At 38.2% G+C, this 72,089-nt stretch overlaps 1 protein-coding gene and 1 non-coding gene across 2 annotated transcripts; one reads left to right on the top strand and one right to left on the bottom strand.

Moving 5' to 3' along the window:
- The first annotated feature begins 19,348 nt into the window (after positions 1-19,348).
- Positions 19,349-19,455, top strand: LOC141701837 (small nucleolar RNA R71). Its single transcript, XR_012566917.1, has one exon. It is a non-coding gene; the product is annotated as a small nucleolar RNA R71 (small nucleolar RNA).
- A 15,695-nt stretch (positions 19,456-35,150) lies between these two features.
- Positions 35,151-36,463, bottom strand: LOC141701836 (uncharacterized). Its single transcript, XM_074505455.1, has 2 exons — positions 35,848-36,463; positions 35,151-35,765 (listed from the first exon to the last, which is right to left on the bottom strand). The coding sequence occupies exons 1-2, from the start codon at positions 36,337-36,339 to the stop codon at positions 35,217-35,219; spliced, it is 1,041 nt and encodes a 346-aa protein (XP_074361556.1). The 5' UTR covers positions 36,340-36,463; the 3' UTR covers positions 35,151-35,216.
- Positions 36,464-72,089: the final 35,626 nt, after the last annotated feature.

Raw genomic sequence — 72,089 nt, 5'->3', positions numbered from 1 at the left:
GTGGAATTGAGAATTGACAAGAGTAACCTTCAAGCAAACTTGTGCTATTTTGCATGCAAGGATAAGGTAGTAACTTGGCTAGTGAATTAGTAGTTAGTGGGGTTGGAAATTCCAAGTTTACCCTTAAATTGTGTTTGGGAGCAAAATGCATGCATGAACAACTAAGTAATTTGCAAATTAAAAATCAACTAATTTATATAAAACAATTTCTATAAATATAAATTCACCTCCATAAATCACAAAATATATGCCATAAAATAGCTTATGATTTTAGAAATTTAATGACATAAAATTTGAAAATTTATTGTTAAAAGATTTTTAAAATCGATTTTTCATATAAAATGTACTTTTGATTATTATTTAAAAATATTAATGATAAGATTTTCCTTTCAAATTTTTTTATATAAACAAATACATTTAACACTTAATTTATAGGCACTCAACATATAGATCATCCACATTTATAATTCCACACAATTTAAATCTTAATTATAAATACACAATTATATATATAAGATTTAGAAATACCGGTCGTAACATCCTCTCCCCCTTAAAGAATTCTATCCTCAGAATCTAGGAGAATAAGTGAGGATACCGGCTACGTATATCCGACTCTAGTTCCCACGTTGACTCCTCAACCTTGGGATTCCTCCAAAGTACTCTTACCAACTTGACCAACTTATTTCTAAGACTCTTCTCTTGCTAGTCGAGTATTTTGACAGGTTACTCCACAAATGATAGTTCTGCCTGAATCTCTATAGGTTCGTACTCTATCATATGGTTGGCATCAGTATTATACTTCTTAAGTAATGACACATGAAACATATTATGCACATGCTGATACTGAGGCGGAAAAGCTAATTCATAGGCCACCTTTCCCACTTGACTCAAAACTTCAAAAGGACCAATATATCTAGGCGCTAACTTCCCTTTCTTTCCAAATCTAGATAATCCTTTCCTCGGTGATACTTTCAGCAATACAGCTTAACCTACTTGGAATCTGATATCCTTCTGTGCCGGGTCTGCATACTTTCTTTGCTATCTTGAGCAGCATGTTAGGAACAAAATACGCGCTAATATTTACGCAAGTATACGCGTTCGCAAGTAGTATAAGATATAAATCAGATTCGTTCCAACAAAGACTGGTTTAGGTTAAGTTTAATTTATGCACATATGCAACAATGTATGGTGTTATTCCTAGAAGACTAACAATGAGATTTACAGAAGGGGGGTTGAATGTAAATCTCAAAACTTTTTCAAGTTTTGAGCAGTTTATAAAGTTGTGTGTTCAAGAAGAACAAGTGTGTGAATTGCTTTAAGCTAATACAGACAGATATATATTCAAGCACAAATGTAAAGAACACAACAGACCTTAAAAACTTTTCTGGTGGATTTGTTGTTCCACCAGAGATGGTATATTAGAAAATCTGTGTTCAACAATGTTGATCACAGCTGCATCCTAGTACAAACTAGATGAATTTTCTCTCAAGATATTTCTTAACAGCTCTGGAAAAATCTCTCTAATTACTAGCTTCTTCTTGGTTCATATATATTACCAAGTGTACAAGTGAAAAACAATATAAAATTACAATAGTAAAATAAGTTCTTCACTTGCTTCTTTTCCTGTTCACTCAAGTACTTTGTTGACTATTGCAACTTTGTACAAAAGAAGAACGGCTGCTTTTTCTGTTGATCCTGAAATTCGGCTACCACATCTCAGTTTTCTCTGTCAACCCACGTGCCTCTGCTTGTAGGTACAACTACCACTTATCAACGGCTGATTAGCAGAACATCCGTTGAAGCTTTCATCCGTTGATGACTTCATCCGTTGAAGGATGTTATCCGTTGAAGCTTTCATCCGTTGATGCTCTCATCCGTTGAAGGATGTTATCCGTTGAAGCTTTCATCCGTTGATGCTCTCATCCGTTGAAGGATGTTATCCGTTGAAGCTTTCATCCGTTGATGCTCTCATCCGTTGAAGGATGTTATCCGTTGAAGCTTTAGAGACATCCGTTGAAGCTTAGCTTCTCATCCGTTGAAGGTCTTTTAAGTCATCCGTTGATACCACTTCATTTATACAAAATTACAAGGCATGAAATATTTACAATTGGCCTTCCTATCTGCATATCATCTAGTAGTCAACATGACTCATAGTTTCTCTCAACTTCTAAGAATTACAATTTTAAATACAGAGACTGAAATATGCTACAATACTAGACTTATTTCTAAGTAAAGCTACACCATCAACGGATAGCCAAAGTGGTCTTATCCGTTGAGGCTACAGACACTAAATTTCTACTTAAGTGTTTTGTTAAACATATCATCAAACTAATGCACATATATTCCTAACAATCTCCCCCTATTTATGTCTATAAGAACTGTAGGCATAAATTCAGAGTTAACTTGATGATAACAAAACACTTAACAAATATTTGAATTGAAACTAAGTAGAAATATAAAAAGTGCTGCAAAAGTGTATGTACTAGGAGGTAATTGAAGATTTACAGTATTTCCAAGGGTGCTCCTCTAGCCTGAGCAAAACATCATTTTCTTCTTTGTTCCCTGGTTTTCTTTCCTAGCCCTTTGTCATTTCCCTCAATTTGGAGTTGGAGTTTTCTGAAGAATTCAGCTTCATCTTCATCACTGATATCCAACTTAGATTGCATTTCCTTGAGAGTTTCATTGCTGGCAATCTTGAGTTGGTCTTCAAGTCTGAAAAATCTTCTGACTCCTCTGTCATCTCTAAATTCCATCAACCAATGAGGTGATTTGTGAATTTTAGTTCCCCTTTCTTGTATGAGTAAGGTTCTGGGCAAAGCATTTGGTTCCCTCCAAGTCTTCCTTATGTTGGCAATCTTGTTGAGAATTTCAGTCTTGGCTGTTCTGGTAAAGCCAGAATCCTTTTTGATGGCTGAAAAGACTCTGATCAAGGTAGAGTAGCCTTCATTTAGAATCCTGTGGAGAGGCCATGTTCTTTCCCCAGCTCCTTTATATCTGAACACTAATCTTTCTGGTAACTGTCTGTAGGCAGCTATTCCCCTTACATCCTCCAGCTCATCCAGATAGAGTTCAATGTCTGAAATTTCTTTTATGTCACAGATGTGAACATAATCATCTTTAGAAATGGGTGACTTAGGTTTAGGTTTTTGTTTTTGAGTGAATTTCTTAGAGGTTGTGGGAGGTGTAGATTTTGGTTTTCTTTTCTGTTTCTTTGGTGGTGGAAGAGTGGTTAGAAAGGTAGGCAATGTGATGTTGTCCCAATCAATAGGTTCCTCTTTTGGAATGATTGGTTCACCATGGATATTTATAGAGGGATCAGTAACAAAAGGTTCAGGTATGGAAGGTAGTGGTTTAGATGTAGATTTGGTATCTTCAGGGTTATCTTCACTCCTTCTGTGTGCCTTGGCCTTTCTTCTGTTTCCCTTCTGCCATTCCTCTCTTTCCTCCATATTTTCACCAAATATGCTCCCAAGAACCTCATCTAAGTTAGCAATCTTTTCTTCACCCCTGACTTCAATTCCTTTCATTTCTTCAACTTGGCTTGACTTTAGCTGTTTTTCAAGCTTTGCTTGTGCTCTTTTGTCAGCCTTTAATTGCTTGGCTTCTTCTTTCTTAGCTATTGAGAATTTGGGATGTCCTTGCATCACACATATGCTCTTTCCCTCTCTAATGATAATAGCTCTATTTCTCCTTACAGCCTCATCCATGGACTTTTTGAGATAGGCAATACTCCTGCCTAAGATCTTGTTCTCATCATCTTTTGAAGGAGGAAAGTCCACTTCTTTTAAAGGATTCTTTGTTGAGTCCTTATTGGATCTTTCATTGGGCTTGAGGATTATAGCTTGTAGCTCTTTGGAAGAAGCTTCTCCATCCTTAAGACTCCCTACTGGCATGAGCTCCATGTTGATTGGTTCAATCTTTGTGCTAAATTTCACAGATGTTGATTTGTTTTGTGTAGAACCAAACACCAATTGCAACCTTTCATCAATTCTCCTCCATTGTTCTTTCATTTGTATTTCAGCTGCTGCTAGCTGAATCAAATCAATTCCATCAGATTTTCCCTTGATTTGAATGATTGGAGAGGTAGTGATGGCAGGAACTAGCACTTTAGATATCTGAATCTTTGTAGAGGGCTCTCCTTCCCCTTCCCTGTTATTCTGTTATCATCAAGGAGAGGGGTCAAGCCTTGTGCTTTTGCCAGCTGCATTAGGAGATTGGTTTGAGATTGTTGGTTGAGAAGAAGGGTGGCCACAGAATCTTCAATTCCTTGAACTCTGTCTTCCAACTTGGCCAGCCTTTGTTCAGTAACTGATTCCTTTTTCAATCTCGAAACCAAGTCCTGCAAAGTACCATAGGGCATGACTGAATCCAATTTTTCTGAAGTGAAGGATTTCAAGTCAGCAATATCTTTCCTGAGATCATTTAGACTCATATCTTGCTTTACTTTCTGCAACTTCATGAGATGCAGTGAGTCCAGGTGAGCTTGGAGGATAGCCTTGATATTTGCATTTGAAGTGTTCTGAATGGCCTGTTGAATAGTGATGATTTGTTTGACCAGGTGGACATTGAATTCACCTGTTCTATGCTCCTTAGTCAGGGCCCATTCAGGTAGATTAGAAATGGAACTAGGGTCTTCATCTCCCCCTATGTTCATGCTTCCATCAGAAGAAATAGAGTCATCATCATCAGAATTTACTCCAAATTCCTCAGATGGCTCACCAGCTGTAGAAGGCATCCTGTTAATAGCAGCTTTATCCCTTTGAAGAGATTCTGTTGAGTGCACTAGATGTAGTGTCCTCTCTGCCTCCTCATTGCCCTGAGCAGCCAACAGTTGATAGGCTGTCACAGGATGAGTAAAAGTGTCAGCATCCAAGGAAATGTTATCAATTACAGCTTTGTAATGTTGCTGAAATTGTCTTTCCTTTTCAGCATCATCCACAATCATTGACTCATGAGCAATGGCTGGTTCCACCCTTGTATCAACTGTACCTGCTTTTCTCTCTTTTTCTCTATGTTCTTGCATCAGGGGCTCCCCCTGGCTCACACATCTCACTCCCTCACCTTCACCTTCTAAGGTGGTACTCCACTCACTGACTTTTGCCATGCTGGAAGAAATAGCATGCATTTTTGTGCTCTCAATCTCTCCTTTTGCCTGGGAGCAACCCAGCCTCTCACTCAAATTTTCACTCCCTGCCCTCAATCCTAAAAGTGATTGCACAGTATTCATGTCTTCTACACTTGGAATCATTTCAGTTGTTTGTGTAGAGACTATCAACGGATGTGGAATATCCGTTGAAGTTGAAACTGTTGTTATCAACGGATAACTGCTGTTAAGCTTATCCGTTGAAGAGCAACCACTTGTCAACGGATGAGTGATATCCATTGAAGAAGGAAAAGAAGATGAAATTGAAAGTGATATAACTGTTGAATCTGTATAGATTGATTTGATATGTGTTGATACAGATCCTTCAATTATATCTGAAAGAATTTGCGGGTGATCCAACAAATCATCTAAAAGATGATGATCACCTGTATTTGAGTGGGGCTCCTCCCTGAGTTGTAAAGAGGGAGAATCAGGAATTGATGGGAATAGCATATCCACATCCAGAGATGGTGAAGAAGCATTTGGTGATTGATGTGTAGTTATTGTGAGAGAATGGGGCTGTGACTCCACATTTATTGGAGTCACATCAAACTGAGTTTGAGAAGGCACAGAGACAGATGGATGTTTCTGTGCAGTGTGTGCACCCTGTGTAGAAGATTGGGTTCTAGCCTTCTTTCTTCTAATAAAGGCTTTTGTAGGTGAGTGTTTGGCTTTAGTGTCCCTCCCTCTTTTGTTCTGTGTTCCTGGATGGGAACTCTTTTCAATAGTAACATCCTTTTGGGAGGATGCTACTAGGGATGTGCTAGAGACCTTTTCAACCACCACAGCTTTTTGAGAAACTGGGGCTTGGCTAGCTTGGGAAGCACTCAACTCTCCTTCCTTATCCTGGGGGTTTCTTTGATGTTCACCCCTCCCCTCACCACTCACACCCTGATCACTTCCCTCAGGGTTAATGGTTGTTGTTACAACTGTTGTCTTTTGAGAAACAACAGAGGTGGTTTTCTTTGTCTTGGATTTTGAAAGTTTGGATTTGGTGACTTTGGTAGAAATCTGTTGGGGCATTGACACAGATTTCATGGCCACACTAGAAGATAAAGAAATAGAGGGGTTGGAAGAAGTAGGAGTTGTAGAAGCAATTACCTCACCTACCTGGGGTGCATTCATGATTGGTAAATATACCAATTGCACACTGCTGTTAAGATCCATTCTCTTCAAGTCTGCAAGAACTCTTTTCTCTTGTGCCCAGCACTTGAGTTTATTATTCTCATTGATTATGACTAAACCTTCAGCAACATGGTTAGCCAATAACATAAAGAATCTAGCATAATAGATGTTATTAGGTCTATTAGCTTTGTTACCTAATCTAGTACCTAATTCTAGCATCACATAGTTGCTAAAGTTAAAGTACCTATCAGAAACAAGCATATAGAACATGTTAACAAGAGATGAAGTTATGGCATCAAAATTACTAATTTTCCCAGAGAAAACCTTTATGAAGGCATCCCCAAGAAAACTCCATTCTTTCCTAAGGCCTTTTCGTCTAATACCCCCTAAATTAGCAGAGTTAAGAGAGTAACCTATGGAATCTAACATGCTGGATACATCACTATCAGTGTGTGGTGTCATGGCATTGTTCTCAGGTAATTTAAAACATGCTTGTAAGTCATCACAGTTTATACAGTGATTTTTACCTTTGAGAGTGAAGGAGATAGTCATATCCATGGAGTTGAACTCAGCAGTTGTCCAAATCTCCTCAACTACTTCACAGAAAATCGTTGGGGCTTCCAGCATTGCATAGCTAAGTTTACAGTTTTTGATGAAGTCCATCATTTTGTGATAATCTGAGTGGGCTTCATTCTTCTCTACCAGAGCTATGAAATTATTCTTCTCGTAGATGAACCCAGATTGAGACATAATCTTCACGACTGGTGCCATTGTTGTGAGTAGAAATTGCAGAGAATAACTTGAGGGTTTTGCAGAGAGAAAATGGTAAATGCTTGAAATTCTAAGAAAGCGTAAAGTAATAATGAACAATCAGAAGGGCTTATATGCTTTCAAAAAAAAAAAATAAATAAAGGATTAATCAATAAATAGGTGTTAGTGAATTTCAGCCGTTTAAGAATAAACTGTAAGTATTCTAATAACTACCTTTAAAACCAATACATACAGATGTATGTATGGTATCAACGGTTAAGAAAATAGAATCAACGGCTGTGAAACACCTCAAACGTCTGATGTGACATTTCAACGGATAATGTAAATTGTCATCCGTTGAAAGGTACTTCAGCTTTATCCGTTGACGGATAAAAGTTCCAGAGATATACTTGTCTTTCAACGGATAATGAATATCCGTTGATAGAGCAATTTTGACTTTCAACGGATAGGGAACATCCGTTGATGGAATAAACTTTGTTAAAAGTCAAATTTGTTCTAGCAACTAATATATTTCAGGCTCCACATCAAATTGCAAAGAAGACATGAATTTTAAGAGTAATTAAGCATACCTAGCTCACTTACCAATCTTGTGAATGTTGATTCATCAAGTGGCTTGGTAAATATGTCAGCAATTTGTTGTTCACTTGGAACAAAATGTAGTTCTACTGTACCATTCATGACATGCTCCCTGATGAAGTGGTACTTAATATCAATGTGCTTGGTCCTTGAGTGCTGCACAGGATTCTCTGTTATGGCTATGGCACTTGTGTTGTCACAAAAGATAGGTACTCTATCAACATGAAGTCCATAATCAAGGAGTTGATTCCTCATCCATAACATTTGAGAACAGCAACTTCCAGCAGCAATGTATTCAGCCTCAGCTGTAGAAGTAGAGACTGAATTTTGCTTTTTGCTAAACCATGATACAAGCTTGTTTCCCAGGAATTGACAGGAGCCTGTTGTACTTTTCCTGTCTATTTTGCAACCTGCATAGTCTGCATCTGAATAACCAATTAGATCAAAGCCAGATTCTCTAGGATACCAAATTCCTAAATTTGGTGTACCCTTGAGATATCTGAAAATTCTCTTGATAGCAATTAAGTGAGACTCCCTAGGATCAGCTTGAAATCTCGCACACAGACATGTAGCAAACATTATATCTGGTCTGCTAGCAGTTAAATATAAAAGTGAACCAACCATGCCTCTATAACTTGTAATGTCCACAGACCTTTCAGTCTTATTTAATTCAAGTTTGGTGGCAGTGGCCATGGGAGTTTTTGCAGATGAACATTCCATTAAGTCAAACTTCTTTAAAAGATCATGAATATATTTAGTTTGACTAATGAAAATTCCATTACTAACTTGTTTAATTTGTAAACCAAGAAAATAGGTTAGTTCTCCCATTAGGCTCATTTCATAATTGCTTTGCATTAGCTTAGCAAACTTCTTACAAAGATTATTATCTTTAGAACCAAATATTATGTCATCTACATAAATTTGAACAAGTATACTAGAGCCATTAACATTTCTAAAGAAGAGAGTTTTATCAACAGTACCTCTAGTGAAGTGATTCTCCAAAAGAAATTTTGATAATGTTTCATACCAGGCTCTAGGTGCTTGCTTCAGTCCATAGAGTGCTTTCAACAGATAATACACATAGTCTGGAAAATTTGGATCTTCAAATCCTGGAGGTTGACTTACATAGACTTCTTCCTCTAATTTCCCATTTAGAAATGCACTCTTGACATCCATTTGATAGACTTTGAAATTGGCATGGGCTGCATAGGCTAGAAAGATTCTGATAGCTTCAAGTCTTGCAACAGGAGCATATGTCTCATCAAAATCTATTCCCTCTTGCTGAGAATAGCCTTTAGCAACCAATCTGGCTTTATTCCTTATGATAATGCCATTTTCATCCATCTTATTTCTGAATACCCATTTTGTATCAATAGGACTCTTGTTCTTTGGTTTGGGTACCAGCTTCCAAACTTGGTTTCTCTCAAATTGGTTTAGCTCTTCCTGCATAGCTAATATCCAATCTGGATCCAATAAGGCTTCTTCCACTTTCTTAGGTTCCTCCTGAGATAGAAAACTACTATACAGACATTCATCTTGAGTAGCTCTTCTTGTTTGCACTTTAGATGATGCATCACCAATGATCAGTTCAAAGGGATGATTCTTGGTCCATTTCCTTTGAGGTGGAAGATGAGCTCTAGATGAGGTGATCTCAGTATTGTCATGATGTGAGATAGAGTTTTGATTAGTTGAAACTCCCCCTGAGTTGTTGGTCCTTTGCAGGGAACTTGGAGTTCCATCAATTAATGATGTAAATTGATTATCAGTTGATGAGCTATGATCAACGGATGTTTCATTAAGTACTTCAACGGATGATGCACAATGTCTTTCAACGGATGCTGAATTTTGTGCATTATCCAGGAGCAAATTTTGTATTCCTTTTGAAGTGTCGTCTCCATCAATCTCTTCTTCACTATCATCACAATATATTTCAATATTGTCAAATTTGAGTCTCTCATAATGTTCCTCATCTGTTAGTCCATCAATCTTTTTATCATCAAACACAACATGCACAGATTCCATAACAATGTTGGTTCTTAGATTGTAGACCCTATAAGATTTTCCAGCTGAATAACCAACAAATATTCCTTCATCAGCCTTTGCATCAAACTTCCCTTTATGGTCAGATTGATTCCTTAGTATAAAACATTTACATCCAAAGACATGAAGAAAGTTTAGAGTTGGTTTTCTTTTCTTGAACAACTGATAAGGAGTCATGCCTTTAGCTTGATTGATCAGAGAAATATTTTGAGTGAAACAGGCACAATTAACAGCTTCAGCCCAAAAATATGTTGGTAACTTTGATTCTTCAAGCATTGTTCTGGCAGCCTCAATTAAAGATCTGTTCTTTCTTTCAACTACCCCATTTTGCTGAGGTGTTCTTGGAGCTGAGAACTCATGCATGATTCCATTTTCTTCACAGAACAGCCTTAATGTCAAATTCTTGAATTCAGTTCCATTGTCACTCCTGATGTTTCTTACTTTTAAGTCAGGATGATTATTGACTTGCCTGATGTGATTGATAATGATTTCACTTGCTTCATCCTTTGATCCAAGAAAATAGACCCATGTGAACTTTGAGAAATCATCTACAATCACTAAACAATATCTTTTTCTTGCTATTGACAATACATTGACTGGTCCAAACAAATCCATATGTAACAGCTGTAATGGTTCATCAATTGTTGTTTCAAGCTTCTTCTGAAATGATGCTTTCCTTTGTTTGCCTTTCTGACAAGCATCACACAGACCATCCCTTGAGAATTCAACAAGAGGAATTCCTCTTACTAAGTCCTTTTTGACTAGATCATTCATTGTCTTGAAATTCAAATGGGATAGCTTCTTGTGCCATAGCCAACTCTCAACTGAACTTGCTTTGCTGAAAAGACAAGTAATAGATTCTGCATCTGTAGAGTTGAAGTCAGCTAAGTACACATTTCCTTTTCTAACTCCAGTTAGAACCACTTTGTTGTCTTTCTTACTAGTGACAACACAGGCTTCAGAATTGAAGGAAACTGTATTCCCTCTATCACATAGTTGACTGATACTCAGTAAGTTGTGCTTGAGACCATCAACTAATGCAACTTCTTTAATGATGACATTCCTTGTTGAAATCAAGCCATATCCCATAGTAAACCCTTTGCTGTCATCTCCAAAGGTTATGCTGGGGCCAGCTCTCTCTTTAAACTCTGTGAGCAGGGAGAAATCTCCAGTCATGTGTCTTGAACAGCCACTGTCCAAGTACCATAGATTTCTTCTATTTTCCTGCACACCACAAAATCAATCAATTTGATTTTGGTACCCAAGTTTCCTTGGGTCCATTCTTGTTAGCCTTTCTCCTAGACTTCATTCCTCCTGCATCTTTAGACTTAGGTGAGTTTGAGTCAACCTTGGTCTTAGATGTGGTTGGTTGAGGTGTAGGGTTAGTCACAACATTATCCAGCACATTTATAGTATTATTAGGCATGGATTGTGCATACATGTTATTCCACATTGGCATATTGTATGGAAATTGAGGCATACTGAATGCAGCAAGATAAGAATTGTTAAAATATGGCATGTTTGCAAAATGTGCATAAGGATTTTGTTGAGACATAACAGGCAGAGCATGTAGAGGTGATACAGACATGTTAGGCATGGAAGAGGGTACAGTTATGGGAGATTTCTTAATAGATTTACAGTTAGCAGATAGATGATTAACACTACTACAATGCACACAGCTTTTTCTAGGAGCATACTTGTCAGGTGTGTAATTGTTATGTTTGTTAACTCCTACCTTCCCATTTCTGTTGGATTTCCTTTTGGATTCCTTTTTATCCTCAACCATCTTGAGCCTATTGTTTAACTGTTCTAAGGTCATGTGCCCTACATTCACCTTTCTGACATCTTTGGATGTGCTTGCTCCTTCTTTGACAAAGTTCTTTGAAGTTGAACCAAACTTTTTGTTGAGTTTCTTTAGATTTTCTCTTTTAGAAACATCTGCCTGTTTTAATTGAGGAACCTTCAACGGATGTTCCTTTTCTTCCTTCAACGGATAACTTTCATCATCCGTTGATTCCACATCCGTTGACAGTCCATCAATTAATTCCAGTTTCTTTTTATTTATATCCCAGGCAGTTTCACAGAATGATTCAATTCCTTGGACTTTGGCAATTTGAGCACTTACATCCCTAGATGTTTTCCAGGCTTTAATCACCTCTTGCTCTTTCTCTAATTGATTGGAAAGTATTTCTACTTTCTTAATAGATTCAGCTAGTTCATTTTCAACAGATACACAATGCAGCTTAGTCTTTTCTAGGTCAATTAACTTATCTTCTAACACAGCATTTCTATTACTTAAAAACAGATTGTTCTCTTTAATCCTACTATTTTCTTTAGCAAGAGATTTAAGAGATACACGCAAATGATACAGTTCAGTAGACATGTCATTAAAAGCATCATTGCACTCTTCTTTAGTAAGCTGTGTTATATCAGTAGTAATTACCTGGTTGCTTGATGAACTAACTTCATTCTCCTCAGAATCAGCCATGAGAGCCAAGTTAACATATTCCATGTCTTCATCCTCTTCTTCTCCATCAGCTGCCCAGTCTCTTTCTTGAGTAATGAAAGCCCTTTCCTTCTGTTTGAGCAGATCAAAATATTTCTTTTTGTAATCTACTTGTTCAAATTTCTTCTTTTCAGAGGTTGACTTTCTGCACTCACTTGCAAAGTGTCCACTCATACCACAATTAAAACACTTGAACTTGGATTTGTCCACCATGTTCTTATGGGGTTTAGTGGCTCTAGTGTTTTTCCTGAACTTCATCTTTGCAAATCTCCTGGACAGAAATGCAAGATGCTCATCAATACCATCAGAGTCATCTTGACTGGAGTTGTCTTCATTTTCAGCAACTTGCCCTTTACCCTTGTCTGATTCTGGATTTCTTACACCATCTTTGGAGCTTGATGTAGATCTCACAGTTTCTTTTCTGCATTCTTTCTCATTTTCAGCTACCAATGCAACTGAACCTCCTTTCTTTCTCCCCCTCTCCAATACCTCATCCTGTTCCAACTCTAGTTCATAAGTCTTCAAGATTCCATATAATCTTTCAAGAGTAAAGTCCTTATAATCTTGAGAGTTTCTTAAGGAAACAGTCATGGGTTTCCATTCCTTTGGTAAGGATCTCAAAAATTTAAGATTTGAATCCTTCACCTGGTACACTCTACCATACAGCTTCAGTCCATTCAATAGTTTTTGGAATCTATTGAATGTGTCATTTAAAGATTCATTTTCTTCAAAATGAAAGTGCTCATACTGTTGAATGAGAAGCTGCATTTTGTTCTCTCTTACTTGTTCTGTACCTTCACACAGCAGCTGAACTGTGTCCCAAACCTCTTTGGCAGTTGAACAATTTATCACATTATCAAACATATCCTTGTCAAGACCATTAAACAAAATGTTCATAGCCTTCTTATCCTTGTGGACTTCTTCTGTGTCTTCCATTGTCCATTCTGCTCTGGGTTTTGGAATGGATTGACCAACAGCAATTGTGGCCGTAGCAACTGTGGCTACTTTGTGGGGAATGTGAGGACCATTCTCAATGCAGTTTACATAACCTTCATCTTGGGAGAGTAGATGAAGGTGCATTTTCACCTTCCAGTGGTGATAACTGTCTTTGTCAAGAACTGGGATCTTTACTCCAATATCCTTCTTACTCATCTTTGTTAGATTCCAAGATCTTTAAACTCTTTGTGTGTCAAGAGCCTGCTCTGATACCAATTGTTATTCCTAGAAGACTAACAATGAGATTTACAGAAGGGGGGTTGAATGTAAATCTCAAAACTTTTTCAAGTTTTGAGCAGTTTATAAAGTTGTGTGTTCAAGAAGAACAAGTGTGTGAATTGCTTTAAGCTAATACAGACAGATATATATTCAAGCACAAATGTAAAGAACACAACAGACCTTAAAAACTTTTCTGGTGGATTTGTTGTTCCACCAGAGATGGTATATTAGAAAATCTGTGTTCAACAATGTTGATCACAGCTGCATCCTAGTACAAACTAGATGAATTTTCTCTCAAGATATTTCTTAACAGCTCTGGAAAAATCTCTCTAATTACTAGCTTCTTCTTGGTTCATATATATTACCAAGTGTACAAGTGAAAAACAATATAAAATTACAATAGTAAAATAAGTTCTTCACTTGCTTCTTTTCCTGTTCACTCAAGTACTTTGTTGACTATTGCAACTTTGTACAAAAGAAGAACGGCTGCTTTTTCTGTTGATCCTGAAATTCGGCTACCACATCTCAGTTTTCTCTGTCAACCCACGTGCCTCTGCTTGTAGGTACAACTACCACTTATCAACGGCTGATTAGCAGAACATCCGTTGAAGCTTTCATCCGTTGATGACTTCATCCGTTGAAGGATGTTATCCGTTGAAGCTTTCATCCGTTGATGCTCTCATCCGTTGAAGGATGTTATCCGTTGAAGCTTTCATCCGTTGATGCTCTCATCCGTTGAAGGATGTTATCCGTTGAAGCTTTCATCCGTTGATGCTCTCATCCGTTGAAGGATGTTATCCGTTGAAGCTTTAGAGACATCCGTTGAAGCTTAGCTTCTCATCCGTTGAAGGTCTTTTAAGTCATCCGTTGATACCACTTCATTTATACAAAATTACAAGGCATGAAATATTTACAATTGGCCTTCCTATCTGCATATCATCTAGTAGTCAACATGACTCATAGTTTCTCTCAACTTCTAAGAATTACAATTTTAAATACAGAGACTGAAATATGCTACAATACTAGACTTATTTCTAAGTAAAGCTACACCATCAACGGATAGCCAAAGTGGTCTTATCCGTTGAGGCTACAGACACTAAATTTCTACTTAAGTGTTTTGTTAAACATATCATCAAACTAATGCACATATATTCCTAACATATGGTTATCGCTCAATGCTAAGACAAATAACAAATTAGGTTTTTATTAAACTAAGATATTATACTAAATAACATAACTAAGAGAGTTGAAGTTGAATTACTATATATGACAAACATGGAATTCTAACTTCATTAAATACTTCATTCAATAGCCTTATTGTTCTCAACCTTAGCATGTAATGGTGATGACACTAATCAGATAACACGAAACTAGTAAACGCCAACTTTCGTTGTACGAATACCCTACTACCAAGCATCCACAAAAGAGATAGAAGTTGAATAGACACCAATTATGCTTAGTCCTTATATGTCTATAAGAATTGAAAACATAACAGTTTATTGCGCAAGTTATCTATCGTGATTATATAGGGCAAGTAAGATGGTTAAAATTACCTACGAATCATGCATAACAAATATATGAACCTATGCTAGCATGGCAAGTTCTAAACCTCTATATTCACTGTCACTTCAATAGAGATTAACACGCTATCTTATATGTTAGCTACGCACATAAGATGAATAAGCACAACCAATACTAGGATATCAATCAATCATCACACACTAAGGTATCAAAACAATTAACTATTAAAATCCATAAGTAAATCCGCTAGAATTCCATGACAACGATTAGCCCATAATAGAACTCATCGTCACCATGGGTTCCAATGAAAGCATGGTATAAACAAGGTCTTAATAAACTGAATAATAATTAAAGTACGAATAAACGAGATCTAGGTTCAACAAGAACAAAAACGAGCATCCAAAGTTATAACTAATTTAAAGAATCACAAGTTGAAAACAAGATCTTCTTTTTCGGAGTTGTTTTGTGCTTATAGGTCTTCTCCTTGGTATCCCAATCTTCCCGGATGATGAAAACCCTATTTTTAAGTATATATAAGCCCATATTGGACCTGGACCCTTAAAAGTTAAAATCATCAAATTCCACTAAAAAAAGGCTTTTCCAGCGAAATCAGCGAAGTCAGCCGCGCATCAGCACGCGGCCGTGCGGCACCAGCAGGCGGGCGCCTCCTAGCAGGCGGCCGCGTGGCACTAGCAGGCAGGCGCCTGCAGCCTTTCTGGAAAATTCTAATTAATCTTATTTTTTCCATAACTTAAGTTCTACTCGTCAGAATTAGGCGATTCAACTGCCCACGCGAAGCTAACGAGATTCTCTACAACTTGAAAATGGCATAGGCTTACAATTCTGATCACTTTTCATAATATTTCCTTTAAAATCTCCTTTCTTCATTTAACTGATACCTGAAATGCAATAACAGAAAAACACATCAAAATACCAACAACTTGAGTCCAAAACACCAATTTAAGCTTGTAATGAAGCGTTCCAAGTGGATATAAAATCCACTTATCACAACCCCAAACTTGAATCGATACTTTTCCTCAAGCATAAACAGACTCAAAACTACAAAACAAACCTAATGCATGAATGCAACTACGTGAATGCAAGTAAATGATATTGCAATCGATCCCATCGTAATAACCATAACCAAATTAATAAGCCAATGCCTCTAAGAATGCAATGACTTAAAACATAATTCGAATAAATCCCACAAACCAACTCATAAACCAGAAACGTGCGTATGTGGAATGCTTAACAAATATCTCTCGATACTAGATCAATAACCATAACTTATCTATCATCGAAACAACCAAAATTTTATAAACAGAATAGACAATAAATGCATTATGACTCACAACACCTCCTTTCTACTAGAGTTATACAAGGATTCATGCTATTATTAAACACATAACAAAGATGCTTATTTGACCGTGCAATGAATGAGGTCCCAAAAGACTTATGCAATAATACCCATATAAGGAGCGTTAGGTTAGCGGATCCCAGACTATAAAAGCCTTAGGTCACTAGGCTCAAAGTCCCCTAGAACTTAATAACTCGAGTATTAAAGAGCTCACTCTTGATCAATTATGCATAAACACATACTTTTTTTTTCTTTTTTTTTCAACTGTTTCTGAATGAGTGTGTTTCGCTCCATCTCATTTAACCCTAGACTACTCATAAAAATATTAGCCGGCTACTAGCCATTTGACGCCTAGCCTTACAACAACTAGTAATGAAATCCAAGTTTTTCTCTAGATTAAAAAAATCAGTGTTTTTACGTCATTACGAGAATATCACAAATTCTAAATATAACCAAGTGATTATATCTCAACAACAAACAAGTATGATCATGATCTAGATCAAAAGCAACCCAATAAGACTTTGTGAAAAAATTGTTTCTGGCATGCAAATTAATTCATTAGGACTTAAACATCCCTCTATTCGTCGTCACCACACTCAAGTCAACATTAACTTATCAAATATCATAGTTCATCTTAAGGAATCATGCTAAATATGCAAGAAAATACAACTATATGAAATCACATAAAAACAAACAAATATGTCCTAAATGAACAATCATGCAAAAATATGAATGAACTACAACTAAACATGCAATATGAATCTATATGGACACACACACACTACTAGTCCTTACATTATCACCCCCAAACTTAAAATTTTCAATGTCCTCATTGAAGGTAATAATAAGGATTTCAGGCATACCTAGTCGTCAGAAAGATCACCCTCCTCGGGTAGAGGATCAGGTGGCCAATCAACCTCGACACCAGTGGCTCAGAAAATAATGCCCAAAGCCTGTGTCAAATCTGCAGCAAAACGACGGTGAATGTCGTGTATGGCCTCCATATGCCTAATTACTCGCTTGTACTGCTCATCACCAACACTAGTACTATCAACTACCTGCTGCACATGAGAAGAACCCTCTGTAGGCACGGGAATATCCGTCCAGCCACTCTCTACATCATCAAAAATATATCCCAACCCCTTATCATGGGGTGCACCTAAGAATGAATAACTCAAGTGATCTGGCATTCGGTTGAGCTCAAGTGTGGAAACATCTTCAATAGATGGCTCGAGACGCTCTTGAGAAATTTTCAGCTCTACTAACCCAAGAAAATGGAATGGCATATCCAACTTCATCTTCCACGGAAGTGCATTCAAAACCTGCAGTTGCTCTGCTCCTTTCTTGTCATCAATAATTGATTTATCCATTAAGGATCTCTCTAAGGTCTCTGACTTTGGCAATTGCTCTGTTCCAAATTCACGACAGAGTCTACCCACTCTACTTTAAAGCACTCCTCTTTAACTGTGGGTAACTTTATTTCCATGAACACATTAAAATTGACCTTCTGATCATGAACCTTTATCGTAAGCTCTCCTTTTTATACATCAATCATAGTTCGGCCTGTAGCCAAGAATGGTCTTCCCAAGATGATGGGAATCTTCTTATCTTCCTCAAAATCAAGAATTACAAAGTTAGCAGGAAAGATGAGTTATCCATCTTGACCAAGACATCCTCCACTATACCTCGTGGATAAGTGATGGAACGATCAGCTAGTTGTAATGACATGTATGTTGGTTTCGGATCAGGCAGACTAAGCTTCTTGAAGATAGACAAGGGCATTAGATTGATGCTAGCTCTTAAATCAAATAAACACTTGTCGAACGACAAGTTTCCAATGGTGCAAGGAATAGTGAAACTTCCAGGATCTTTAAGCTTCGGAGGCAACTTCTGTTGCAGCACAACACTGCATTCCTCTGTGAGAGCAACAGTCTCTAAGTCATCGAGCTTCACTTTCTGAGAGAGAATACCTTTCATAAACCTCGCGTAGCTAGGAATCTGTTCAAGAGCTTCAGTGAAAGGTATGTTGATATGAAGTTTCTTGAACACCTCCAAAAACTTCTCAAACTGCTTATCCAGCTTTTTCTTCTGCAGCCTCATAGGAAAAGGAGGTGGAGAATAGATATGTTTCTTCCCTGTATTATCCTCAGGTGGAGTGTGTTCCACAGTAGTCTTCCTTGGTTCCACCTCTGCTTCCTTCTACACTTCTTCTTCAGCCACAACTGCATTTTCTGAAACTTGAGATTTTCCAGTCTCTTCGGCTTGCTGAATTTAGGGGCTTGCGACCTTTCCAGACCTCAAGGTGATGGTGTTTATCTATTCTTCAACTTCCCTCTTGCCTGGATTTGTTTCTGTGTCACTAGAAAGCGTTCCAGGTGGTCGATTCAATAAGGCATTACCAATTTGCCCTATTTGGTTCTCCAGATTCTGGATAGAAATAGCCTGGCTTTGGCATATAAGAGCCTAGTTTTTGCACATAAGCCTCAACTCCTCCAATTCAGATTTTTCATTCGAAGATAGACCTGCATCATGAGTTTGTTGTTGAAGTTGGAGTTGTTGTCTTGGTGCAAATTGTTGCTGAAAACCAGGAGGGTTAAATTGTTTTGCTCCAAACTGTTGGAATGACTGTTGCATCGCATTCTGATTGTTGCTCCAGCTGAAGTTAGGATGATTCCAGTTGTCAGGATGATAAGTGTCTGGAACTGGTTGCTGTGATCTCTGAAAGTTGCTCACAAACTGAGCTGATTAACTAGATATAGTGCATTGTTCCGTCGCATGCAAACCTGCGCCTAACTCATAAACACTGGTAATCTGATTAACACCCAAGTAAGTCAGAGAATCGATCTTCATAGATAATTCCTTTAGTTGAGCAGTGATAGCCATAGCTGTATCCACTTCAAGAACTCCTGCTACCTTGCTCTGTGGCAATCTCTGGGCTGGATTCTGATATTTATTAGCAGCCATCAGTTCAATTAGATTATAAGCTTCCTCATAGCTCTTTGCCCATAATGCTCCACCTGATGTTGCGTCGAGCATGGGTCTTGACTGTGCTCCCAACCCGTTATAGAAGCAATTGATGATCATCCAATCAGGCATTCCATGATGAGGACATTTTCTAAGCATCTCCTTGTAGCTCTCCCAAGCTTCACACACAAATTCTCCCATTTGCTGTGTAAATTACGTAATAGCGTTTCTGAATACAGTTGTCTTCGCCATAGGGAAGAATTTAGTGAGAAACTTTTGAGCAAGATCTTCCCAAGTAGTAATCGAACCAGCTGGTAGAGAGTGTAACCAGCTCTTAGCCTTGTCCCTCAGAAAGAATGGGAACAGTCTCAGCTTCACAGCATCTTCAGAAACACCGTTAAACTTGAAGGTGTCACAGATCTCTATGAAATCCCTAATGTGCATATTGGGATCTTCAGTTGGGGAACCCCAAAACTGGATTGAATTATGCACCCATTGAATTATTCCAGGCTTGATCTCAAAGGTATTAGCTATAATAGCTGGCTGGACAATACTAGATTGAATTTCATTGATCTTGGGTTGAGAAAAATCCATCAAGGCTTTCGTTCGTGCTGCTGGATCTCCCATTGTAATGAGTACCTGAAACACAACAAATAAACCGTGAAAGTAAAAAAATCTAAGTCAATGAACTTTAACGACCACTGATGATAAGCACATAAACTAAAAATTAACACCGAGTCTCCGGCAGCGGCGCTAAAAACTTGTTAGGCACAAAACATGCGCTAATATTCACGCAAGTATACGCGTTCGCAAGTAGTATAAGATATAAATCAGATTCGTTCCCACAGAGACTGGTTTAGGTTAAGTTCAATTTATGCACCTATGCAACAATGTATGGTTATCGCTCAATTCTAAGACAAATAACAAATTAGGTTTTTATTAAACTAAGAGATTATACTAAATAACATTATCTAAGAGAATTGAGGTTGAATTACTATATATGACAAACATGGGATTCTAACTTCATTAAATACTTCATTCAATAGCCTTATTGTTCTCAACCTTAGCATGTAATGGTGATGACATTAATCAGATAACACGAAACTAGTAAACGCCAACTTTCGTTGTACGAATACCCTACTACCAAGCATCCAAAAAAGATAGAAGTTGAATAGACACCAATTAAACTTAGTCCTTATATGTCTTTGAAAACATAATGGTTTAATGTGCAAGTTATCTATCATGATTACATAGGGCAAGTAAGATGGTTGAAATTACCTACGAATTATGCATAACAAATACATGAACCTATGTTAGCATGACAAGTTCTAAACCTCTATATTCACTGTCGCTTCAATAGAGATTAACACGCTATCTTATATGTTAGCTACGCACATAACACGAATAAGCATAACCAATACTAGGATATCAATCAATCACCACACACTAAGGTATCGAAATAATTAACTATTGAAATCCATAAGTAAATTCGCTAGAATCCCAGGACAACGATTAGCCCCTAATAGAACTCATCGTCACCATGGGTTCCAATGAAAGCATGGTATAAACAAAGTCTTAATAAACTGAATAATAATTAAAGTACGAATAAACGAGATCTAGGTTCAACAAGAACGAAAATGAGCATCCAAAGTTACAAATAATCCAAAGAATCACAAGTTAAAAATAAGATCTTCTTTTTCGGAGTTGTTTTGTGCTTCTAGGTCTTCTCCTTGGTATCCCAATCTTCCCGAATGATGAAAACTTTTTTTTAAGTATATATAAGCCCATATTGGACCTGGACCCTTAAAATCGTCAAATTCCACTCAAAAAAGGCTTTTTCAGCGAAATCAGCGAATTCAGCCGCGCATCAGCACGCAGCTGGGCGGCACCAGTAGGCGGGCGCCTCCTAACAGGCGGCCGCGTGGCACCAGCAGGCGGGCGCCTGCAGCCTTTCTGGAAAATTCTGATGAATCTTATTTTGGCCATAACTTGAGTTCTACTCGTCAGAATTAGGCGATTCAACCGCCCACGCGAAGCTAACGAGATTCTCTACAACTTGAAAATGGACTAGGCTTCCAATTCTGATTACTTTTCATCAAATTTCCTTTAAAAGCTCCTTTCTTCATTTAACTGATACCTGAAATGTAATAACACAAAAATACATCAAAATACCAACAACTTGAGTCTAAAACACCAATTTAAGCTTGGAATAAAGCATTCTAAGTGGATATAAAATCTATTTATTATAGCAAGTAATCTCTTCTGAATCAATTTGACTGTCTCATGCATTTGTTGCACCAATTCCGGGCCTAGAATCTTTCTTTCTCCCACTTCATCCCAGCTGCTTGGTGATCTGCACTTCCGTCCGTATAAAGCTTCGTATGGTGGCATGCCAATACTAGTGTGATAGTTGTTGTTATAGGAGAATTCTACCAATGGCAAGTGGTCGTCCCAACTTCCGGTAAAATCAATCGCACAGCTACACAACATGTCTTCAATTGTTTGAATTATCCACTCGCTTTGACAATCAGTCTGTGGATGATATGCCATACTCATGTTTAACTTTGTGCCAAGACTTTCTTGAACTTGCTTCCAGAATCTCGAGTTAAATCGTGGATCTCTGTCCGAAACTACACATACAGGTACGCCATGTCGTAATACGATTTCACGCACATATAGGTGGACCAATCCGTAAAATGTAGTTTTGTGGGATATCCTAAAGAGACTTTAGGGTATTACTTTTACACCGATCATCGGGTGTTTGTATCCAGATATGCTACCTTCTTGGAAAAGGAGTTTATCCTTGAAGGAAACAGTGGGAGCAAAATTGAACTTGATGAAGTTCAAGAAGCACAAACTACTACGGATCAAGTGGAAACACCTATTCTGACTGAACAACCTTTTGTGGAACAGCCCATTCATAGATCAGGGAGAGTGTCTCGCCAACCTGAGAGGTAATATGGCCTTGTCATTGAGAATGACAATGAGTTGTCGATCATTGATAATGACGACCCTGTAACCTATAATGAGGCTATGAGTAGTGTTGACTCAGAGAAATGGCATAGTGCCATGAAATCCAGAATGGAATCTATGTATACAGTATACGAAAGAATGATTAGAACAGATGGCCAGGTGGAGACCTTTAAGGCCAGGCTTGTGGCAAAAGGATTCAAACAAAGGCAATGGATTGACTTTGATGAAACTTTTTACCTGTAGCCCTGTTAAAATCAGTTCGGATTTTGCTTGTGAATGCTGCTTACTACGACTATGAAATCTGGCAGATGGCCAGATGGTTTTCTTTCCAAGGGAAATAAAACCTAGTGTGTAAGCTGCTGCGAACCATATGTGGTTTAAAGCAAGCTTCTCGAAAGATGGAACATTCGTTTTGATGCGACAATCAAAGAGTTTGATTTTATCAAAAACGTAGATGAACCATGTGTCTACAAAAGGGTTAGTGGGAGCGCGGTAACATTTCTTGTATTGTATTGAATTAGAGTTGACACACATAATAACATAGCAGACCCACTCACAAAGCTACTTTATGAAAGTCACTTTGATCGTCATAAAGACAAGATGGGTATTAGATACCAGAGTGATTGGCTTTAGTACAAGTGGGAGATTGAAAGGAATATATTCTAAGTCCAATCATGTATGAGGATTTAGGAATAACTTTTATGTAATCTGTTTTGATTTCATTGATATTAATAACAGACTTATTTTGTTTTTATTACGGGCTTTATCTATTTAAGTGTTTAAATAAGATATACCATAGTTTAGAGTAAAGCTTTTTATGGATTATGATGAGATCATAATAGTGAGACCTAAAAAGATGATAACTCTAAACTTAAATAGTTCCTGGTCGTAGGATTACTAACTGGTAATTAATAATCCACAGAGATCGGTACATACTATACTTGCTTCATTATGAAGGATGTCTGTTCTCATAGACATTTGTGTGGTGACACTATAGCTAGTATGTAGGTGCTTATTATGGAATAAGTTCACTGAACATGACTCGCACAGCTGAACAACTGATGGAGTTCACTCACATGTCAGCAGTTGTTCACATAGTGATAGTTGTACAAGTATCCTTAGACTTGAGGTCATCATAGTCATCTTGTGTACACTGAACTATGCTTTGGTTTAGTTCTTAGTCTCCAGGGATAATTATTAGGGCTCTTCTGGGTATAGGAATTTGTACACGAAGATAGTGTATGATCAATAAAGGATCTACCCCTTCCAGTGAAGGAAGCGAATGTTCAAGGCTGATCCACTTATGCTAGTTCAGGAATCTCTGGCCAGAGTGAATGAAATTAGAAAGGAGTTTCTAATTTGCATAGAACTACGCAGAGTAAATGGTAAGCAAAGTGATTGAATTAGATAGGCTTGACACGAGATCCATGCCTTATATTTAATCGGGACATTGTAGGGTAGAAGGAGTTTATGGTACGGTAACTATTCACTGAATAGGTTCTTGGTATTCTAGGCAGTGAATTCATATTATCCGGATAGTCGCGATATGCTGAGAAGTATCCCTCACGATGTAGAATAAATGTGATTAATTAATTAATCATATTTAATAAATTAGAGAATTTATATAAATAATGATAAAATAGTTTTATTATTATTTATTTCTACTACCGGCTTAATATTGAACCTACATGGTCACACCATAAAAAGAGAATGATTTAATGGTGGAGGAATTAATTAATAATGGCTAATAATTATTTATTTATGAAATAAATAATTAATTGGAAAATTTAATAATTGATTAAATGAGATTTAATTGATTATAAATTAATTAAGAAAAGTTCTTAATATTATTAATTAAGGATTTAATTTTTGGAAATTAAATCAAGAGAGAGAATTATTTCTAAAGTGTTTAGAAAAAGGATTAATGATTAAAAGGTGTTTTAATTATTAATGAGAATAATAAATGGGATAATAATAATAATATTTATGGGAAAATTTCAGCTGAAAATTTTGCCTATAAATACACTATTATAGACCCTATTTTATTCTAACCCACATCAAACCCGAAAACCCAAAAAGTTTGGAAAACCCAATTCTCTCCACCTCCTTCCTCCTCCTTAACATCGTTTTCTTGGTGGATACCGGTGGAGTGCTTCACACTTGAGGAGCAACTGCTAAGGATCTCAGATCGTTGTCTCCGAATTATTTTAAAAGGTTAGATTCGATCCCTCGAATTTTTATTCATGATCTGTATGCTTTTATTTGGATTTTGTATGTGTAAAAGTGTTTTGCCATGCCCCCGCTACGTTAAAAATCCAACAATGGTATCAGAGCATAGGTTGTATGCATATAGATCTGTGGTAAAAATTTTAGAATTTTATGTGCTTGTATGAATTAATTATGATTTTTACAAGTTATATCATGGATTAATTTTGTCTGATGAGAAATCGTTTCTCAGAATTATTTTGAATGTTGATCTGGGTTCTACAAGTGTTGTAGATCGTCTGGGTATTTTTTTCAGAATTTTAGGATGTATAGATTTTTTATTATGAATTTTTGAAATTGTTGCAATTAAAATTCGTAATTAAATAATTATATATATGTATTGTATGTATATATATATGTACTGTATTTGCTCTGCATAATCTGTCTGCTGCGTGAAAGAAGACAGAGTTGTCAGGCACGCTGATCGAGAAGAAAAAAAAACAGGCGGCTGCTTAAAAACAAAAAAAAAAATTAAGGGTGTCGCGCATTCCGGGAATGCGTTACACCGCTGTGACGCATTAACGGAATGAGTTACACCTTTTAAATGGCTTAAAAGGCTGTAACGCATCACCGGAATGCGTTACAGGGCTTGTAACGCGTTCCTGTAATGCGTTACTGCCCGTCTGTTAATTTTGAAATTGATTTTTTAGGAGTTTCGTAACTCCGTTTTAGGCGTGCAATATACCGTTGGATTCGTTTTTCCGAGACGGATCTAATGGAGTGATCAATTTTAGTTTATATAAAAGTTTTGAACTGTTTATATTTCCATGAAGTGTTTTAAAGCTATTTTTAACTGTTTTAGTTGCTTTTAAATGCTTCATGTGATACATAGAGATGTATAATGCTTAGACCTATATGCTAGATGATATAACATGCCTACCTTGATGTTTATTCATGTTTATATATGTGATATATGCTTAGTTTATCATGCGATGATAGATTTAGGTGAACTTAAATGAACATAAGGCGTTTGTTAGACAACCTAGTATAGTGAAATTGTTTCATAACCTTAAGAATAATATTATGAATACAATCATGAGATTCTTGTGTTTGTGAAACACGTAATTGAATATGAATTTTCGATATGAGAGAAAGGATGATTCTGTCAACAACAGATTTCTATCTGTAAGAAAGGGTTATTAAGTGACGCCTCTTGACAATGCTCCACCCGATCTGGGAATCATCTGATTATTGATTATTGATTTGAAATATTTAATTTAAAAGGAAGAATCTCTTTATAATATGATTATGATTGTAACATAATATAATCCCTCTAAAATTAAATAATATCAAGTAGTAATTGGCCAATGACACAACGGGCTTGTGTCGGTCATAGCCTTCCAACATGATAGAAAAGTAGTTCTTATTTTTAAATCATTGTCGTTTCGTGCCACAACCGAGGGCTTTGATTTCGATGTAAGAAATACTTGTCTATTACATAGAGATGTGTACATTGAATAAGAATCTAAAGGTCGTTACGTGCCACAGCCGTGGGCCTTTGGGGACTGATTCAATTGTACGGAATGTTGGGTTAGACTTGACTTAGAATATTGAGTTTGTCATGCCACAGCCGTGACTCAATTATTCAAGAGGCTAAAGTTTGATTAGGGAATAACATTAGATGTAATTGACAAGAGTTGTCTGCCTATTGAACATTACATGGCGTTTCGTGCCACAGCCGGGGTTGTGTAATGGAATGTAGGATCCCTATTCCCACTAGCATTATGAATGCTTAATTTTTCATGTAGGGGGTTGAATAAATTAGGAAAACTAGTGGGAGCCACTTATGAATAAAGACCCGATTCATATAGTGTTTTGAAATGAAATCGAATATTTGCTAAGTGTTGTTATGTGTTTATCATTTACAGATTTACTTTGTACGTTATGTCTTCTGAACTATCACTCAGGAGCATACTAGATGCTCAAAAATTGACTGGTCCTAATTATGCTGACTGGCTTCGAAACTTGAGAATTGTTCTCAGGATTGAGAAGCTGGAATACGTGATTGACTCACCTAAGCCTACTGAACCTGCTAGTGATGCACAAAATGATGAACATGTTGTGTATCGTAAGTGGATAGATGATGCAAATGTTGCTCAATAAATCATGCTAGCTTCCATGAACATTGAGCTATAGAAGCAACATGAGCATATGGATGCTCACACTATCCTCATGCATCTACAAGAGTTGTATGATGTGGCGGGGAGGACAGCTTGATATGAGATATCGAAGGAGCTGTTCGATTGTAAGATGTCTGAGGGATCATCTGTGAATGACCATGTACTTAAGATGATCAATTTGATTGAACGTCTTGGACAACTTGGTTTTGCCATGGATGGGGAGCTGAGCCAAGACTTGGTCTTGTAATCGCTTCCGAGTTCGTTCTCGCAGTTTGTTGTGAACTTTCACATGAATAAGTTGGATGTCAGCCTGCCTGAACTCCACAACATGTTGAATACTGCGGAATCGAATTTCCCCCCTAAGAAGAGTTCTGTTCTTCTAATTGGTGAAGGTTCCAATCCTAAGAAAAGGAAGAGGAACCCTTCCAAGAAGAAGAAAGTAGGTGAGAAAACGCCGGTTCCACCAAAAGCTGAAGACCCCAAGAGCAAAGTTGTTTTCTTTCACTGTAACAAGGTGGGGCACTGGAAGAGTAACTGCAAGGTTTACCTTGCACAATTGAAGAAGAAGAAGGGTAGTGAGACTACCGCTTCTGATTCAGGTATGTTCATGATAGAAGTGAATATGTCATTAAATCAAATTTCTACTTGGGTATTAGATACCGCCTGTGGTTCTCAAATCTGCAATTTGTTGCAGGGACCAAGGAGAAGTAGGACTCTTGAGGAAGAGGAGGTGATTCTACTGATGGGAAATGGAGCAAGAGTTGTTGCTGAAGATGTAGAATCATTTCATTTACATATGCCTACGGGCAAGACTATTGTTTGAAATAATTGTTATTTTGTTACCTCGATCGTGAGGAATATTATTCCCATGTTAGACTTGGGTGGATTTTCATTTATTATTGAGAATAATGAATGTTCTATTCTTAGAGATAATATTCTTTATGGACGTGGTGTTTTAAATAATGGTATGTATATATGTGACATAATTTACTTCAGTTTGAACAAACTAATAAAAGAGAAGGGATGATGAGAATCTCACTTCATTGTGGCACTGCAATCTCCATTTAGTAGACATGGAGAGAGGGTTGCAATTTTGCTAGGAATGGTACACACAGATGTATGTGGATCAATGTCTATGCATGCCATGGGTGGATTTTCATACTTCATTACTTTCATAGATGATAGATCTAGATTCGGATATGTGTTTGATGAAACACAAGTCTGAGGCCTTTGAAAAGTTCAAAGAATATAAGTATGAAGTGGAGAAATAACCAAACATAGTATTATAATTCTTCGATTAGATCGAGGTGGTGAATACTTGAATGGAGAGTTTCTGGATTATCTCAAAGTAAATGGTATAGTCTCCCAGTGGACTCCTCCAGATTAGTATCTGAAAGGAGAAATCGAACTTTGTTAGACATAGTTCGGTCCATGATGAGCTATGCGAATCTTCCAGTATTCCTATGGGGTTATGCATTGGAAACCTCAGCATATTTACTGAATAAGGTGCTTTCTAAATCTGTTCCTCAAACTCCGTATGAGATATGGAAAGAAAGGAAACCGAGTCTTAAACACGTTAAGATTTGGGGATGTCCAGCTTATGTCAAGTAAGTTGACCCAGATAAGCTGGAATATCGATCCGTAAAATGTAGTTTTGTGGGATGTCCTAAAGAGACTTTAGTGTATTACTTTTACACCGATCATCGGGTGTTTGTATCCAGACATGCTACCTTCTTGGAAAAGGAGTTTATCCTTGAAGGAAATAGTGGGAGCAAAATTGATATTGATGAAGTTCAAGAAGCACAAACTACTACGGATCAAGTGGAAACACCTGTTCTAACTGAACAACCTTTTGTGGAACAGCCCATTCATAGATCAGGGAGATTGTCTCGCCAACCTGAGAGGTAATATGGCCTTGTCATTGAGAATGACAATGAGTTGTCGATTATTGATAATGACGACCCTGTAACCTAGAATGAGGCTATGAGTAGTGTTGACTCAGAGAAATGGCATAGTGCCATGAAATCCGGAATGGAATCTATGTATACGTGATAGGGATAAATAAGTCCTGATTTTATAATTAATGGGATGCTAGGCCCAACAATAATAAGATGTATAATATTCAGACCAGAAAGGTTAAGTCTGACGGACCAGATCAGGCCTGGTGGAATAAAAAAGGCCCAAAAAGCCCTGATTATTAATTAATTTCGTAATTAATTAATAAGGGAGAAATCAGATGTTGAAAAGAGTCCCGATGAGGATATAAATCCTTAGAGATTAGCCTCAAGGGGACCTAAAAGGATAAGGAATCAGCTTCCTACTTCCTAGGACTCCTAAGTCTATCCTAATTCAGAGGCTTATCCACCAAGTCTCCTATACCAAGTCCAATTCAAGGACTCCCACATCTATATAAGGGGTCTCACCCCACAAATCAGAACTACGTTTTTTGACTTGATCCTTGGCAATCAGCAAGGTACGTAGGCATCTTGTTAAGGCAGATTGAGTCACGAAACACAAGAGCAGTCAAATCGAGCCTCGAAGCTCACGTTCCTTAGTATTAAATACAGCAATTATATATAGTAGTTTTAATCCATAACATTTGGCGCCGTCTGTGGGAAATACGCAACAACAACCATGGCGAGAACACGGAGAACAACCAGCACTCTGGAGGAGGGAACACCATCAGGGACAACCCAGGTGATTTCATCAACCGTGGAGGTTCCTCCCCATTCAACTTATGCATCTACTCAGGGGGAAGCCCAGACAGGGGCAACTCATCCTCAGCCACAAGGGACAACTCCCCCGACTGTTCAAGGTACGAATCCTCAAGTTCAACAAATACATATACCTGTGAATTCTCGACCCGTCGGGTATGAATACTCAACTATTGTTACTACTAACCCCCCTTATGGGATGCCCCTTCACCCTGAGGTTGGAAGAAGTGGATATGCTGGGCGAAGCGAAGCACGAGGGCGGTCGCCCCCCTATATACGAGGTTTGGATCCTATCCCTGAGGATCGGGAATTTTTTGGTCCATACACTGAGAGAGACTCCGAATCTTCGGATGATGAAGTGGCCCCGAGAAGGAGGCGTCCTGGGAAAGAGCCAATGGCCGATGGAAGGCAACGCCCCCAAAGCACCCCAGGGGCGAATCCCCAAGAAGTGCAGGAAAAGATCAGGGCTCATGAGGCTGAAATCCAAAGGCTGAGGCGTGATTTGGAGGCTCACCAAGCCACCAGACCCCACATACCTCCTAGGGGGAGAAATCCTCCTCCTATCATAGACCTGGATGGTCCGGTAAGAAGAAGGGCTGCTGTCCCAAGAACTGATCCAAGCAATCTCCTTCCCCTTGGAGATCCTGATGATCCAACTCCACCCTTCACAGAAGAGATAATGAATGCCCATATCTCAAGAAAATTTAAGATGCCCACTATCAAAGCCTATGATGGCACGGGAGACCCCGCTAATCATGTTAGGACATTCTCTAATGCACTGATGCTGCAACCCGTGAATGATGCTATAAAATGTCGGGCCTTCCCTCAAACCCTGTCGGGTATGGCTCAAAGATGGTACAGTCGCCTACCCCCAAATTCTATTGGATCATTCAGAGAATTAAGTCAGGCTTTTATTAAGCAATTCATCAGTGGAAGAGTCCATGAGAAAAGTTCAGCATCTCTTATGAGTCTTGTGCAGGGAGCTAAAGAATCCTTAAGAGATTACCTAAATCGTTTTACAAAGGAGGCTTTAAAAGTCCCAGACCTTGATGATAAGGTAGCCATGATAGCACTGCAACAAGGAACTAGGGATGAGTTTTTCAAGATGTCTTTGGCCAAACGACCCCCTGAGAGCATGTTGCAGCTCCAAGAGAGGGCAGGGAAGTATATCAAGGTTGAAGAGAGTATGAGGAAGACCGTAGTAAGTAATGAGCCCACTGGAGGCAAGAAACGAAAAACTGATTTGGAGTATATCGCTAAGGATAAGTATCCTAGAACTGAACAAAACCCTGATTCAACCCCCAAGAAGGGAGGACCTGGGCAAAAGTTCACTGAATACGCTAAGCTGAATGCCCCCAGAAGTCAGATTTTGATGGAGATTGAGAAAGACAGAGATATTCGCTGGCCTAAGCCCTTGAAGGCTGATCCCGCCAAGCTAGATAAGGGCAAGTATTGCAGGTTTCACAAAGATGTTGGCCATGACACCGATGAGTGTAGGCAGTTGAAAGATGAAATTGAGTTTTTGATTCGAAAAGGAAGGCTGAACAAGTATACTGGAGATGGAGGAGACAGAAACAATAATGGAAGGAAGAACTTTGAAGATCGTAGGAGGGACCAAGATGATCAGGGGCGGAATCCCCAACCTAGAGGACCAGTTATAAACACCATTTATGGAGGGCCGAGACCTCGAGGGCCTGTGATAAACACGATCTTTGGAGGTCCAACTGCTGCTGGATTGTCCAAAAATTCCAGAAAGGCATATACTAGAGAGGTTATGCATATTGTTGGAGAAGCCCCGAAGAGGGCCAGGACAGAAGTAACATTGGCTTTTGATGATTCCGACCTAGAGGGTGTGAAGTTTCCCCATGACGACCCGCTGGTCATAACGCCGATAATAGGAAATAGCCCGGTTAAGAGGGTCCTTGTGGATAATGGTGCTTCTGTGGATATCTTGCTCCACGACACCTTTCTAAGGATGGGGTATAACGACTCCCAGTTGACACCAACCGACATGCCGATATATGGATTTGCTGGAGTAGAATGTCCTGTGGAAGGGATAATTAAATTACCAACCACCATAGGTACGGAGCCAAGGCAAGCAACGCAGATGCTGGATTTTGTGGTGGTAAAGGCTAGTTCAACTTATAATGCTATCATGGGGAGAACAGGGATACATGCCTTCAAGGCAGTCCCCTCCTCCTACCATTCAGTCATGAAGTTCCCCACCCGAAACGGGATTGGAGAAGAGAGGGGAGATCAAAAGATGGCTAGAAGCTGTTATGTGGCCTCTTTGAGGGCAGATGGAGTCGGGGGGCAGGTTCTTCCTATTGAAGATATGGATGTTCGAGAAAATGATGAGAATAGAGGAAGGCCAGCAGAAGAATTGGTTTCGGTTCCTTTAGATCCCAAGAATCCTGAGAGGATGACTTTCATTGGAGCTACATTAGAGGAGCCCCTTAGAGGGAAGTTAGTGAAATTTTTGCAAGAAAATAGTGATGTGTTTGCATGGTCAGTAGCTGATATGCCAGGCATAGACCCGGGGTTAATTACCCACAAGTTAAACGTGGATCCAAGCCGGAAGACAGTGAAACAAAAGAAAAGAAATTTTGCCCCGGAAAGACAAGAGGCTATAAAGCAGGAAGTGGAAAAGCTCTTAGAGGCTGGTTTCGTTGAGGAGATTCAATTTCCGGAGTGGTTAGCAAACCCTGTAATGGTGAAGAAGGCTAATGGAAAGTGGAGGATGTGTATAGACTTCACCGATCTGAATGATGCATGCCCCAAAGACTGTTTTCCGCTGCCTAGAATTGATACTTTGATTGATGCCACCGCTGGACATGAGATGCTGAGTTTCATGGATGGGTTTAGCGGATACAACCAGATCAAAATGCATAAGGATGACATTCCAAAGGTATCATTTATCACTGACTTTGGTGTTTATTGTTATCTTGTTATGGCGTTTGGTCTCAAGAATGCAGGAGCCACCTATCAAAGGTTGGTGAATAAAATCTTTAAGGATCTTATTGGGAAGACTATGGAAGTCTATGTTGATGACATGCTAGTCAAGAGTCTAGTAAAGACTGATCATATAACCCATTTGAGGGAAGCTTTTGAGGTCCTGAGGTACCACAAGATGATGTTGAATCCCACGAAGTGTGCTTTCGGAGTAGGATCTGGAAAATTCTTGGGGTTGATGGTCTCAAAGAGGGGAATTGAGGCTAACCCCGATAAAATAAAGGCAATCCTGGACATGGAACCCCCAAAAACTGTCAAGGATGTTCAGAAACTCACAGGAAGGGTTGCTGCGCTAGGACGATTCATCTCCAAGTCAGGAGACAAGTGCTTGTCATTCTTCAAGTCATTAAAGAACATTAAAGACTTTGTATGGAGTGAGGAAAATCAGAAGGCATTTGAAGAGTTAAAGAAGTATATGGGCCAGGCCCCGTTGTTGGCCAAGCCAGTTCTGGGTGAAGTTTTATTCTTGTACTTGGCTGTTTCAGAAAGCGCCTTGAGCGCGGTGTTGGTTAAGGAGGAACTGAAAGTCCAGAAACCCGTATACTATGTCAGCAAAATTTTGCATGGTGCTGAGTTGAATTATTCAGCCATTGAGAAATTCGCTTTAGCCTTGGTGATGGCTTCAAGAAAGCTACGTCCTTATTTTCAAGCTCACCAAATTGAAGTGCTAACAAATCAGCCACTGAGAAATATCATTCACAGTCCCAAGGCAAGTGGGAGACTAATTAAGTGGGCAATAGAATTGGGAGAGTTCGATCTCAAGTATAAGCCACGTATGGCCATAAAAGCCCAGGCACTAGCTGACTTCGTGGTGGAATGTACCATACCCAACCAAGAAGTCGGGGGGCAGGAAGATACCACACCTCAAGACAAGGGAGTCGACAATGGGGACAAGGAGAAAGAATATTGGGTTCTCTATTTTGATGGAGCATCAAAAACAAATTCCAGTGGAGCAGGGTTGGTTTTGCAAAGCCCTGATGGATTCTTAATTGAGTATGCCATGAAGCTAGACTTCCCAACCACAAACAATGAGGCAGAGTATGAAGCCCTGATTGCTGGCCTTGGTCTAGCTGGGACACTTAGAGTCAAAAACTTAAAGGTCCGTGGAGACTCGAAGTTGATCATATCCCAGGTAAAGGGAGAATTTGAAGCAAGGGATGATACGATGGCAAAGTATGTTCGCCTAGTAAGGGCTGTGATGACCCAATTTAATGAATGCCATGTTGAACACATTCCAAGGGAAGAAAATGCTAAAGCAGATGCGCTATCAAAGTTTGCTTCATCTGAGATTGAAGAAAGTTCAGGAAGTGTGTACTTCCGTGTTTTGAAGACACGAAGCATAGATGTTAAGCTTGTGGCTCCCGTAGGCTTGGGGACGTCATGGATTGATCCCATCAAGGCTCACATTCAGACCGGTTGGTTGCCAAGCGATACAATTGAGGCACGGAAGTTAACTGTTCGAGCACTAAGGTACTCTTTGATAGATGGGATTCTATATAAAAGATCTTTCGTGGTTCCTTACTTGAGGTGTCTCAGGCCCGATGAGGCACGCTTGGCTCTTGAGGAAGTGCATGAAGGCATTTGTGGGCAACACTTGGGGGGCAGGGCCTTGGCTCATAAGATAACTCATTTAGGCTTCTATTGGCCAGAAATGATGGCTGATGCCAAAGAATATGTAAAGAAGTGTGATCGTTGTCAGAAGCATGCACCAGTCGCCAGACAACCCCCCGAGATGCTGACCTCCATCAACTCACCTATTCCCTTTGCTATGTGGGGGATGGATATTCTAGGGCCTTTTCCTATGGCCACAGCACAAAGGAAGTTTCTGATTGTAGCCATTGATTATTTCACCAAGTGGATCGAAGCCAAACCTTTGGCCAAAATCACAACTAAGCAGGTTGCACAATTCCTGTGGGAAAACATTATGTGCCGATATGGAATTCCCCGTATCCTCGTCACTGACAATGGAACGCAATTCAACAATGAGGAATTCAAGAAGTATTGTGAAGAAAATGAAATTGAGTTACGATTCACCTCTGTGGCTCACCCGCAAGCCAATGGGCAAGCGGAAGTAGCAAATCGGATAATCCTGGATGGACTAAAGAAGAGGATCGAAAAGTCGAGAAATAATTGGGTAGATGAGATACTTCCCATATTATGGGCTTATAGGACTACCTGTAGAGTCACGACAGATGCAACTCCTTTCATGTTGGCATATGGGGCGGAAGCAGTAGTTCCCGTGGAGATATCACATTCTTCTCCAAGGATTCAGGCTTTTGATGAAAAAGAAAATGAGGAAGGGCAGAAGTTAGCCCTGGATTTAATCGATGAAGTACGAGATAAAGCACACGCAAAGATAGTAGAATATCAGAAAAAGGCTTCGTTCTACTACAACCTAAGGGTTAAAGAGAGGTTTTTCAAACAAGGTGACCTAGTCTTGAGAAAAATAGAGGCTTCTGGTGTCGGACAGAAAGGAAAGCTTGCCCCAAACTGGGAAGGGCCGTATAGAGTCAAGAGCGTTCAGGGTAGAGGAACCTACAAGCTGGAGACTATGGATGGTTTTGAAGTCCCGAGAACCTGGCACGCACAAAACCTGAAGGTTTACTACGTGTAAGATGGTCGAAGTACGATTCTCACTCGTCAGGATGGCGAGTAGGTTAAAAAGCACCTTGAAGCTTTGCTTGCTTAGGATTTATATGTTTTAGTTTTATTACGAAATTTATTAAGACTTGTGTAAGGGACGAATCCCAGACAATTTTATGAAATTCATAAGTTCTTCAAAGTATGTTTGTGGCCTAACATGCATGGATGCAAAGCATAAAAGGTGATAAATGAGATAGATCTGATAGATGTTACAAAAGTTTGATAAATAAAGTCTCGAAAATAAAAAAAGCCACGCAGGGCTGAAAAAGCTCTAAGGAGCTGAGGTGCCCTCGGCGTCCATATCATCGTCTTCTCCGCTCTCGCTAGATGTCTCCGTCGTCTCGGAGGAGGAAGAGCTGTCATCCTCAGCGGGTCTGGAAGAGGACTCGGGAGGAGGAAGAAGTGGATCCTGAGGAACATGATCCGAGACGACTACTCGGGTACGAAACCTCTGTAGCAAAGCCTCATCGTCAGGGCAGATGTAGTCCGCCGGGTTAATATCAGGACAAGCCTCGTTCACGGTCCCAAGGGCCGTGTCCCAACCAGTCCTAAAAAACTCGGGAAAGACTGAATCATCCCTAATCCTCATGGATTGGGCAAACTCCTCCGAGTCCAGATAATTGTCTATAGCTTTATCCTTCTCCGCCCGAAGTACCACCAGCTCGGCGTTAGACTCTCCGAGTTCTTCCTCCTTGCGCTTGAGCTTCTTCTCCAGGGTAGCATACTTCTTCTGCTGCCTCCTGAGGGCGTTATCGGCCTTATCAGAAGCCCGCTTCCATGATTCGGCTTGCCTCACAGCGCCTTGAAAGTAGGCGTTAGACTGAAACAAAACAATTAACAAAGTGTAAGGCAAGAAAGTGCTACAAGAACGAGAAATAAGTTTAAAAAAAGAGAAGGCATACCGAAGCCAGAGATTGGGCTCCCATGAGCTTAATCCTCTCAAGGTCAGGAGTGGCCACTACATCAGTAAAGTCCTTTGGAGTCACGCTATGGTAGGACCAATCCCAAGCATGCTTCGTGGAACCAACCACGGTATCCCCTCGGCGGAATCCCCAGAGAGGCTGAAAGGCGCCTGTAGCAGCAGCAGCAGGGGCAGCAGCAGTGATAGGAGCATTATGGCCCTCGGCTCCTTCAGTTGAGGCCTCCCCCATAGGCTCCTTGTGCTTTCTCAAGAAGATAGGCTCTGTCGCCTTTCCTCGGGTGTCTAGGCCTGCTAACCGAGCTTTCTTCATCCTAGCTGTTTCCTCGACCAAGGGGACATTGTCCTCGTTAATCTCCTTAGCAGCTGAAACAAAGCAAAAGACAAAATAAGTGATGTTAATAATGCGTGAAAGAAAGAAAAATTGAGAAGGGAAGAGAAATACCCTGTTGAGAAACAGAGGATAGTCCCACATGAATCAGGGAAAACTCTTCTAAAAGAGTCCAGCTGGTGGTGGTGCCATCATCCTGAGTGAGCCCATTATAAATGATAGTTTCTTCAGGAGTTAAGTGAATGGATTTGAGGCTACCATCACTGACCTTCCCGAAGGAAGATCGAAAGAGCGTGCCCCAATCGCCATTCTCCCAACGTAACCCGACGAAACTATTCCTCCAATTTGGATTATTATCCGGAATAGAGGCGCTGTTAAAGATATGTTTGCTTTTGGGCCTTTGTTTGACATAAACCCAGCCACAAATATTGGAAGAACTATTGTAACATTGAAAGACTTTCCTAAAAACGGCTACAGAAAGAGGAAAGCCCTCCCTAAGACAACAAACCATAAAACATAGAATATTCCTCCAGGCGTTTGGAGGAAGCTGACACGGGTTAATTTGTAAGTCAGCCAAAAGATGAGGGATAAAAGGATGGAAAGGGAACCTAAGCCCAGCATTAAGGGCGTCGGTGTAGATGAAGAGAGTATCAGGCCTCCAGTGGCAAGTACGGTCACCACCAGAGACTGGAACTAGTCTAAAGGGAGGAGGGACGTTATAACGAGCATTTAGTTTATTGAAATCTATGTTATGCCAAGTATTACAGTGATTAAAGGAGTCGAGATGTGCAGTGGAAGGATATTCATCCCCCCTAGTGTTAATCATATCGATCAAAGACATATACGAAGAACGAATATCGATATCCTTACCTCGTTTTGAAGCCGAGGCTATCTTTGCCGCCCTCTCGGAATTCTTGTCAGCCATTAGAAAGCTAGAAAAAGCCTGAAGGAGAGGTTGGAAAACTAAAGGAGGGATTTGAGAGAGGAAAGGCTAGAAAGTTGGAGGAAGGATGAGAAGAAATTTGTTGGAAGATTGAAGAAATGAAATGAGAGGTGTGAGGAATCACACTCTCATCCCACCTCTTTATAGCCAAGAAGAAGGGGATTTGGGCCTCAAAAAAGCCCATATGGGCCCAAAAATGGAAGGATCTGGAATGTTCCAGAATATTTTAGAAAGTCTTAGAAAAGTATGGAAAAATCTGGAATGATATGGAAGATTCCAGAATATTCTGGAAGTCAGGCTTAAGAGTTCAAGCCCAACCCAAGTTTGAACGGGCTTTGGAATTAAAGCATGATAGAGGCCCAGTCCAAGAAAGCCCAGAAAGAGGGCCCGATTAGTTGACAAATAAGGCCCAGATTTAAGAAATAAGCCCGTGAGCTAAAAGCCCAGTTAAAAAACAATGGGCCCAAAGGATAGCCCCATAAAATCCAGGCCCAAATCAAGGGCCCAATAGAGTCCAGCCCAGACGTATGACCCTAAGAAAATATATGCATTAACATGTTCTTGACCCAATTCGATCAAGGCACAAACTGTATTTTTCCTTGAATGAGTTATGGTCGAAAGGGCATCGACCAGGGCTGAGAGAAAGATTAATTCGGTCAAAATATTATTTCCTGACCGAAAGGGTCAGGATTCTGATCGAGAAAGCCATGCCTGAAACCTTGTCGACTAGAAACCAAGGGAAAATCCTGGTCGAACTAGCCCTGCCCGAAATAGCTTCGACCAAGGCAAGGAAGATGGTTTATTCGGTCAGAAGAACAGGACTCCTGACCAAAAGGAACAAAATTTCTGGTCGAAAATTTTCTGGTCGAAAATTGTAAAAAAAAAAAAAAAAAAAAAAAAAAAAAAAAAAAAGAGAGGAAGGGGTGAAAATCCTGGCCGAAATTCGACCAGGATTCCTGATCGAATGAGCCCTGCCCGAATTTGCATCGACCTGGGCAACAAATGAAGGTTAATTCGGTCAAAAAACAGGACTCCTGACCGAAACGAACAAAATTTCTGGTCAAAAATTTTCTGGTCGAAAATTGTAAAAAAAAAAAAAAAAAAAAAAAAAAAAAGGTTAAGAGAAAAATCCTGGCCGAAATTCGACCAGGATTCCTGATCGAAAGCATCCTGCCCGAAAAGCTGTCGACCAGGGCAATATGGGGGTTAATTCGACCAGGATCCTGGTCGAATGGATTCCTGGTCGAAAACTGTATTAAAAAAAAAAAAAAAAAATAAATAAGGAAAATTCCTTAAATAATTTCTGAAAAATATTAATATTTTCAGAAATAAGGAATAAATCCAGAAAAATTAGGATAAATCCCAGAAATTAAGGGAAAATCCAGAAAAAATAAGGAAAATTCCTTAAATAATTTCTGAAAAATATTAATATTTTCAGAAATAAGGAATAAATCCAGAAAAATTAGGATAAATCCCAGAAATTAAGGGAAAATCCAGAAAAAATAAGAAAAATTCCTTAAATAATTTCTGAAAAATATTAATATTTTCAGAAATAAGGAATAAATCCAGAAAATTAGGATAAATCCCAGAAATTAAGGGAAAAATCCAGAAAAATTGGGATAAAACCCAGAAATTAAGGGAAAAATCCAGAAAATTAGGAAAAATCCCAGAAAATTAGGGAAAATTCCAGAAAATTAGGGAAAAATTCCTGGAAATTAAGATAATTTCTGAATAAAAGGAAGATTCGTTGTAAATGTGTAGGTCGCTCCACACTTTACGCAAAAACGAAACCCTGTAAGGGAACGAATAGATTTAACTTCTGCGAAACCTAATCAATGTTTCCCAAAAGTTGGGGGGCAAATGATAGGGATAAATAAGTCCTGATTTTATAATTAATGGGCTGCTAGGCCCAACAATAATAAGATGTATAATATTCAGACCAGAAAGGTTAAGTCTGACGGACCAGATCAGGCCTGGTGGAATAAAAAAGGCCCAAAAAGCCCTGATTATTAATTAATTTCGTAATTAATTAATAAGGGAGAAATCAGATGTTGAAAAGAGTCCCGATGAGGATATAAATCCTTAGAGATTAGCCTCAAGGGGACCTAAAAGGATAAGGAATCAGCTTTCTACTTCCTAGGACTCCTAAGTCTATCCTAATTCAGAGGCTTATCCACCAAGTCTCCTATACCAAGTCCAATTCAAGGACTCCCACATCTATATAAGGGGTCTCACCCCACAAATCAGAACTACGTTTTTTGACTTGATCCTTGGCAATCAGCAAGGTACGTAGGCATCTTGTTAAGGCAGATTGAGTCACGAAACACAAGAGCAGTCAAATCGAGCCTCGAAGCTCACGTTCCTTAGTATTAAATACAACAATTATATATAGTAGTTTTAATCCATAACAATACGGTATACGAAAGAATGATTAGAACAGATGGCCAGGTGGAGACCTTTAAGGCCAGGCTTGTGGCAAAAGGATTCAAACAAAGGCAATGGATTGACTTTGATGAAACTTTTTACCTGTAGCCCTGTTAAAATCAGTTCGGATTTTGCTTGTGAATGCTGGTTACTACGACTATGAAATCTGGCAGATGGCCAGATGGTTTTCTTTCCAAGGGAAATAAAACCTAGTTTGTAAGCTGCTGCGAACCATATGTGGTTTAAAGCAAGCTTCTCGAAAGATGGAACATTCGTTTTGATGAGACAATCAAAGAGTTTGATTTTATCAAAAACGTAGATGAACCATGTGTCTACAAAAGGGTTAGTGGGAGCGCGGTAACATTTCTTGTATTGTATTGAATTAGAGTTGACACACATAACAACATAGCAGACCCACTCACAAAGCTACTTTATGAAAGTCACTTTGATCGTCATAAAGACAAGATGGGTATTAGATACCAGAGTGATTGGCTTTAGTACAAGTGGGAGATTGAAAGGAATATCTCCTAAGTCCAATCATGTATGAGGATTTATGAATAACTTTTATGTAATCTGTTTTGATTTCATTGATATTTATAAAAGACTTGTTTTGTTTTTATTACGGGCTTTATCTATTTAAGTGTTTAAATAAGATATACCATAGTTTAGAGTAAAGCTTTTTATGGATTATGATGAGATCATAATAGTGAGACCTAAAAAGATGATAACTCTAAACTTAAATAGTTCCTGGTCGTAGAATTACTAACTGGTAATTAATAATCCGCAGAGATCGGTACATACTATGCTTGCTTCATTATGAAGGATGTCTGTTCTCATAGACATTTGTGTGGTGACACTATAGCTAGTATGTAGGTGCTTATTATGGAATAAGTTCACTGAACATGACTCGCACAGCTGAACAACTGATGGAGTTCACTCACGTGTCAGCAGTTGTTCACATAGTGATAGTTGTACAAGTATCCTTAGACTTGAGGTCATCATAGTCATCTTGTGTACACTGAACTATGCTTTGGTTTAGTTCTTAGTCTCCAGGGACAATTATTAGGGCTCTTCTGGGTATAGGAATTTGTACACGAAGATAGTGTATGATCAATAAAGGATCTACCCCTTCCAGTGAAGGAAGCGAATGTTCAAGGCTGATCCACTTATGCTAGTTCAGGAATCTCTGGCCAGAGTGAATGAAATTAGAAAGGAGTTTCTAATTTGCATAGAACTACGCAGAGTAAATGGTAAGCAAAGTGATTGAATTAGATAGGCTTGACACGAGATCCATGCCTTGTATTTAATCGGGACATTGTAGGGTAGAAGGAGTTTATTGTACGGTAACTATTCACTGAATAGGTTCTTGGTATTCTAAGCAGTGAATTCATATTATCCGGATAGTCGCGATATGCTGAGAAGTATCCCTCAGGATGTAGAATAAATGTGATTAATTAATTAATCATATTTAATAAATTAGAGAATTTATATAAATAATGATAAAATAGTTTTATTATTATTTATTTCTACTACCGGCTTAATATTGAACCTACATGGTCACACCATAAAAAGAGAATGATTTAATGGTGGAGGAATTAATTAATAATGGCTAATAATTATTTATTTATGAAATAAATAATTAATTGGAAAATTTAATAATTGATTAAATGAGATTTAATTGATTATACATTAATTAAGAAAAGTTCTTAATATTATTAATTAAGGATTTAATTTTTGGAAATTAAATCAAGAGAGAGAATTATTTCTAAAGTGTTTAGAAAAAGGATTAATGATTAAAAGGTGTTTTAATTATTAATGAGAATAATAAATGGGATAATAATAATAATATTTATGGGAAAATTTCAGCTGAAAATTTTGCCTATAAATACACTATTATAGACCCTATTTTATTCTAACCCACATCAAACCCGAAAACCCAAAAAGTTTGGAAAACCCAATTCTCTCCACCTCCTTCCTCCTCCTTAACATCGTTTTCTTGGTGGATACCGGTGGAGTGCTTCACACTTGAGGAGCAACTGCTAAGGATCTCTGATCGTTGTCTCCAAATTATTTTAAAAGGTTAGATTCGATCCCTCGAATTTTTATTCATGATCTGTATGCTTTTATTTGGATTTTGTATGTGTAAAAGTGTTTTGCCATGCCCCCGCTGCGTTAAAAATCCAACACTTTGTAACCCATTTTGCTACTTCTCACTTCATATTTGGCCACCAAAAGTTCTGCTTCAAGTCCTGGTACATCTTGGTGCTTCCCGGATGGATTGAAAATCTAGAATTGTGAGCTTCTTGCAGTATCTCATTCTTCAACTCAGTTACACGGGGAATCCAAATTCTTGAAGAAAACCTTAGTGTACCTTGTTCATCCCTTTGAGTACAAATCTCTTCTCCGTCAGCTGATTATTCTCCTGCTTCATCACTTCTTCTTGACATTTCTATATCTTTTCCAATATTGTTGGCTGAAAAGTCATAGTATGACAAATCTCTTCAACTTTTCCGCATCCACAAAGTTCTAATTCAAATCTCCTAATTTCTTTAGATAATTCCTTTGGTATTGCTACCATATTCAACCTCTCCTTCCTACTCAAAGCATCAACTACCACGTTCGCCTTTCCCGAATGATAATTTATCGAGCAATCATAGTCCTTAATCAATTCCAACCATCTCCTTTGCCTCATGTTGAGCTCCTTCTGAGTGAAAATATGTTGTGTATATGTTGTGTACTTGATGATTTCATGAACAAAACACCTTGGTAGATTTTACTTAGTGAAAATGTAGCACTCGACGGATAAGGATTATAGTCCCGATGGATAACTCATTTCAGTCCCGGCGGGTGATGACTTATTATCCATCGAGTGGGTAGCTTATGTAACAATAAGTCTGTAGCACATTTCTGCATACACATTGTGTAGAATCTGTTGTAGTACTTAAGTCATGTTGACTTTAGCTAGATATGCAGAATAGGTTGATTAATTGTACATAGATGATGTCTTGTAATTCTGCATAGATGAAATGAAGTCTAGTGCCTGATTGCACCCGACGGATGATCAACAACCCGACGGATGATCAACAACCCGACGGATGATCAATAACTCGACGGATGATCATAAACCCGACGGATAAAGAATTCAAATATCTGTTGACAGTGACAACACAGTCACATGCGTCGAGTGTATGCAAATGGAATGTGGTAGCCTATTCAACTGGGTTTTCGAGAACAAAGAAGCATTGCCATTTCCATGCTATTATGAAGATATTCAAAGATGGTGGAATAGAGTAATGGAATAGCATTGTAATAGACTCGATAGTTTTTATTTTATTATCTTGTCTTATTGCTTTGTAATCTTGGTGATATATAAACCAAGAAACAACAAATAGTATAGCAACTAACCAACTAAGGAACTAAGCAACCAAGAGAGAAACATTTGTAAGCTGTATTCTTAGCATTTCTCTCATTCTTAGTTGTTATCATTTTGTAAGCAGCTGTGAGCTTTTTGCATACAGAGTTCTCTCGATATATATTATATATCTCTGGTGGAATCATTCAAATCCACCAGAAAGTTTTTAAAGACTCTTGTTTTTAATTACTTGTGTTTTGATTCATTTCAAGTAACTGTTCCGCATTCTGCTAATCAATTCAAACTTATATATATATATTTGAGTTAGAATATTTTTATTCAAGAAAAAGTTTCAAGAATTCCATTCAACCCCCCTTCTATAATTCTTGTTATATTGTTAAGGGACTAACAATTGGTATTAGAGCAAGCTCTTGAAGAACAAAGAGTTTAAAGATCAAAACAATACAGCAAGATGAACAAGAAGGATGTTGGAGTCAAGATTCCTTTTTTAGATAAAGATAATTACCATCATTGGAAGGTAAAGATGCATCTTTATTTGCTTTCTCAAGATGAGGTCTATGTGGACTGCATAGAAAGAAGCCCTCATGTTCCAATGAGAGCTGCAACTGGAAATGAGCCATCTGTCCCCAAGCCAAGGCATGAATGGTCTGATCCTGATATTGAACAAGTCAGGAAGGATAAAAAGGCCATGAATATCCTGTTTAATGGAGTTGATGGTGATATGTTTGACAACATCATCAACTGCAAAACTGCCAAGGATGTTTGGGATACAATACAGATCATCTGTGATGGAACTGAGCAACTTAGAGAAAACAAGATGCAACTACTGATTCAGCAATATGAGCATTTTCATAATGAAGAAAGTGAGTCTCTCACTGACATTTTTAGTAGGTTTCAAAAACTGCTAAATGCTCTAAAGTTGCATGGAAGAGTCTATCAGACAAAAGACTCCAATCTGAAATTCCTTATATCTCTTCCAAAGGAATGGAATCCAATGACAGTCTCATTGAGAAACTCACAAGATTATAAGGAGTTTACTTTGGAGAGACTGTATGGCATCCTGAAAACTTATGAGCTTGAAATAGAGCAAGATGAGAGGATGGAGAGAGGAAAGAAGAAAGGAGGGTCCATTGCACTAGTTGCTGAGTTAGAGAAAGAGAAGGAGATGAAGATGGAGCTGTTGAGTCAACTTCAAGGGTCTGTGAAGACAAGGGCAAGGGGCTTGCAGTAGAAAGTGAAGATTCTTTGAGCCAAGATGACATGGAAGACATTGATGAACATTTAGCATTTCTTTCCCGAAGATTTGCCAAGCTCAAGTTCAAAAAGAACTTTGGAGCATCCAAGCCAAATAGAAACATGGTGGATAAATCAAAATTCAAATGTTTCAAATGTGGCTTGGCAGGGCACTTTTCCAGTGAGTGTAGAAAGTTAGATTCCAGCAATAAAAAGTTTGAGCCTGTGGATTATAAGCAAAAATACTTTGAGCTGCTCAAACAAAAGGAAAGGGCTTTCATTACACAAGAAAATGACTGGGCAGCAGATGGTCTGGATGAAGATGAAGATGTCAGCTATGTCAATCTAGCCCTAATGGCCAACTCTGATGAAACAGAAACAAGTTCTTCAAGTAATCAGGTAATTACTACAAACCTTGCACATTTATCTAAAGCTGAGTATAATGATGTTATAAATGACATGTCTACAGAGTTATATCATTTGCGTGTTACACTTAAGTCTCTCACTAAAGAAAATGCTAAAATCAAAGAAAATAATTTGTTTATGAGTGAGAGAAATAATGTGCTAGAGTCTCAGTTCATTGATTTTGAAAAATTAAGAATTGAGTGTGTTAGGTCACAAACACTGTAGAGGGGGTGAATACAATGTATAATACAATCAAATCGAACTTTAATATCTTGAGTAACAGAAAACAAACTTTATTGAAACAATAAACTCTGTTACAGTATGGAACTGTTACCTCTCAGTGATGAACAAATATCACGAGAGCTGCTAGGGTTACAATGAATAATCTTCTCGAATACGATAACACTTATAGTGTAAACCCTATGTCTGTGTTTATATACTACACAGTTACAAGATAATCGCTAATTGATATGGAATATAATTCGGCTTCCTAAAATATATCAATCAGATATCTTTTCTTTCAAGTATTCCATTCTTCACGGAACTCCTTCTTCATGCATATCTCTTCTTATGTTTATCTCGATCTTCTTTCCTTTAATCAGCTACTTTCCTTATCTAATCGTCCTTCAGCACTTAAGTTCTGATATCCAACTTCTGATGATTATCTCCTGATAATATAAGTACTGATATCCTTAAGTCCTGACTTCCAGTATAAGTACTGATTCCCAGTTAAGTACTGATTTGTCCTTTTAAGTAAGATCTGAAAACTAAACATAAATCGTATTAGCCATGACATTATCAAATATATCTAACAATCTCCCCCAACTTGTAAATTAGCATAATATACAAGTTTAACAGATATTTGATGATGTCAAAAACATTAAGTACAAATACATGAAAATTAGACTAGATAACTACAACTTACAGTCCTTAAAGCTTTACCGATATTTAACTTTTGATAACAACTTCAGTCTGTACAAATATCAGAATTTAAGCAGTTGTAGATCTTTGACTTGGCTTCATCTTCTGATCTCTCTGATGTCAGGAGTTGTTCTGAGATAGTTCTTCAACAAACATCTCTCAGCATATCTAAGTTCATCAATCATTCTCCTTTTGGCATCTTTAAGCTCTGCAGTATCTTCACCAATTTGAAAGATTGCAGCCCTGAGATCATTAATCTTTGCTTTTCTTATATCCTGATCCAGTCTGATCAAATAAGCTTTATCAGACTCAAGATTGAATTCCACAGCCCTGTACCCTAGAAAGGTAGTTATAATTTGAGCATAATTAGGCTTCATTTCAACTATATCACCCTTGTGATCTCTGTACTTTGGAACATATGTGCTGTCAGACTTAACAGAATAAAGTCTTTTCTGTCTCTGAATCTGATCCTTCAAATAGTTTGCAGCAGTTCCTGTCAATCTGTCATCCACTTGAAGTAAGAATAGTACATGCTCTAATTCTTCAAAATACTTCAATGGAATGGCATTTTGCCTTATATGATAAATCCTACAATCTGTCATGAAATACAATAAGATGTATTCTTTCAAGTAGGTATGGTAAACCATTTGTACAGATTCCAGTTGATTCAATCTCTCTGGAGTTGCTCCAATACCTGGTTCACTCAAAGAAGTTGGATCATTGGTAGTGTTCTGTATTCTCCTTTCGTCAGCACTTCCCAATCCATTTTTATCTCTTGCTTCCTTTCCAGTAACTACTCTAGCTTCAAAACTACTTACAGTAGTCTTCAAAGGTTGAGTCTGTTTTGCTTTAGTGAATCCCGGTAGGAGTGTCTTTGGTCTATCTTCTGATATCAAGTTAACTTGAGCTATGTCAGAGGTTACTTGCTTCTTCTGAATATCAGAACTTACAGTTTCTTGACTCTGAACAACTTGAGCCATGTCAGAGGTTGTTTTAAGAACTTTTCTTGAAGTCAGAGCAAGATCATCCTTTTCATCAGTAGTTTCTTCATCCTCAGGAGGCACATAAACCTTGATAGGTTCACTAACCTTTTCTTTACCCTTGGATCTTGGATCTATTTGCGGTTATGATTTAGCCAATATTGCTTCAATATGTGTCCTTTCTTTGATCACAATGCCTTTGAGTTTTGGAAGTGGCTTTTTACCAGAAGCTTCAGATTTAGATGTGACTTTCTCTGATTTAAGGCTGGCTTCTTCTTCCATTAAACTCTCCAAGTCCATTCCTGGATTTTCCTGAAGAAATAACTGTCTTGATATTTCCTCATCAAGATCTAAAAGTTCATCAGAACTTATCCTTTTACTAGTAGCAGAACTTATTCTTTTCCCAGTATCAGAACTTGTCCTGTGACTTATGATTGCAGCTTTTCTTGATGTGAAACCTCTACCTTGACTATGACCTCTACCCATTCCAGAGTTTCCTTGATCATCCTTTTCATCATCCTTCCCTTTCAGTGTCTTGTCAGTCTTGCATTTGGACTTAATTACTTTCTCCCCCTTTTTAGCATCAGCAGGTAATAGGAGAGAGACAAGCAATTCCACTGAGGCTTGGATTTCAGTAAGTTGAGATTGCTGAGAAGCTTGATTTTTCAGAATATCATCAATCTGAGCTTGTTGTTTCTCTTAAGTCTTCTCAATAAAAGCAATCCTGTCAAAGGTAGGTTTGAAGAATTGTTTCTTATCAATCTTGTGAACTTGATCTTGTTTGATAAATTCTTCCCGAATCTTGTTTAGTTGAATGAAGACCTTTTAGATGTTTAGTACTCAATGCAGTGACTCTAAGCTGGGTTTTGAAATCATCAGAATTTAACATTTCATCAGCTTTAGTCAAGTGCTCAGCAAGATGCTTTTCAGTTGGAACACAGGAAACTGAATTCCATTCCTTAGTCCACTCCTGTCCTGCAGGAGTTTCACTCCAAGGAACTGGTGCTTCTCCGGTAACAAACTTCTTAACAAGTTCAGACTTAAGAATAGTTTGTTGAGGAGCATGTCCTGAAGGACCTGCTTCATCAGCATCTGCAGTTGGAGCAGCATTACCAGTATCTCCAGCAATTGCAGCATCAGAACTTACAGAATCATTATCCTCTGATAATTACAGAATCAGTATCCTCTGATAAAACAACAGTGTGAGTAGCAATGGAGGCTTCAGCATCCTCTAATTGCTGATCTGGTTCTAAGTTCTGATCAACAGCCATATCCTGATGCTCACCTAAAGTCTGATCATCAGCATCTAGATGCAGAGAAGGTGTTGTAGATAACTCTGGAGTTTGAACAACATCAGTAACAGGTGTTGTTGAAGGATTAGTTGCTGTTGGAGCTTCTAAGAGAATTACTTCAGGCACAACCAAGTTTTGAACATCAATATCAGCACTTGTGCCTGGATCAACAAGAGATACAGATGGTGTGATGACCTTTTCAGAAACATTTTCCTTAGATGGAGTTGATGGAGAAGAAGTAACTTTAGCAAATTCCTTTTCTTGTGAGATCAGAGATTCCTGATCCCCTTCCTTAGCTGCTTCCTCTTCATCATCTGAAACTGGCCTATTTGCCCTCTGTTTCTTGTATCTCTTTGTAGATTTGGATTCCTTGGGATTTTCAGGAACTGTCATTCTTCTAAGCCTCTTGAGAAGCCTAGATCCCCCAATTCCAGAATCCTTCTGAGAAGTCTCTTTCTCATCTTCATAAACAACAGGTTCTGAAGAAGGAACCTATTCCTCAGTATTAGATTCATCTCTCAAAGCAATCCTCCTTCTCTTTTGAGGTGTTTGAGGAACAGTCTTTGTCCTCTTAAGTTTGGAAGAGGAAGGCTTCACAGTAGGTGCTGAGGATGAGGGTTGAACAGTCTGTGAAGTGGAGAGATAGGATTTGATATATTTCCTGAGGGTAGGTTGAGTAGAATGAGTGGTTGGTGCTGATGGTTGTTGTGATGTTTGGGAGGTTATTGTTGGTTGGACATCAGAATAAACAGATCTATAAGTATCAGGATCAGCATTTACTAAGATATGTTTTACAGACTGAGGAATCTGTAAAGGTCTAACCACTGATTTCTTAGTGTCAGCATTTATTAGGTCATTAAAGTAGCGTTTTGTAACCTTAAAAGGTGGAGTTGAGGAACTGACTAATTGAGGTTCATCAGTACAAAAAGTATATATAAGTTGACAGAATCTAGCAAAGTAAACAACATTCCTATCCTCTGTCATCCTATCCCCAATAAAACCAATTATAGCAGTTGCAAAATCAAAATGAGTTTGGTTTATAACAGCATACCCGATGTGCTGACTCATAATTGGGATAGCATCAAAATTCGAACACTTGTTTCCAAAAGCTTTAGTGATGCAGTCGAAGAAGAAGCTCCATTCTCTTCTGATATGAGCCCGTTTCAACTGCCCAAGTTTTGCCAAACTCTGTTCATACCCCAAAGTGGCCATTAACTCCTGAAGAGCTGATTCCTCTGGAATTGAAAATGTACATGCTTCTGGGAGATGTAGAGCCCTGCGTATTGTACCAGAAGTAACTGCATATAAAGAATCACCCACTTCGAAAACAATACTAGGAGTGCCATGTGTACCACCATTATCAAAGTGCCCAGTCCGCCAAAATGTCAGAACTTGTTGGCTCGAAAAGACTGAAGGCTGGGTCAATGCATACCCAATCTCACTGTGTGCAAGAAGATCTTGCACAAAATGCAATTCAGATGGAGCTTCAGCATGATCAAGAATTGCAGCATAGTTGTTTGGAACAAATTTAGCTCCATCAATGATTAAATCCTTAGGTGCCATGTGAAAAATTGAGATGTAAGAGTGCCTGTTAGGTGTTTGATAAAATGTTTGTATGAAAAACAACGTTAGAAGAAGAAGGAGAGTAAAAACAAGTAGAGAGAAAAAGTATGAAGGGAAATAAAAGATAAAAAAAAATCCTCTCTCTTTCTTACTTATACTCTGAAAAAAAATTGTTACCATTGAACACCTGTCAGACATGCAGTAATAACGGATAGTTACTGGGCTCGAGAAAACAGTAATCATTACTTACCCACTTGCCTTTTTTCAAGGAAAAACCGTTCCACTTACCCAGATATTCCATTAATCAAGGTGAGACAGTTTTAATTCAAAATTGAAACTGTTCCCACTTGTTTAATTATTTTTCACTGCAACATTAATATTCTGAAAATAAATCAAGTGAAAATGACCAAGATAAATCAGATGAGTAAGTACTGATAAAGGAAAATCAGAACTTAAATTAAAACAGAATTTATATGGTCATCAGAATATGAAAATTTATCAGTATTTATCAATGCATTACAAAATATCTCAGAGACAAAATCTCGAAACAAAAACAAATTTCATTAATATATCAAGAGAATACATTCATGAAATTGAAATTACATCAGAATTTATACAAGATTTCCCTAAGCTGCTAAACATAACATCAATAGCCTTAGTCCTAGCTCAAGAAGCAGGGCAAGGCTGACGATGAAGAAAAACAGGAAGAAGAAAATAAATCATTTCTTCTTCCTACTCTCGACAAACAGAATGGCGAGTCGAATGATTCGCTCTTGCGGGCGGAGAGCTTCCAGCCTTTCCTCCTCCAATCGCTCCAGATGGCGATGGTAATCCATATAGAAGAACAGGAGGTGGGTGAGTACCTCCTGTGGGACAGAGTCCCATATCTCATCAGGAATGGCAGTGACGTGCCATTCCTGCTGCCAATCGGCATAAGTTAGCTCCATATTGAATGTTTCGTAGTTCAAAAACATGTTGTATCTGACCATGGTGTTTTTGAAATAAAAAGGATGAAGGTAAGATGAGTTTGTGAGAAAGGATTTGATGGGAAGGCTGATGTGAAGTGGTTGCTTATATAGGCAAGAGAATGCTAGGAGACGCAAAGAAATTTAATGCTGACAGGTAGAATTAATTCTACCCCGTCTCCCCAGACTTGGAAAAAGAAAAACATTCATTGGAAAGAGAAAACATGGTTTAATGCGCACAAGAAGCAAGTAAAAGTTGACTGTTCAAGTACGAATACTATTAACCCTAACCATAGTGACTATTAATCTTCCACTTCAACATATTCTAGTTTGAACCGAGACTGTTATCAAATTTTATCCACAGATAAGTCAAGTAAAGAATTAGACTGTAATATCAGAACTTAGACTTATATCAGAACTTAACAGTCATCAGAACATAATTTCTTAACTCGAAAAAGGAATGCCTATCTTAGTAAGTCCTCATACAAGTTCTGAGTTATATTCTTCAGAACTTAATCATCAGAACATGCAATCAGAACTTGTCCTCAGAATTTGTACAAAGTGACACAATGACTGTTTATCTAAAACAACATAGACCACTACAGTAATTTTCATCATTCATATGGAGTGATTAGTGTGTGCATTAAGCTAAATGTCAGACAAAGAGTAAAGTCTAATTCACTTCAGTACATCTTAGAAATAAGGCATAACTAAAACTTTGCTAAAGAGCTGTCATTATTCTGAAACCTACTGTTGAATAAGTTCATGCTTGAGTCCACCTCAACTATTTTGTGCTAATTTTATGCATCTTTTTAAATTCCATTTCACAGTGGCTTCTCAGTGTAAGTGAGTCACGACTGCTTATCAGAATTTATGCTATTATCAGAGTATTTCTCCAGTAATCATAGAGTGTGAAAAGTCACCAAGAAAATATTTTGCTTTTCTAATGCATATTTACTTAATACCAGCAATGCACTTGGGTCGTCCCTTCCATATTTTTACTCTAGATCTCAAAGGAGTACCTGATTTTATTCTTTGATCCTTTTGCTTTTTCTTTTGATAAGTGAGGTTTATCAGCACTTAGTGCATTCAACAGATTTACTAGTATCAGAACTTAACAGATGAGTAGCATTATTTTAATTTGTGACTTAGTAATAAGATAAACAAAGTAAACTCAACTAAGCTCAATTATCAGAATTTGCTTGTGTCAATAGATTTTCACAGAAATAATTACTTCTTACATGGGATCATTTATTTATTGAAGACTACTAGGTCAACATCTAGCACAGTTATCCTTATAGGATTGAATAGTTACTTAAACAGACATATCACTTATCAGAGTTTAGAAACATATATCAGACAACAGTCAGTACTTAAACACATTTGTCAATTAAGCACAGAATACACAAAGAGATTAAATTATTTAAATACTGATCATAAAGTCTGATATAACAGAACAAGACTAAGCAGATTTAGAGAAAGAACCTGAAACCATTCCAAGTTCATTTACCAATCTTGTAAAAGTGGCTTCACACAATGGTTTTGTGAAGATATCTGCTAGTTGTTGATCTGTTGGAATAAAGTACAATTCCACTGTACCTTCATCCACATGTTCCTTTATGAAGTGGTACCTGATGCTGATGTGCTTTGTCATAGAGTGTTGAACTGTATTACCTGTCATAGCAATATCACTTTGATTATCACAGTAAATAGGGATTTTGAAATATGTTAACCCATAATCCAGTAACTGATTCTTCATCCAAAGAATCTGTGCACAACAGCTTCCTGCAGCAATATACTCTGCTTCTGCAGTTGATGTGGAAATTGACTTTTGTTTCTTGCTGAACCAAGAAACCAATCTGCCTCCAAGAAATTGGCAGCTTCTACTTGTGCTTTTCCTATCAATTTTGCAGCCTGCAAAATCTCTGTAATCAGTAATATCTACTGATTTACCAGTATCCTTATCCAGTTTTATTGCAGTGGCCATGGGAGTGGATGCACTTGAACAATCTTGCATTCCAAATTTCTTCGGCAAGTTTCTGGTGTACTTAGTTTGACAAATAAAAGTGCCTTCTTCATTCTGCTTGACTTGAAGGCCCAGAAAATAGCTAAGTTCCCCCATCATACTCATCTGATACCTTGACTGCATCAGTTTGGCAAACTTCTTGCAAAGTCTGTCATTTGTAGACCCTATCATCAACATAAATCTGGACCAGAAGTAAGTCCTTTCCATGGTTGAGGTAGAACAGTGTTTTGCCTATTGTTCCTCTGTTGAATCCACTTTCCAGAAGAAACTGAGCTAAAGTCTCATACCATGCTCTAGGAGCTTGCTTAAGTCCATAAAGTGCTTTATCAAGCCTGTAGACATAATCTGGATGTTTGGAGTCTATAAAGCCTGGAGGTTGTTCAACATATACTTCCTCCTCCAATTCTCCATTGAGAAAAGCACTTTTCACATCCATTTGAAAGACAGTAAACTTTTTGTGAGCAGCATAAGCCAAAAATATCCTTATGGCTTCTAACCTAGAAACTGGTGCAAATGTTTCATCATAATCAATTCCCTCATGTTGAGAATATCCTTTTGCAACCAGCCTTGCCTTATTCCTTGTAATTATGCCATCACTGTCAGTTTTGTTTCTAAATACCCACTTTGTACCAACAACAGATCTATTCTTTGGTCTTGGCACTAGGGTCCAGACTTTGTTTCTTTCAAATTCATTTAACTCTTCCTGCATTGCTTGCACCCAATCAGCATCTTGAAGAGCTTCTTCCACTTTCTTTGGCTCAGTCTGAGAGAGAAAAGAATTGTAAAGACATTCGTTTGAAGTACCTGTTCTAGTTCTGACACCTACATCAGGATTTCCAATTATCAAATCAGGTGTATGTGATTTTGTCCACTTCTTTGCAGATGGAAGGTTTTCTCTAGAACTGGATGCTCCCCCATGATCCATGCTGTCTTCATTTTCATTTTCTGATGCTCCCCCTGAAACTATGCTCTCTGAGTTGAATTCTTCAGAATTTAGATTTTCAGCACTCTCAGAACTTGGCTTATCAGAACTTGACGAATCAGAACTTGAAGATCCAGACGTATGTTCTGATATTTCTTGAGATGTGGTAAGATCTTGAGTATGCTCCCCCTGCACAGGTGCATCTTCCTTTGGCGTAGTCACCACAGTTTCAATAACATCAGAGTTTAATCCATCAAAATTTACAGTATCAGGACTTAGACTGTCAGGATTTTCAGCATCAGAATTTGAGTCTTTATTTTCAAATCTCAGCTGATCATGGTCAATAAAATCTTCAAGACCAGTAATCTTCATATCATCAAAGGAGACATTGATAGATTCCATGACCACTTTTGTTCTCAAATTATAGACTCTGAAGGCTTTTGTGGAAAGTGGATATCCAACAAAGATTCCTTCATCAGCTTTTAGATCAAACTTTGATAGCTGTTCAGGATGAGTCTTGAGAACAAAACACTTGCATCCAAATACATGAAAGTACTTCAGATTTGGCTTCTTTTTCTTCACCATCTCATATGGTGTTTTTCCTTGCTTGTTAATGAGTGTTGCATTTTGAGTAAAACAAGCAGTCTGCACAGCTTCAGCCCAGAAATAGGTTGGAAGCTTTGCTTCTTCAAGCATTGTACGTGCAGCTTCAATGAGAGTTCTATTCTTCATTTCAACAACTCCATTTTGCTGTGGAGTTCCAGGAGCAGAAAATTCTTGCTTTATTCCATGATTTTTGCAGAACTCTTCCATTATCAAATTCTTGAACTCAGTGCCATTATCACTCCTTAAGGTTTTAACAGAATCTTTGACTAATTTATCCAGATGTTTGACATGATCAATCAAGATAGATGCAGTTTCACTTTTTGTGTGCAAGAAATACACCCATGTGTATCTAGTGAACTCATCCACTATGACCAATGCATATTTCTTCTTTGCAATAGACATGACATTTACTGGACCAAATAGATCAACCTGTAGTAGATGATAAGGCTCAAGAATTGATGATTCAGTCTTGCTCTTGAATGAAGATTTTCTTTGTTTGGCCTTCTGACAAGAATCACAAAGGCCATTAGGAGCGAATACTGACTTTGGCAATCCTCTCACAAGATCTTTCTTGACCAGTTCATTTATATTGTTGAAATTTAAATGAGAGAGTTTCTTGTGCCAATTCCAGCTTTCTTCAATTGATGTTCTACTCATCAGACAGATTGCAGAACCATCAGTACTTGTTGAAAGCTTAGCTTCATAAATGTTACCACGCCTGTATCCTTTCAGAATAACTTTGCCTTTAGATTTACTCACAACTTCACAGTGTTCTTCAAAGAAATCAACATGATAACCTCTGTCACAGATTTGACTTATACTCAGCAGATTGTGTTTAAGTCCTGAGACCAGAGCTACTTCTTTAATGATGACATTCCCAAGATTGATATTGCCATATCCCAATGTTTTTCCAATGTTGCCATCTCCATAAGAAACACTTGGGCCAGCTTTCTCCACAAAGTCTGATAGCAGGGCCTTATTTCCAGTCATATGTCCTGAATATCCACTGTCCAGAACTAGAATATTTTTCCTGTTGCCCTGCAATCACAAAGACCACTAATTATTAGTTTTAAGGACCCGGACTTGCTTGGATCCTTTGGCCTTATTAAATTTGTTAACATTTGCAGCAGATTTAGCATCAAAGTTTATGTTAACATTTTTCTTATCAGAACTTACACTATCAGACTTTGAATCAGAATTTACACTAGAAGGAACAATGGAAACTTTCTTCAAAGAAGGTTTTAATTGATAATAATCATAGTACAAACTATGATATTCCTTACAAGTATAAATGGAATGCCATAAACTACCACAATGAAAACAAGGATTTTGTGGTTTATATCTAACAGACTGACTCTTAACTCCTGATTTTGAAGGTAAGTAGTTAATGTTCTTATTCTTTCTGCAAAAAGAAGCCAGATGGTTAGAACTGCCACAGTTATGACATGTTTTCCTAGGAGCATCAGGAACAGGTTTATAATCATTGCTTTTATTCACACCTTCCTTTCCATTCCTATTTTTCCTAGGTGATTTTACCTTGTTTGCATTCTAAACATCTTTCAGCTTATGCTTAAGCTGCTTCTTAGTCATTAAGCCTATGTTTACTTCAGCTGTCTTTTCCTGTTTTAGTTTGTCAGAAGTTAATCCCTCTCTAACTTCTGATTTATCATTATCAGACTTTTCAGTTACAAACTTAACAGGTTTTAACTTTGGCTTTTGCTTAACAACAGGCTTAATTTCTACAGTTCCTTTATCATTCTTATCCTCTCCATAACCTAAGCCCTCTTTCCAATTTTCACTACTTAGCAAATTTTGTTACGACCGGTATCTTCGTGTAATATTATTTGTGGATTTGGTATAATATTAAAGCCGAATGAAAATATATTCAATGATTGTACATTTGTGTGAGTGCAAATTTCTGCATTATAAATTTGCTTTATGTAGTATATGATTTTTCAAAGCAAAAGTTTATTTAATTTCTTTATTTTTGATTTATAAGGAATATTTTAAGCCTTGGAAAACTTTTCTTTTAAAAGGTATTTTGTTCACAAATTTTGAAAATGATTTTTATAATTAAAAATCCAAGTTATTTTATGGTATAAATTTTATAATTTTTGAACTTGTATTTTATTTTATAAAAATAAATCATTATAAATTTTAGTTGTCATATTTAGCAAATTACAAGAAAGCCCTTGCATGCAAACCACCCTCTCATTCTTTGCAAGGACAAAGAGGACAATTCCAACCCCACTAACTCTTATTTCTCTAGCCAATTTCCTTCTTTACCCTTGCATGCAAAATGCACCAAGTATAAGTGGAGGGATAGACTTGTCAATTCTCCTTTCCACTCAAATTTTATCAAATCAAATACCATAAAAACAAGCAAATGTCATGATCATTCTCATACTCCACCCACACCTCACTCTCTCCTCCCTCCCTTCTCCCTCCTCTCGGCTCTCCCCTCTCACCCTCGGCTAAAAGCCGAAACCCCCTCCCCATTTTTTTTCTTCAATCCTCAACCAAGCTTCCACTCTTTACACAAGTAAATGTTACTTCCCATACCATGATCACTAATATTTCAAAGAGTTTTGAGTAGAAAGTTTAAGTTTAAAGGTTGCATGTAAAAGTTTTAGTGAAACTCAAAATACAACCTTGATTCTTGTGAGTTTAGGGTTGTTTTTGAGAGGACTACAAGGAATGGATAAGTGCCAAGTCTTGAGAAGGAAACTCTTGATGATTAAATGGCCATTCCCATCCATTTCATTCGGCCATGACCATATGGGAGCCGAATGAATGGTCCTTGAGATCATTCTTGTTGTTTTGTTCAATTTTTGCATATTTATGTGATAATGACTTGAATTTTATGGTGAAAGTGTGATAAAACTCCTTGCATGCTAAGTGATCATCTAGGTATATCTTATGCTAGGCTTGCATGTCAATTTTATGATAGAACATATGTAGAAAATGTGTTGTTTTGGATTGAAAAACCCGAAAGCATGCATGCATGTGGATTTCTCTTAGAATGTTGTAAGATTTTGATCATTTGGAAAGATTTTGTTAGTGAGCCATAATTTCAGTAGGAATAATGTGTTAATATTGATTTATGCTTCTTGTTGCATGGTAATAATTCGTGGTTATCTTTTATAAAATGCATATCTTGTGGTTTCAAAAACTTAATGATTGGTGAGTTGAGAAATGTGATCTCTTTTGTTTTGCCATAATTGTACCTTAGGTAAGGATGATCTCACCCAAGGTTATTTTGAGAATGAGGGAGTTAGTTCAGTAGAATACCATGTATAAGTCTTGGTTTAAGTATTGAGTTGTTGTTAGTTGAGTTTGTCAAGTCAAAACCTTGGAAAATGAGAGTTATAGTTTCTGCAGAAAAATCAGTTTAGCACCCTGAGGTTTAGAGTAAGTTTTGACCATGTAATTGATGTGCACTTTGAGGCCCAAGCTACCAGAAGTTAGTATTGGGAGTATATAAAAGGTTTTATGAGTTGGTTGGAGGTTTGCATGTCTTTTGGTTAGGTGCACAAGTAGAATAACAAAATCTGTCCAGCAGGGGACAGTTTTGTTGCAACTTAGAAATAGGAAGATTTGACCATGTCATGGATAGGCCCTCATTAGGCCCTATTGGGCCTTAGTTAGAGGGAGTATCAGAGAAGTTTTTCCAACCATAGTTCATAGGATATGAGTTAGAACCATGTGTCACAAGTTAATTCAAGTCAGGGCGTTTTCTGCCCAGAAAACAGGGGAACCTTGGACTTTTAGCTTAGGCCCAAGAAGGCCCAAGCCAGGCCCTTGAGCCACATCAAGTTTGTGAGATGACCTTAGGTCAGGAGAGTCTTGTGTAAAAGTTTTGAAGGAAAAATTGTAGTTTAAGAGTGCCTAATGCACTCAAGAAACTATAGTTGTCATTCTGAAATTTGCACCAGTGAGTGCTTTCACTTATCACATAGTTTTAGAACACTTAGAAGTGAGTATTAGGTCGACCACCATAGTTTTAAGATGGTATAAGGTCAGTAGAGCTAAAGGCACAAGTGAGGGTCAATAGGTTTTGGATAATTTAGGAAAGGCACATCGAGTTAGGAAGCCAAAATTAGAAGACCTTGTCTAGTTTAGCGACCAAGTGACTTAAGATGTGAGTCGAGATCATCCAAGCCTAGTGTTGCATTATGGTATATATGGTGTTATTTGATGTTAATATATGATATGTGAATATGTGGCTATGTGTGTACTTTTGTAATTTAAAAGTGAATATAAAATTAAGTGCGTATAGGCCTAAGTGCCATCCGTGTTTAATTTCAAGTTGTAAATAGGTTAAGATGGTAAGAATATATTATAATGAGGATTATTATTATTATGTAAGATCTCGAGACGAGGGAAAACTTGCCATAAAGGTCGAGTGAAGCTCCAGTTGCTCCTACCAGTCAGACCAGACCAGCCTTTCTCAAGGCAAGTGGTTCAACTTGACCTTCGTATTTACTATAAACAGTTCATATATATATTGATGCAATTATCCTGAGTCATTTGATATGTTTTAAATCAAGCGTATCTTTCGTTTATCTTTGAATTATATAGAAATTCCATGAACCCTCGAGTATGTATTGCAAGTAGTTCAAAAGCCTTTTCATGATAGTTAAATGCCATGATAAAATGAAGAGTTGATATATTACTTGATTGATCCTCTTGATTAACATGCTGATGATTCCTAAGTATTGATATCTCATCCTGATACTTGAATCCCTATAGAACCTTACCTTGAACCCTGAAAGTCAGAAACTTATCAAAGTGATCCCTCATTGATTGATACCCCTCTTTCTTATCCTAAAGCTTGACAACTCTGATATATCCTGAGCTAAAGAATCATTTCTTCATACCTTAACACCCATAGTATTCATGAAGCTTATCTTCTTGATGATCCAACACCTGTACCTTGACGAGAAACCATTGCTTTAAGCCCAGTTTGGCATTACCCCTTTATATTATCCATTAGTCTCACTAAATTTTCCTGTCCAAGTTCTGACATATGAAAACCCTTTTGGTTACCCTAATAGAGTAAAATTTTGTAAATCATGGCCCTGAGATTTAGTACCATATTTCCCATGTTTCGAGTTGATCTATAATCCCTTAATAAAAATGTTTACTGTTAAAAGAGATTTTGTTATAATTCGGCATCAATTTTTGAAATAAATAAAATATGGGTTTTCAGTCTCAAAGGGGGATAAATGTTTTCCTTTAATATTGGATCTGGACTGAGACGCGAGTCCTTTCCATACTTATATTAGGCTTAAAAGTTGCCTAGGGATTCCCGTTAATGTTTTAGAACCCAGCGAGGTTCGGGATTACTTCGCGGCTGATCACCAGCTGTAATCCGTAGCGTCATAAAATGATTTTGATTAAGACATGATTTTAAAATTGTTTTGATACAAGCAAAATGATGTCATCTCACATAGTTTTATCTCTCGTTACCTTTGGTTATGTCTTTCCATTGTCATTCTTTAATGTATATCTCGATTTATGTTTTGTGTCGTACTGTTAGCACTTGTTGAGCATTTGGCTCACTCCTTGCTTTACCCTGATATTACAGCTAGCAGCTATGGTTAGATTCTAGCAGACTGCCCGTAAGACCTGTGATGCTGATGCTTATGTTCGAGCTCATGTAGAATAAGTAATAATAGTTTGTGTGAGGACTCGGTACTTTTAATCAGATGTAATAGTTGGTAGTGTTGGGCTGTTCCAAACCCTAAACTGTAAGATCTTGGAGTTGGTTGTGTATTCTTCTTTTAAAATGTTGTAATAGTTATATTTAATTTGTTGTTTAAGTTGGGGGCGTGACAGGTTTTGGTATCAGAGCTACGGTTTAGAGTCCCTGGACAGCCCAAATAGGTTATAGGATATGTGTGTAGGTTATAGATAATATGCGAGAGAGTAGGTTAAGTAAATTATTATTAATACTCCTCTTATTGGTTGTCAGCAAAGGGTGCATTCCTCGTCATCCTCTGGGTCGGACGACACTATTGCTTTCTCCGTGTATGCTGAGTTGAGGCGCGAGTTCGATATGCTTCAGGGCAAGTACGACCGACTGATAGACCGACTGATAGACCGACTGAAGAACGTGTATCCGGACAGCCGAAACTACGAAGGGAAGCCCAAGGAGCAGATGACTGCGAGACTTGAGACCTTGGTTCAGTACGTCAACACTAATCTTGAGGATATGCCAGCGCACCGGGACCGTACCAGCCAGTATGTCATTCAGATGGTGGCGGATGAGCTCCAGAGCATTTTGAAGACGCTTCGAGAGGAAAAGACTACCAAGCCCCGTTCAGATGGAGTGGAGCCTTAGTTCTTTCCATTTACCTTTCATGTTGTTGTACTATCAGACTCTATGGAATCCCCAGTTGTTTCCGTTGTTTCCTCTAAATAAGCCTGTTATTCCTAGAATCAGACTTTGTCCCAATCCTATGTATTGTGACCTTTAAAATTTCAATAATTATATTCTATTGTTCCATTTGCTCTCAATTGTTATTTTACGTTTTTATATGCATCATCATATCTGCTTAATTTGGAAACTTGACCCCATATGTAAATAAGAATGCCATGCGATACCCTCGAATCATTTTATCATTCATATCTGTTTTGACATAACTCTTATTTCAGGATTATGCCTCCCAAAAAGAAGAACCCAACAACCACATCCACTACAGACCCAAATATTCTTCGATTACTGGAAACCTTGCAACAGCAAACCAATGTTATAGCTCAACAACAACTAACTCTTCAACAACGAATTGAAAACCAAGATAACCGTGAGCCACATCAACCACCTGAACCACCAGTACCACCTAGACAAATTGTCATTTTCAAGGCTTTTCAGAATGTGAATCCACCTGCATTTCATGATACCCCTGATCCAGTGATAGCTAACACATGGATCAAGGAGATGGAAAGGGCTTTTGAGTTGGTACAGTTAGGAGACGATCAGAAGACGCCGTATGCTACTTACTTCTTGAAGGGAGAAGTCATCTATTGGTGGGAATCAGTAAAAGCTATGGAAGTCACTCAACAGGTTTCTTGGGAGAGATTTAAGAAGTTATTTCTGGACAAGTATTACCCTAAGTACATGCAGAATCAGATGGAGCTAAAATTTCTTGAGTTGAAGCAAGGGAATATGACTGTATTGGAGTATGAGAAGAAGTTCACTGAGTTGTCAAGATTTGTGACAAAGTATACCAGCACTGAGGAAGAAAAAGCAAAGAAATTTCAGCAAGGATTGGAGCCTTGGATTAGAGATAGGGTGGCTATGTTTGAGCTTGAAACTTATGCGGGAGTAGTACAGAAAGCTGCTCTGATTGAGAATAATGGGATGCAGTCAAGGAAAGAGAGGGATAACAAGAAAAGGAAGGTTCCATTTTATGGAGAAAAGTCTGAAGCACGAAGTTCACAAGATCGGAATGTAAAGAGGATTGGTTTCCAGAAGGGTGGAAATTTTCAAAAGAAAGGAAATTTGGGTAAAAGGCAAGAATCGGAGGGGAACAATCAGGAAAGCCAAGGGCAATTTGGAGAAAACAGGTTCCAGAGGCCAGAATGCAAGCACTGCGGAAGAAGGCACCCCGGAGTGTGTAATAAGCTGAGCATGACATGCTACAGGTGCAATCAGAAGGGACATTTGGCAAATGAGTACAAGATGCCGAAGCCAGGAGTTACGTGCTACAAGTGTGGGAAGACTGGACACATAGCTAGGGAGTGCAAGGCAACCGGACCAGTCAAAGCTCTGATGAATGTGGCAAGTACCAGTGCAAGTGTGCCAACCGAGGTATTGGCATTACCTCCACCACCTACACCAACCCCGCAAGCAACAGCAAGGACATTTGATTTAAAGATGAAGGATGCTGTACATAATTCGAAGGTGATAGCAGGTACACTTTTACTCAATAATGTCAAAGCTAAAGTATTGATTGATTTGGGAGCAACAAGATCTTTCATATCAGAATCTTTTGTTGATAAGCTTGAATGTGAGAAAATGATTATGAGTGAGGTAGTAAATGTGGTAATTGCGAACCAAGAGAAGATTCCTGTGAATCAATTTTGTCCAAAGTGTGAGATTGATATTTCGGAGTATAAGTTTTCAGCCGACTTGATACTCTTCAAGTTGGGAGAGTTTGATATAATTTTAGGAATGGATTGGTTAGGAGAGAATAGCGCTCAGATTAATTGTAAGACCAAGAGAGTGTATTTAAAGACGAAGAGTGGAGAGAAGGTAGTATTTAAGGGGCAGAGGCAAGAGCAACTATTTCTTACAATTGTTCAGGCTAAGAAGCTAGTTAGAAAAGGTTATGAGTCGTTCCTAGCTTATGTAGTGGATTCGGAAAGAGGCAGCCCCAGCATGGAAGATATCCCTGTAGTTAACGAGTTCCCGGATGTGTTTCCCGACGAACTACCAGGCTTACCACCAGATCGACAAATCGAGTTCGAAATCAACCTTGCTCCAGGCACGGAACCAGTTTCAAAGGCCCCGTATAGGATGGCACCAGCAGAAATGAAAGAGTTGGTGAGCCAGCTATAAGAATTATTGGATAAAGGAGTGATACGACCAAGTACGTCGCCATGGGGAGCACCTGTTCTGTTTGTAAAGAAGAAAGATGGGAGTATGCGTCTATGCATAGATTACCAGGAGTTGAATAAGGTGACGATCAAGAACTGCTACCCACTACCAAGGATAGATGACCTTTTTGATCAGTTGAAGGGAGCAAAATGCTTTTCGAAGATTGATTTGAGATCGGGATACCATCAATTAAAGATCAAAGAAGAAGATGTTTCCAAGACCGCATCCAGGACCAGATATGGGCATTATGAATTCCTAGTAATGCCGTTTGGATTGACCAACGCTCCGGCCGCATTTATGGATCTGATGAATCGGGTATTTAAGAAGTATTTGGACAAATTTGTCGTGGTATTTATTGATGACATCCTTATTTATTCTAAGTCGGAAGAAGAACATAAGTAGCACCTCTGGATAGCATTGGAGATACTCCGACAAGAGAAGTTGTATGCCAAGTTTACCAAATGTGAGTTTTGGTTAAAGGAAGTTCAATTTTTGGGGCATGTCATTGGAAATGAGGGAGTTAAAGTGGATCCGGAAAAGATTGAGGCAGTTATGAGTTGGGAGAGGCCAAAGACTCCTACGGAAGTGCGAAGTTTTCTAGGATTGGCCGGATACTATAGAAGATTCGTCAAGGATTTCTCGAAGATCGCCACGCCATTGACCAAGTTAACCAGAAAAAATCAAAAGGTTGAATAGAGTGCAGAATGTGAAGATAGCTTTCAAGAGTTGAAGCAGAAGTTGGTAACAGCTCCGGTGTTGGTACTTCCAGATGATCAAGGGAACTTTGTAATATTCAGCGACGCTTCACATAAGGGTTTGGGTTGTGTGTTGATGTAACACAGTAAAGTGATCGCATATGCATCAAGACAGTTGAAAGCGCATGAGTTAAAGTACCCGACGCATGACTTGGAACTAGCAGCCATAGTGTTCGCACTTATGATTTGGAGACATTACCTCTACGGAGAGAAGTGTGAAATCTACACGGATCACAAGAGTTTAAAGTACATTTTTACTCAGAAAGAGCTCAATATGAGGCAGAGGAGATGGCTGGAATTGATCAAGGACTATGACTGTTCGATAAATTACCATCCTGGAAAGGCGAATGTAGTGGCCGATGCTCTGAGTAGGAAGGAGAGACTGAATATGATGATAACATCAAAAGAGTTATCTGAAGAAATCGAAAGATTGGAATTGGAACTTTGTGCTTATGGAAAAGTCGAGGAAGTTTGTCGTGCAATGACCTTTCAGCCAACACTAGTGGAAAAGATAAAGAAGTGTCAAGAAGAAGTAATGGAGAAAGAGAAGAATCAGTTATCTGGAGAGGAGATTAATACTCAAAGGGATGAGCAAGGGATACTAAGGTTTTCATCCAGAATATGGATTCCTCATGTACTTGAATCAAAGAATGAGATTCTCCATGAATCCCATAATTCGAAATTTTCAATCCACCCGAGAAGCACCAAGATGTATCGAGACTTAAAGAAGAACTTTTGGTGGCCAAATATGAAGCGAGACGTGGCAGAATGGGTTGCGAAGTGCTATACTTGTCAGAAAGTGAAGGCAGAACATCAACGACCAAGCGGATTAATTCAGCCCCTAAAGATTCCAGAATGGAAATGGGAAAATATCGCTATGGACTTTATAGTAGGACTACCGCGAACGAAATCCGGACATGACACAATATGGGTTATAATTGATCATCTTACGAAGTCGGCGCATTTCCTTCCAATAAATGAGAAGTCATCACTGGACAAGTTGGTTCATCTGTATGTGCGTGAAATCGTACTAAGGCATGGAGTACCCGTATCAATAGTTTCAGACAGAGATCCCCGATTTAACTCGAGATTCTGGAAGCAATTTCAGGAATGTCTTGGCACGAAGTTGAATATGAGCACGGCATACCACCCGCTGACTGATGGCCAGAGTGAAAGGATAATTTAAACAATTGAAGACATGTTGCGCAGTTGTGCAATCGATTTTGCAGGAAGTTGGGACGACCACTTGCCGTTGATTGAATTCTCTTATAATAACAGCTATCATTCCAGTATCGGCATGCCACCATACGAAGCTTTTTACGGGCGAAAATGTAGATCACCAACAAGTTGGGATGAAATAGGAGAAGGAAGAATTCTCGGCTCGGAATTGGTACAACAGTTGCATGACTCGATCAAGTTAATTAAGAAAAGGTTGTTTGCTGCTCAAGATAGACAGAGGAAGTATGCGGATCCAGCGCGTAAGGATGTTCAATTCCAAATTGGCGAAGCTGTGTTGCTAAAGGTGTCACCTAGAAAAGGGTTGATGAGATTTGGCAAGAAAGGGAAGTTAGCACCTAGATACATAGGTCCTTTTGAGATTTTGAGTCAAGTAGGAAAGGTGGCCTACGAGTTGGCCTTACCACCTCAGTATCAGCATGTGCATAATGTGTTCCATGTGTCATTGCTTAAGAAGTACAATCCTGACGCTAGCCATGTGATAGAATATGAACCTGTAGAAATTCAGGCAGACCTGTCATTTGTGGAGCAATCGGTTAAAATACTCGACTGGCAAGTAAAAAGTCTTAGGAATAAGTCGGTAAAGATAGTAAAAGTGCTTTGGAGGAACCCTAGGGTCGAAGAATCGACTTGGGAGTTAGAGTCTGATATGCGTTTCCGGTATCCTCATCCGTTCTCTTAGATTCTGGGGACAGAATCCCTTAAGGGGGAGAGGATGTTACGACCGGTATCTTCGTGTAATATTATTTGTGGATTTGGTATAATATTAAAGTCGAATGAAAATAGGTTAAGATGGTAAGAATATATTATAATGAGGATTATTATTATTATGTAGGATCTCGAGACGAGGGAAAACTTGCCATAAAGGTCAAGTGAAGCTCTAGTTGCTCCTACCAGTCAGACCAGACCAGCCTTTCTCAAGGCAAGTGATTCAACTTGACCTTCGTATTTACTATAAACAGTTCATATATATATATTGATGCAATTATCCTGAATCATTTGATATGTTTTAAATCAAGCGTATCTTTCGTTTATCTTTGAATTATATAGAAATGCCATGAACCCTCGAGTATGTATTGCAAGTAGTTCAAAAGCCTTTTCATGATAGTTAAATGCCATGATAAAATGAAGAGTTGATATATTACTTGATTGATCCTCTTGATTAACATGCTGATGATTCCTAAGTATTGATATCTCATCCTGATACTTGAATCCCTATAGAACCTTACCTTGAACCCTGAAAGTCAGAAACTTATCAAAGTGATCCCTCATTGATTGATACCCCTCTTTCTTATCCTAAAGCTTGACAACTCTGATATATCCTGAGCTAAAGAATCATTTCTTCATACCTTAACACCCATAGTATTCATGAAGCTTATCTTCTTGATGATCCAACACCTGTACCTTGACGAGAAACCATTGTTTTAAGCCCAGTTTGGCATTACCCCTTTATATTATCCATTAGTCTCACTAAATTTTCCTGTCCAAGTTCTGACATATGAAAACCCTTTTGGTTACCCTAATAGAGTAAAATTTTGTAAATCATGGCCTTGAGATTTAGTACCATATTTCCCATGTTTCGATTGATCTATAATCCCTTAATAAAAATGTTTACTGTTAAAAGAGATTTTGTTATAATTCGGCATCAGTTTTTGAAATAAATAAAATATGGGTTTTCAGTCCCAAAGGGGGATAAATGTTTTCCTTGAATAGTGGATCTAGACTGAGACGTGAGTCCTTTCCACACTTATATTAGGCTTAAAAGTTGCCTAGGGATTCCCGTTAATGTTTTAGAACCCAGCGAGGTTCGGGATTACTTCGCGGCTGATCACCGGCTGTAATCCGTAGCGTCATAAAATGATTTTGATTAAGACATGATTTTAAAATTGTTTTGATACAAGCAAAATGATGCCATCTCACATAGTTTTATCTCTCGTTACCTTTGGTTATGTCTTTCCATTGTCATTCTTTAATGTATATCTCGATTTATGTTTTGTGTCTTACTGTTAGCACTTGTTGAGCATTTGGCTCAATCCTTGCTTTACCCTGATATTACAGCTAGCAGCTATGGTTAGATTCTAGCAGACTGCCCGTAAGACCTGTGATGCTGATGCTTATGTTCGAGCTCAGGTAGAATAAGTAATAATAGTTTGTGTGAGGACTCGGTACTTTTAATTAGATGTAATAGTTGGTAGTGTTGGGCTGTTCCAAACCCTAAACTGTAAGATCTTGGAGTTGGTTGTGTATTCTTCTTTTAAAATGTTGTAATAGTTATATTTAATTTGCTATTTAAGTTGGGGGCGTGACAAATTTTGAGTTGTTCTGCCGGAGTTAGTCCAAGTCCTGATTATTTCTCTTTCCTTTTCTAACTCAGTTTTTAGAGATTCATTCATTTTTAGCACTTCATCGCTAACATAAAGAGCATCATCTCTATCCTTCTGAGTTTGATGGAACATAACTAACTCTTTTTCTAAGAAATCATTTCTTTTCTTAAAAGCAAGATTTTCAGAAGTTAATCTTTCACATGTTAAACTTTGATCTCTATAACTAACAAACATGCTTTTAAGATATCTTCTCAACTCATTAATATCATCAATATGAAAAGCATAAGTAGTCTGAGGTACCTTTGTTTCAGCAGTTTCAGAACTGCTCTCAGCACTTTCTTTATCAGCATTTGCCATCAATGCATAGTTCTCCTCACTTTTAAAGTCTGAGGTGTCTGTCCAGCTTTTCTGCTTTGTGACAAGAGCCTTGCCTTTGTCACCCTTTACCTTCTTGCAGTCAGAAGATATGTGGCCTTTCTCACCACAGTTATAGCATTTGACATTGGTATAATCTCCTCTATCAGACTTTCCTCCTCTGCCTTCAGATCTTCTGAAATTCTTCTTATCAGAACTTATGCCTTTCCTGGAAAACTTCTTTCCCTTCCTGAACTTCCTGTATGCAATCTTTGTGATCCATTTCACCATAAGAGCACACAGCTTCATCATCTCCTCGTCAGCATCAGTCTTAGGCAAGCTTTCAGAATCTGAGTCATCATCACTTTCAGAACTTGATGACTCAGTATCAGACTTTGTTAAAAGAGCTTTACCCTTGTCTTTCCTTGAGGTAGCTGCCTTGGGGGATTCTTCTTCAGCCTTAAGAGCAACTGTTCTTGACTTTCCTCCTTTTCTCTTGCTTCTTTGTTCCATCTCAAGTTCATGAGTCTTGAGCATTCCATAAATTTCATCAAGAGTTGTTTCATCAAGATTGTAATTGTCTCTTATTGTTGTTGCCTTCAAATCCCAACATTCAGGAAGAGCTAACATGAATTTAAGGTTTGAATCTTCAAGATCATACTCCTTATTAACCAGTGACAGATCATTCAAGAGTTTGACAAATCTATCATATAAATCAGTCAATGATTCATTAGCCTTTGAATGAAAGTGTTCATACTCTTGAGTGAGTATTGTCTTCCTGTTTTTTTAATCGTATCAGTTCCCTGACACCTTGTTTCCAGAGCATCCCATATCTCTTTAGCAGTCTTGCAGTTAATTACCCTGTTTGACATTACATTATCAATGGCACTATGCAGTAAGTGTCGTACCTTAGCATCCTTAACAATTGATGCGATATCTTCAGCAGTATAATCACTCTTTTCCTTTGGTACGGTTTTTGCTGCTTCACCTGCAACTGCAACAACGAGCTTGGTTGGTTTGTGAGGCCCTTCCTTGATTCTATCAAGATATTCTGGATCTGTAGCTTCCAGAAACATGGTCATCCTCACCTTCCATATGGCATATTCAGATGGTATCAGTATGGGAACTCTGATGGTTTCATACCGACTTTGAATTTGTGTCTTTGGAGGTTCTTCAGTTTTGGTAGGCTTAGTTGGAGTTTCTGTATCAGACATGATTGTGTTTGGATCTTTAACTGTATGTGTGTTAACAGATAGGCTCTGATACCACTTGTTAGGTCACACACACTGTAGAGGGGGTGAATACAGTGTATAATACAATCAAATCGAACTTTAATATCTTGAGTAACAAAAAACAAACTTTATTAAAACAATAAACTCTGTTACAGTATGGAACTGTTACCTCTCAGTGATGAACAAATATCACGAGAGCTGCTAGGGTTACAATGAATAATCTTCTCGAATACGATAACACTTATAGTGTAAACCCTATGTTTGTGTTTATATACTACACAGTTACAAGATAATCGCTAATTGATATGGAATATAATTCTGCTTCCTAAAATATATCAATCAGATATCTTTTCTTCCAAGTATTCCATTCTTCACGGAACTCCTTCTTCATGCATATCTCTTCTTATGTTTATCTCGATCTTCTTTCCTTTAATCAGCTACTTTCCTTATCTAATCGTCCTTCAGCACTTAAGTTCTGATATCCAACTTCTGATGATTATCTCCTGATAATATAAGTACTGATATCCTTAAGTCCTGACTTCCAGTATAAGTACTGATTCCCAGTTAAGTACTGATTTGTCCTGTTAAGTAAGATCTGAAAACTAAACATAAATCGTATTAGCCATGACATTATCAAATATATCTAACAGCGTGTAAGATTGCCTAGGAGGAATTAACTGAGTCCTTGAAGAAAGAAGAAATTTTGAAGAAGCAGCTCGAGCGTGAACATGAGGTGATTAAGGCATGGAAAACATCTAGAGATGTCCATGCTCAAATCACCAAAGTTCAAGGAATTGAGTCTTTCTGTGATATAGCCTGGAAAAAGAACAAGGAGAAACTAGAACCAAATTTGGTAGATGGAGTGCTAACATATGTAGACTCGACGGATGATGAGGATCATCCGTCATATAACAAAAAGGGTTATCCGTCGACTGATGAAAATCCTCATCCGTCGGCTGTAAGCAAGCCTGTCAGTAAAGCCAAACTTGTTAAGTTGAATGAAAAGGAAATGTGTACCTAGCTGATTTCAACTCATCTAATGCATAATCTGTTACTTGTTTTCTTAGTAAAGCAAGTCAGGATGAAAGTTGGCTATGGCACAAGAAGCTATCCCATTTAAACTTCAAGACCATGAATGAGCTAGTAAAGAAAGAACTGGTTTGAGGCGTTCCTCTAGTGGAGTTTTCTAAGGATGGATTGTGTGATGCCTGCCAAAAGGGGAAGCAGATTAAAGCATCATTCAGGAAGAAACTTGATTCAACAATTGAAGAACCTTTGCAACTGCTACACATGGATTTGTTTGGACCAATAAATGTGTTGTCCATCTCAAGGAAAAGATTTTGCCTAGTAATTGTAGATGATTTCTCAAAGTTCTCTTGGACATATTTCCTAAAGTCTAAAGATGAGGCTAGTGAAATCATCATCAATCACATAAGGCAAGTCAATAATCATCCTGATTTCAAGGTTAGAAGAATCAGGAGTGATAATGGAACTGAGTTCAAGAATTCTGTCATGAGAGCATTTTGCGAGGAAAATGGGATTCTGCATGAGTTTTCAGCAGCAAGAACTCCACAACAGAATGGAGTAGTGGAAAGAAAGAACAGATCACTTATTGAAGCTGCCAGGACAATGCTTGAAGAATCTAAACTGCCAACCTATTTCTGGGCTGAAGCTGTAAATACTGCATGCTACACTCAGAATATTTCTCTGGTTAATCAAGCAAGATGCATGACTCCCTATCAATTGTTCAAGAACAAGAATCCAACTCTAAATTTTCTTCATGTTTTTGGATGCAAATGTTATATTCTGAGAAATCAAACTGATCAAAATGGGAAGTTTGATGCTAAAGCAGATGAAGGAATTTTTGTTGGATATGCTGTTGGTGTCTACAATCTAAGAACCAACATTGTTGTGGAATCAATACATGTTGTGTTTGATGATAAAAAGATTGAAGGAATTCAAGATGGAGATTACCATGAGAGCCTCAAATTCGAAAATGTGGAGATATTTAGTGATGACAGTGATGATGAAAGTGATCAAGAAACAGTATCAAAGGATAATGCCGAAAAATCTACTACAAATGAAGCACAAAGTTCAACATCTGTTGAATTGCAAAATGTTTCATCCGTCGGGAGACAATCTGCCTTATCCGTCGAAAGACAACCAGCTTCATCTATCGGAACTCAAAATTCACCATCCGTCAGGTTATCAAAAGGAGCAGGAAGTCAGGATAAATCACCTATAGAAAGTTCCCCTTTCTCAAATCAAAGATCCACAAACTCAGGGGGAGTTTCTAACAATCAAAACTCAATCACACATCAAGACAACAATGAGGTCTCTTCATCCAGAGCTAATCTACCTCAACAAAGGAAATGGACAAAAGATCACCCCTTTGAGCTCATAATTGGTGATGTTTCTTCTAGAGTTCAAACCAGGGGAGCAACTCAAGAAGAATGTCTATACAGCAACTTTCTTTCCAAGGAAGAACCAAAGAAGGTAGAAGAAGCTTTGTTGGATCCTGATTGGATTTTAGCTATGCAGGAGGAGCTAAACCAATTTGAAAGGAATAATATATGGAAGTTGGTGCCCAAGCCTAAAGGAAAGAATCCAATAGACACAAAATGGGTATTCAGAAATAAGATGGATGAAAATGGCATAGTAGTCAGGAACAAAGCTAGATTGGTTGCTAAGGGCTATTGTCAACAAGAAGGAATAGATTTTGATGAAACATTTGCTCCTGTTACAAGACTTGAAGCCATCAGAATCTTCTTAGCCTATGCAGCCCATGCCAATTTCAAGGTCTATCAAATGGATGTCAAAAGTGCCTTTCCAAATGGAGATTTGGAGGAGGAAGTCTATGTCAGTCAACCTCCTGGTTTTGAAGATCCAAATTTTCCAGAACATGTATACTATCTTTTGAAAGCACTCTATGGACTAAAGCAAGCACCTAGAGCCTGGTATGACACTTTATCAAAGTTCCTTTTGGAAAATTACTTCACAAGAGGTACTGTAGATAAAACTTTATTCTTCAGAAATGTTAATGGCTCTAGTATACTTGTTTAAATTTATGTGGATGACATTATTTTTGGCTTTACAGATGAGAAACTTTGCAAAAAGTTTGCCAAATTGATGCAAAGTAAGTATGAAATGAGTATAATGGGAGAACTAACATACTTTCTTGGTTTGCAAGTTAAGCAAGTTAGTGATGGAATATTCATTAGTTAAACTAAATATATTTTTAATCTTTTAAAGAAGTTTGATCTAATGGATTGCACATCTGCAAAAACTCCCATGGCTACTGCAACTAAGCTTGAATTAAACACTACTGAAAAGTCTGTGGATATTTCAAGTTATAGAGGCATGGTTGGCTCACTTCTGTACTTAACAGCTAGTAGGCCAGATATAATGTTCGCTACATGTTTATGTGCTAGATTTCAGGCTGATCCTAGAGAATCTCATATAATAGCTATTAAGAGAATTTTTAGATATCTCAAGGGAACACAAAAACTTAGCATTTGGTACCCTATAGATTCTGGTTTTGATCTAACTAGTTATTCAGATGCAGATTATGCAGGTTGTAGAATTGATAGAAAGAGTACAACAGGAACCTGTCAATTTCTAGGAAACAAGCTTGTGTCCTGGTTTAGTAAAAAGCAAAATTCAGTTTCCACTTCTACAGCTGAAGCTTAATATATTGCTGCTGGCAGTTGCTGTGCACAGATTTTATGGATGAAA

This window comes from Apium graveolens, unplaced genomic scaffold (genome assembly GCF_009905375.1).
Source record: "Apium graveolens cultivar Ventura unplaced genomic scaffold, ASM990537v1 ctg4426, whole genome shotgun sequence".
Lineage (NCBI taxonomy): Eukaryota > Viridiplantae > Streptophyta > Magnoliopsida > Apiales > Apiaceae > Apium > Apium graveolens.
This window is presented reverse-complemented; position numbering and strand designations above follow the sequence as displayed.

Excerpts from the sequence above, each read along its gene's own strand:
- LOC141701836 (XM_074505455.1), bottom strand. The coding sequence starts at position 36,339 with ATGTGGGACTATCCTCTGTTTCTCAACAGGGTATTTCTCTTCCCTTCT. Across the intron at positions 35,766-35,847 it reads GAGCCCAATCTCTGGCTTCG|TCTAACGCCTACTTTCAAGG; the intron begins GTATGCCTTCTC and ends GTTTTGTTTCAG.